Genomic DNA, 60,948 nt, shown 5'->3' with positions numbered 1-60,948 from the left:
TTGCACGTGAAAGGACCCCCGTTTCCCCCGCGTGTTTCCCTCCCGCGTGCGCCACATTGTCCCCGCGCGCAGGCAGAAAGAAAACATTTGAAGTTTCTTTTTAGTCAAACAAAAGAGCCACATGTCATTGAAGTTAATGTGTGTGTGTGTGTGTGTGTGTGTGTGGATCAGTCAGATAGAGAGTGTTAAGTAACAGAGTCAGTCATTTTAAGTGAATAACTTTTTCTGTTCATTTAAATTGATTCATTCTGCCTTTGATTTGTTATATTATTAAATTATTGTTGCACAAATAGTCTACGTTATATTAAAACATGTTTCGATATTATAATTTGCTATTTTATTATATTTAGTAGTGCATGTCTATCTTATGTCTGTATATATATATATATATATTAATATTCTAAGTATATAATTTAATTACACATCATCATCAGTCGCTGAAATATTTTCGATGTCCACTTTGGAACGCTTAGAGAGCAAAGTGTACTTCCTCGACCAATCAGCTCTCGGTTACGGGATCCTGTGGACCAATCAGAACGCGCTGTTCGAGTAATAGACAAGGGGGTCTCTGCAAACTCAGAAATGTCTCAGTAGTTTGAGAACTCGCGCTCATCCTAAACGCCTGTTAATAACAATAACGCTGCGATTATAATTCTCGTCACATAATGAAAACAACGGCCAAGGACTACAAAAGAGAAGAGACTACATCTGATTAATTACATTTCATTTCGTCCTCGAGTACTTACTTTTAATGCTTTTCCTGGAGGGATACAAAAAGATCATCGGAGCTTATGCTTTTTGTTTTCATTGTGGAATATTTACATGCATTTTTAAGCCTGTTGAAGTGCACGTTTAGTCACCGCGCTGCCCTGCAGCAATGAGCGGCTTGGCAGGGACCGTTCCCAGGATGATGCGTCCATCTCTCTCTCAGAACTATCCCCGCAGTGGCTTCCCAATGGAGGGTAAAATATGTTACATTAAATATGCACATGAAAATTGTTTAATTTAATAGTGGAAGCCCAAGTGTAAACCATTTTGGTATTTGTGTTGCATGAGTAGACTTGACTAAAAACTGTGAAGTTACTTTTCCAACTGTTTTTATGTTTTGTTTGAAACTTTTGCCGACATTTAAATATTATAATATTGAAAGTTATGTGTTGCTAGTATACATATTGTATAATGTCGCTTTTTTGAATTCTTAATTCTTAAAATAAATGTTTTTTTTTTCAGTGATTCTTTGCATTTGCAAAGTAGCCTACCTTTCATACAATATGAAGAACAAATAACTATTTCACTGTACACTGTCACTTCAGGGTTTTAGATAAATTGTTTTTTAAAAAAGTTAAAAAGTTTAAGCTGTAAGGCTGTTTTAATCGGAATCATTATTTCTATATTTTCATCATTAACAATAGACTAGTAGGCCTATTTGTTTAAATGCATTTAATTATCTGTCGCAATACTCAGTTGCATGAGTTTCTGAATCAGTCAATAAATTTAAATAGGCTGGAAAAAAGATTGTAATTTTAGCACCACTTTTAGTTTACCTAAAATTTAAAGCAGCAATTTACTGACGTTTTACTGGGTTGCTTTTTACCATGTGTTTATGAACACATGAAATATGTCAGAGAATTAAATGCACATGGAGCCTACTTGGACTGTCTTACCATTTCTTTAGAAGCACTTCAGTTAGGCCTATTTACCAATGCAGAATGATTTTTTTCTTTCATGTTTCTGCAATTATGTTATCTATCCACTGTCATAATTTGGGTTGGCTTCGATGCAGTTTCAACTCCGATGGGTCAGGGTCGAGTCAACCAGCTTGGAGGAGTTTTCATCAACGGCCGGCCTCTACCGAACCACATTCGGCATAAGATAGTGGAGATGGCGCATCACGGGATCCGGCCCTGCGTGATATCCCGCCAGCTCAGAGTCTCTCACGGCTGCGTCTCCAAAATCCTGTGCCGCTATCAGGAGACTGGATCCATCCGGCCTGGAGCCATCGGCGGCACTAAATCCAAGGTGAGGCCCTGTAGGGAGGCACTGAAGTGCGGAGTCATCTGCTGCAGCTGGGCGTGCGGATATTTTCAAGGAAATTTGTGGATAAACTCAAAGCAACAGGTCGATTGCTAACTAAAAACGCCGACTGTCTTTTTACATAACGACACCTGATTTTGAAATCACAGTCTTTGAATTGAATCAGGCACCTTGTTGACTGTTTTTATTGTATTTTTTTTATTATTCTTAACAGACTTCATCTCTAGATGTGGAGAAGCGCGTTGAGGAATATAAACGGGGAAACCCCGGAATATTCAGTTGGGAAATTCGGGATAAATTGCTCAAAGAGGGAATTTGTGACCGGAACAACGTGCCCTCAGGTATGCGTCAAACATAACGAAAAAAATACACGAGCTGCAGTGTGCGAATTACTAAAAAAAAAAAAAAACTTTTTCATTTGCATTTCCCTCACAGTTAACCGTCAACCGTCTTAAAGACGTAACAAAACATTTTTTTTCTTGTGATATATAAAATGTAAATAGCGCATGTCAACATCGATGTACTGTTGCTATGGTTACCTGGCGAACGCTATTTTTGTTTGCTAGCTCTAGGCAGCTAGCCTACAGCAAAGTGTCTTCACTAGTTTTAGTAACCACAAAACTTAAACGACTCACTCAGACTAGGCTACTTGTCACCTAACCTTTACAGTCACTGAAACGTTTAAAAAAAATGAAATGTATACTGTTGAAATGCATTTATTAAAAGCTAGAAAACATATTAAGAGCCCTTACGTATTCGGTTCAACTCTTGTCCAGTGAGTGCAATAAGCCGCATCATGAGAGGCCGATATGGCGCAAGAGGTGATGAGGAGGAGGAGGAGGAGGAGGATGAAGAGGACACGGAGAAGCGCGAGCAGGAAGAACTCGCCCGCAGGAGCGGACACAGCATCGAGGGGATTCTCGCAGACAGATGTGAGTGGATCCTACAAACTCTTTATGCTTTAATATCAACAGATTTCAGAAAGAACTGTTGCAGGATTGTAAATGAGCTGGAGTTGTTGGAAAGATGTGCTTTTAACAAATTGGAATTTAATTAGAATGATGATAGACCTATGCTTTCATGAATAGCCTATATAAATGGATTGAACACTTGGGGCCTATAATAGTGATACGAACTCATAAAGGTTCCTATCATTTTAGCCAGTAACAAAAGAAAGAAATGAGCCCACACTACCAGCAATTTTTTGAAAATTTTGCTTGAAAATGCTTGAAAAGCTTCGCACATTAATATAAATTGTTCCCAAGTATGCAAAACGTTTTTTAAATGGACAGACTGGATAATGAAGCAACAAGTGTCCAAAATGCATGCTTTTCAGTAGTGTTGAAAATCATCAGGATGCACTTCATGAAGTTGGTTGAGAGAATTCCTCGAATGTGTATAGGCAGTTTCATTTGTTTAACATTTCTTGGTCAATGCATAATTGTCATACTTCTGTCTGTGTTATTTCATAGTTTTGATGACTTTTTTATGACTATTTTACACATTTGAGGATAATAGTAAACAATAAGGAGCCCTAATGTTTGATTGGTAGTTTATAAAGCAGAAATATAAACAAAAATGTGGTGTATTCACTCGTATTGTTTCTAATATATTAATTAATTACTTTGCATTAATGATGAGTTAGATTTACTGATGATCAATGGCCAACAATTCCCAAGAATACTAATAAATATTATGCAACAGGCATGAGGGAAGTGGAAGAAAAAAGTTGCGAAATCTGGAAAAAGTTTGTAGTGTGACCACAATGATATTTTCATTCTGCAACAGCAATGAGGGTTTCAGATGGAGTTCTGCATTTCACTTAAAATGATACAAAATTAAGGAAAAATATAAGTTACTGTATATAGGCTACTAGAACAAACTGGGTAATCCATTAAAAAAGAAGACAATTGTCATGGTTTACTCTCACGTAAAACTCTGAAGTTCTATGAAACTCTGAAGGAGAAATGATCATAAATATTAAAATATGACAACACGATGAATTGTTAAGAAAGAACAGCTGTAGCAATTCTGTGCAAAGCGGCCTCAGTGGAATCAAAAGGAGGGGGAGAGTTGATAAAAACAGTGGAAGAGAGTCTATTTTTGCCTTCTTGCTGCCTACTGGCCGACAGCTGAAGTGACTGATGTTTTGCTGTTCTGTAATGATATTTAATGAGCTAACAGCCTGTCCCTGCGTGACTAATTAAGGTGAACGTTATTTGACTGTCTCTGATGCCCTGCTAACACCACTTCAGCTCCCTAAATAATACTGATCGGGATGCAATGTCACTCTTAATGGCGATGGGAGTTTATTAAAGGCTATTTCCGTCAATAGGGACCAGTGTTCTCCTCGGCTGTTCCTTCATGGCCCGGAGCGGCAGTCACAATGGGGGCGAGCCTCTCGTCATGCACGCTGCCACAAAGCCTGTCCGTCACGCTCTGCCCGTCTCGCGATCCAAGAAAGACGAGTTGCCCGAGCCGATTAAATCAGGCTCTTTATTTGAACTTCGCTTTCATCTGGCCAATGAGTCAAACACGCCTTGCTCTTTTTCTCCTCCGTCCTCCTCATGCCCCGTTCTACCTCTCTTCGCCTGCGGCACATTTTCGGGTTTATATCTGTGGGCCGTTGTCAGTCCCTTCCATTCCCACCGCCCCTCCTTTCCTGGTAGACACAGACAGGCAAGTTGAGTTCAGTATTTACACCCTTCTTTTGAATAGGCAACAGCTTGATTCCTGAACCCTTTCCTTCATACTGTCTCCATATATCATCTTAAAGACTCAAAGATGTTGGCGTGTGTGTGGGGAGATTGTAGCTTATGAAATCTCACTTGTTTGCTATCCTCCATAAAGCCCAGCTGACAAAAAATATGTTCTATGAGCATTTTGCTAAAACACCATTTCTGAATATTCTCTGAACATTCAAAATGCTCAGTTTTTAAATGTAAAAAAAAAAATAATAATAATTTTTTTCTTGGTTGAACTCTAGAGAAAACAGTAAGGTACCATTTTATCATTTTGCAAACATTATGGGAATGTTACTTTTGAATATTTGGAACCATCTGAAACTTATAAGTAGTAACATTTAAAAATCATTAGACAAACATGTAACTAATTTTATAGAAAAACATTCCATGAATTATGTATAAATAATGTTTTTGTGCTAAAATTTGGAGAATGATGAGATAACTTTGAACGAACATTCTGTTATTGGAAGAATCTTTGTTCATAACTTGTGAGTGAACCTTGCCAGAATGCAGAGCACAAAACATAAAAGTTCTGAGAATGTTCCCTATTCGCTTCCTGGCACGCATTGTGTCGTATTGGAACAAATATAGTATGCTCAAATCAGAAAAGTCTACTTAGAAGTATATTTAGAAAAGTGCAGAATGATTGACACTCCTATAATACGCACATATGCACATGCCGCCAAACATATGCACATGCACAAACATGCAAACACATGCATGGATGCACAAACATACACATGCATACATAAACAGTGCCAACTGGCTCGATGCAGGATGGTTTGTGTGGCACCATGGAGTGTGCAGTCAGCGGGTCGTAATTCACTCTGAAAGCCAAAACAAACAAAAACACAAATGCACCACCAAGAAGACCTAAAAAAGGGAACTCCGTCAAGACAAACTTGGCTACAGACAAAGCCTGGCCTTAAAATCTCTAGCAGTTACAGGTGAAAAATATTTTTATCGTATATGAAATATTAAAGCATGCGTTGCTCCCTTTTCTGACACAGAGTGAGGCAGACAGTGAGAGGAGTACAGTTGGATGGACAATGCGGGGAAACCCCCCAAACAAAACTGTCTCCATTGTGTCCAGCGTGCAGTGTCAGGGTCAGCAGACTTAGGAATCCGTGTCTGCTTGAGTTCAGGCCCTGAAGGCAGAACTACAGTATGTGTGTGTCAGTTAGCACACAGACAGCACGAAAACAACACAGAGACAGTTCAGGGCGGCTGCTTTTTATTGAATGGTTGATAAGTGAGCCTATAGGACTTAAACCACAAATTGCAGTTTCTTGCTTAGTTTGTTTTAAAAAGGTGGTACATTGTTTTAGCTGATGGCCAACAAACACTTGTCTGAATATGTGTTTTGAGTTGTTAAACAGAGCAGTCCAAGGTCGTGGCGTTTGACCTCCAGTGAGCAAAGGTCACACTGTTGTATGTTTAGAGTGACAGGTGACCACTTCCTGTTTTAACTCCTATTCCCTTCAACATAAAGGCACTAACTATATTTGAAATAGCATACTTATCTTACTATGTCAGCATAGGATATGCATTTTCCACTACAATTGCCAAAATGGGCACACTTTAAGTGCAATATACTCAGACTACAATGCAATGCACTGGCCTGATATTTCATCTCCAGTATGAAGTAATATATTAACAGCAGTCTTATACTTGATATGTCTTTTTTGGACTGAGATACACTGCTCTTGGTTGGATTTTTTAGTTTTGTAAGTCTCACCAAGGCTGCATTTATTTGATCAAAAGTACAGTAAAAGCTGTAATATTCTGAAATATTATTACAATTTATAATAACTGTTTTCAATTTAAATATATTTTGAAATGTAAGTGATGCAAAGCTGAAATTTTAGCATCATTACTCCAGTCTTCAATGTCACATGATCCTTTTTTTTATGGAAACAATGACATTTTTTTCAGGAATATTGGATGAATAGAAAGTTCAAAAGAACAGCATTTATTTGCAATAGAAATCTTTACTGTACTTTTGATCAATTTAAGTATTACATTCATTCAAGTTTTGAACAGCATATAACACACTTCTTGGATTAATAATGCATAATAATGATCTGTAATTGATTACTCGATGCCAAGAGCGATGAAGCAATATCATGCACTGTACTACTTTGAAATGTTTATAGTTGCATATTGCATGCTGTTTCACACACTGGCTTCTTTTACAAAAGCCACACAAGCAAAAAAAGTATCAAAAGTGACTGAAGAGCAAAGCAAAAGAGGCTAAACAGACGAAGAGCACATTTGGTTCAGAGCTGAAACGTGTGGTTGTTTGAGGGCAGCTGCGAGGGTCACAGTTGCTCTTTAGCAAGTCAAGTCCTCCCTCTGTTTCTCTCTGTTCCTAAACGCTGGGGGGCAGATGGGCCCACGAGCTGTCACTCATCCTTTCTGTCTCCGGCATCTGTTAGTTCTCTATGTACTGCTTAATGTAGTCGAGCAGTCACTCAGCCAACCTCGGCGCTGAAAAGGACCCGCCTCGCTCTCCCCTCTCCGAGACGCTGCATTTGTTCCCAAGCTTTCTTTTGTGCATGTCTTTGTCTTTCTTTTTGGCTGTTTTTGATGGCGAGGGGGCATGTCATTGGCTCAATTAGCTCTCTTCATTACCTGCCCCCAAGAGAATCGCTCGCTCGCTCGCACACACACAGACTAACTCTGCACACGCACATATGGTTTTATCTTGGACCTCTGCCGCTTGCCCCCGACCAAAACTAAGTGCAAAAGCCTGCTGGATATGCGCTCGCCATCCCGCAGTATTAATGAAACTCCTTAGGTGGATTTTGTGTACATGAACGCATGAGGTAAATGGACTCGGGTTGATATTTCGCCTCCGAATATTGAATTTAAGCAACGAGGGCCCAGAGCTGAAGAGAAACGGCGGATGGAGATGCTTTTAGTGACCGCACCGTTTACATAGCAGAGAGCTAAAATATCTTAAAACACATACTCATGCACACTACACCGCTAACTTTAAATGCCAAAGACCTGAAAACACACACACATATGCACTCTGTGTATTTACAGAAGGCAGAATATCTCTAGATTCTCCAGCGGTTCCATTTCCATGACATTTGGGTTTTGGTTGTGTGTGTTTAGAAGCCTGTGGTCTGTATTCTTCTGTCCAAATTAAACCCATGTTTACTGTTTGCTCTTTGGTTCTGTTTATTCACTTGCCTTGATTCTCATTCAGTCAGCAAAAATATAAAGATGCAAGCACCTAGGCCTACTTGTTTGCTACCTGTTGATTAAATGTCAAAAATGAACATTTTAACACCATTTACTCACCCTGGTGTTGTTCCAGTCCTCTATTTCCTTTCTTTTCAATACATCTGTCAAGGTCCTAAAACTAGAAAAAGCACCATAAAAGTATCATAAAAGTAGTCCATGCTACTTGTGCACTATTTTTCAAGTCTCCTGAAGATATACAATAGATATTGGTAAAGCAAACTGGTAAAAATGTAAGCGTGTCAAAATCTGGTGTCAAATCTCATTTGAGATTTTTCAGACTCGCCACGTTGCAATCACTTTATGTGACGCGAGAACCAATCTGTTTGATACAATAATGTCTAGAGCATATTTACATAGACAAGCAGTTAAACTAAATTAAACTGAAAAAATAGCACAGAAGAATGCAGCTTGTTTGATCACCACCTAATTGCGCTTTATATTCAAATCACTCTAAATACATTAGATTGCACATTAGATTAAATTGAATGGTATTTGTGATTAGATCCTCAGATTTATTCACCCTTGTGTTGTTTTGATCCTGCATTTTCTTTATTAGCAAAACACTGGCCTTTTTTTCTGTCAAGCTCCTAAAATAACAAAAAACACCATAAAAGTGAAGAGAAACCTTAAAGAAACCTGTGCAATATATTTTATTCTTCTGATAGATCTTGGTGCAAAACTGATCCTGTATTACAATCCTCTATTTTCTTTCTTCTGAAAACTATTGTTTCCCCATACAATGACAAAATAATTGCATATGTTAAGTGCCTAAAATGACAGACAAAAAACCCCCAAAAAAACTTAAAAGTAAAAAACCAAAATATAGTAAAAGTAAAAAAACTTTGAAAACCAAAGCTGTTCGATTTCACTAATATATAACGCCTATTCACATAGACCAACATAGTAAAAATTTAATTTAAAAAAGCACAGAACACAGCCACCAAGTGCAGCTTTTTTGGAGCTTGGTAGTTTTAACAACAACAACAACAAAAATATATATATATATATATATATATATATATATATATATATAATAAATAAATAAAATATTTTTTTTATTAAAGTCAAAAATATAATTAATATAGTATAATAACTTGGTAACACTTTACAATAAGGTGTCATTTGTTAACATTAGTTAATGTATTAACTAACATGAACAAACAATGATCAATACATTTATTACACTATTTATTCATCTTTGTTAACGTTAGTTAATAAAAATAGAGTTGTTCATTGTTAGTTCATGTTAGCTCACAGTGCATTAACTAATGTTAACAAACACAACTTGTGATTTTAATAATGCATTAGTAAATGCTGAAATTAACATTAACTGAGATTAAGAAATGCTGTAGAAGTATTGTTCATTCTTAGTTCATGTTAACTAATGTTAACTAATGAACCTTATTGTAAAGTGTTACCAATAACTTAATATAATGTATAATTTTAATGTCACTGAATCATCATAAAACTGGTTACACCAATAAAACTAAATTTAAGGGTTAGATCTCATAGTAATAATTTACAAATTTAAACGTATAAGTAAATATATGACGACAAAAATGTACATGTTTTGGTTAAGCTATCCATTTACTTGAGAGTTATTTATGCGAGTGCACAGTGAAAGAAAACCCACAGATGACTTATTATTTAGCTCTCATTCCTTCAGTAGAGCAGATCTGTGAATGATCTGTTTCCACATCCAGGTTTCAGGTGCTTCTGAGCTTTTTCTCAATGGGTTTTTGAAGAGATTGAGCACTTGAACAACCCAGCCCACCCTTTTCCCTTTCTGCCCTGCCACCCACCCACCTTTGGCCTTCTGTCTGCCCCTTCCACCCCCTCCAGGGCAGGTGACGGCCTCCACTGAGAGCCCCGGCCGTCATGACGGATTCCACAGATGGAGCGTGCAAATCGATCCAACAAAGACTGAGGGGAAGACAGAATCAGAGAGAGAGATGCACAAATAGCTCAATGTCTGTACAATAAAAATTCACTAAATATGAATTTCCTTTAATTCCAACACCATTAATATATAATTACAAGCTTTTCCGTTTGGATTGTGTTGTTATGAGTCATTCTAGGCTGATGAACAGTTTTCCACATGCTTCAGCGTTCCTTCAACCAAATCCCTGTGAAATTGTAGGAATTTTCCCAAAGTTCTCATTGAGTCCTCATGAGTACATTTCTGTTTGAAACAAGAAAAACAAAAGGCTTTTTATGAGGAAATAGGTCATGTTTTATAAAATGAATGATTTTGGTTTGATTTATTTGTGTGTGTGTTTCTTTTATAGGTTTTTCTTATTTTCCATTTCATTTTACAGCCAAGCAGCACATTGCTTCTTTCTTTTCTCCTCCACTGTATTTCTCTTTCATCCTGTTTTTAACAGTTTGCTCTTGTGCTTTTTAAATTCCCTCCTGCAGCTCTCTCTGTTTGTGTTTTATTCTTTGACTGTTGCTCTGTGGTCTTTTTAGTTACTGAGGCAAAATGGAGAGGAAAAAAATCAGACAAGGAATTACTGTGTGACACACAAAATAAGCCTGGCTCTGAAGCCTTTCAAGAAAAGATGTGAAGAAGCTCATAAAATTCTCCTTCTCAAAAACACTGCGTCATTAAACATGAGTAAAAGCTGCTAAAGCATGTTTGTTTGGTACTTTTGCCAATGTCTTTTGTGCCTCTTGTTCCTTGCTTGTTCATATTTGTGTGTATTTTCTAGGTTTATGACATACACGATTGTTTATGTGGGGATTTGCCATTAACAACTACTTTTTCAAAAATACTAGACAAAACCTAATCCAATTTAAAGACAAATAAATAAAAATTGTTAAACAATTTTATTTCAAGATTTTGGGTCCTTTTGAAAAGATTGAGAACTTGAATTTTTATTCTATACAAAATTATATACATATATAAACGTTATATTATATATAACAATATTTCTTACATTATATGTATTATAAAAAATGTAAAATATACCTTATAAATTCAAATTTGATATATGGCACATATTTAGAAAAATTCAATAATGTATACAAATAATAATATCTACATTATACCATTTTGTAAAGAAGATAAAAAGAAAATGTTTATATCTTAATTATATAATTTGAAAAAAATTGTATAGTGTGTAAAAAAAAATCTGTTATTCTTTGCATTTGTGTTTCAGGGAGTCAATGTAAAAAAAAAAATCAATAAATATTCTTTATATATATATATACATATAAACAAAATTATATCATTAAAATACCCTATAATGTATAAAAAATTCAAATGTTATTCTTTGCATTGGTGTGTTTCAGCGAGTCCATCTGATGAAGGTTCAGATGTGGAATCGGAGCCCGATCTGCCGCTGAAACGGAAACAGCGTCGCAGTAGGACGACATTCACAGCCGAACAGCTGGAGGAGCTGGAGAGAGCTTTCGAACGCACACATTACCCTGATATCTACACCAGAGAAGAGCTCGCCCAGAGAGCCAAACTCACGGAGGCACGAGTGCAGGTACAAATACACCCCATACGCCTGGAACAAAGAACAGACACAATTTCATTACACTCCTACGCTTGTCTTTTCTCAGGTGTGGTTCAGTAACAGACGAGCTCGATGGAGGAAGCAAGCGGGAGCCAATCAGCTCATGGCGTTCAATCACCTGATCCCTGGTGGTTTTTCACATCCGGCGGTGTGCAGTCTCTCTCCGTATCAGCTGTCAGAGAGCCCGTACCCACCCGCTGGTCTTTCTCAAGGTAAACATGTTGTATTTAAATCCACTTCGACATGTAACGTGTCTCCAGATGTAATGGCTGTTGATCTGTTGTCAGATTCGAGTGCTGTACACAGACCTCAGCCGCTCCCGCCGCCCGCGGGCCATCAGAGTGCTGGAGGGGCGGGGCCGGAGGGCGGGGCTTCCTACTGTCTCTCCAGTCGCCATGGCTACGCAGGATATTCAGATACATTTGGACCTCATAACAGTCACGCCAACTCTGCCATCAACAATGGACTGTCTTCTCAGGTAATAAAGGCATTAAATTGTTTAAAACTGTTGAATATAATTTCTAATAATGCTCAGTTATTAGTTCGTGAGTTGTCAGTCTTTGTTTGTCACATGACTAGCTTAAACAAATGACTAAGTCTGTATACATTAAACTAGTTAGAAGTAAAGCATCAATGGCCTGATGTTGATTACCACAGAAAATAATGTCAACTTGTCCCTCATTTTGCATACACTGACACACTTATCATGGAAGTCTAGAGGGCGAGTGTCCAGCGTCACATATGCACTTTTAAAATAAAATCATATTCATCTCCAAAATCATTTGAACTTTTGCTTTCATGTTATGAAAGTCTTCTGATTCTGGTTGAAAAGGATCCCTGAAAGAGTTATTTGTATATAAACTTCTTTTAGTGGGAATTTTTTTTTAAACAATTTAATATTATTTAATAATAATTATAATATTAATAAAACTACAATATATTATATTATAATATTTATTAGATAATATTTATAAAATTTTAAAATACTTAATTAATGCTATAAAATATGGAGTTTCATGTAAGTACTTCAACAAAATTGCTGTATGAGCTGCAACTTGAAGGATGAGTTTTGTCTAAATTATTTTGTGTGGTAATTAGCAGCATGACAGATCCTAAGCCTAAAAACTTTTTGAGATTAAAAAAAACAGCATAAAATAGCGATAAATGAAATGTATTTTTTTGGTTAAGCCTTTAAATGTTAAAAGCATGCATCTGAAAGTGGCTCGTGGATGGTGCAGTGGATCCCACCTGTTGTCCCACAGTTGAGTGTCAGTTTAATGGCCTCTTCTGGCTTCTATAGAAACTATTACACACTTCAAGACAACGCATTACGCAGATAAATTCCTCCATCATAGGTCATTCACGGGCCATTTTTCACTCGGTTATCCTTAGCTTTCCACGGGATCGTGCAGACACAGCCACTGACGCCCCTGTGTGTGAGAGATAGACGACTGACCTCCACATGCTTCTCATTTGTTAAAGGAGCGCACCAAAGCCTCAAAGGAGGGCGTTTGTCAGGAACACTGACAGGCCGCTATGAATTACAGGTCTGACGGGTGTGAATGTAGTGTGGAGTGAGTCTAGTACAATCTCACATTCTCGCTGTCATCGTCTACAGTGCTAATACATGAAAAATGCTGTTAAGATTCAAAGCATCCCAGTGTAGTATTTAGATGGATGTTTCAATCTTCATAGTGTCCCATTCAAAATTTGGGGTCAGTTTTTATCCCCTTTGTCTGTCTGTATTGCTTTGTTTGCTTAATAAAAAAATTATTAGGGTCAGTAAGATTTTTCAAATTTTTCTTAAAGAAATCAATACTTTTATTCAGCAAGGATGCATTAAATTGATAAAAAGGGACAGTAAAGACATTTATAATCTTACAAAAGATTTATGTTTCAGATAAATGCTGTTCTTTTGAACGTTTTATCCATCAAAGAATCCTGAAAAATAAATATATCACAGTTTCCACAAAAATATGAAACTGTTTTCAGCATTGATAATAATCAGAAATGTTTATTGAGCAGCAAATCAGCATATTAGAATGATTTCTGAAGATCATGATGCTGAAAATTCAGCTTTGCATCACAGGTATAAATTACATTTTAAAATATATTCAAATAGAAAATTGTAATAATATTTCAAAATATTACTGATATTTTTTATCAGATAAATGCAGCCTTGGTGATCAGAAGAGACTTCTTTCAAAAACAAAAAAAAATCTTACAGATCCCAAACTTCTCAATATATATATATAACAGCACCTTAGCGAATCTATATATTTGTACAACAATTTTTATATTTTACAACACGTTAGCAACTGCAATCAACTATAAAACCTTAGCGCTGTGATGCCAAGTCAGATTTTCTAGAGGAAATATAAAAGGCTAGATAAATTGTATCCAGAAAGTATGTACATTTAATGTTAAGTTGTTGGTTTTTGATTTTGTTGAGTGCTAAATTTTCCCAAACTCATGGAGAAAGTCTTCCAGAGCTCTGGAAACAGAATTCCATCATCGATTCGGCACACGTCACTCCCTGCTCCACTATGGGAAATGGTTTAAGCGAGACCATGTGCGTGACCGTGTGTGTGTGTGCTTGCAGTGCTTTGACTGTATGCACTGATGTAACAGGATCCTGTAGCCTGGGAGACATGCTTTCTTTCTCTGTTTCTATGTAAAGGTGCTTATTTGGTGCAGCAACTGGAGTATGTGTTTATTTTGGCCATAATTCTGCTGGTAGATTCAATTAGGCTTCAGGAACTTTTATTCCTCAGAGCTCACATGCAACATTCCTCAAATGCGGCACAGTGTTTTCTAGGTTAAACAGTAATGAGTACACACACCTGAATGCGCGCACACACACACACACACACACACACACACACACACACACACACACACACACACACTACGCTGCCCTCTGGCTCAGTTCTAGTCCAAGAATCAGATTAAACAATCCCCAAATTCAATTATTTTTTTCCTGATCAATTGCAGGTCACAGGGATCTACCCAGATATGCATCTGTATGCATGTGTGTGTTATTCAAACAATACAGTCACAGGCAGCTAAAGGAACAACACACAGCATCTTGAGTCTCTTATTGCTTTTACAAAATAAAAACTAACATGCACACATGATATTCACAAAAAGTTTGGAATGCTCCAAAAAAAATCAACCACTGATTGAAATCATACATACATATACAAAGATTTTTTAGCTATTATATATGAAACTTTGTTTAGTTTTGGTATACATGTGTATATATATATATATATATATATATATATATATATATATATATATATATATTAGTCTTGTCAAATGATTAATCGTGATTAATTGCATCCAAAATAAAAGTTTTGATTACATAATATATGAGTGTGTACTGTGTAGATTTATTATGTAGATATAAATGCAAACACATGCATGAATATATTTAAGAAAAATATGTTGTTTATATATTATATATATTATATAAAATAAAAAATATAATAATATAAATATAATAATGTTTGTACATGTAAATATTTTCAAAATATATACTGTATGTGTGTACATAATTATATACATAATAAACAAACACAGTACACACAAACACTACATCATTTGACAGCACTAATATACATATATATACAATTAATAATTTGCTTAAATTAAAGATTTTACTTATATAAATACTAAATGTAATAAATGTGTGTGTGTGTATATAGATATCAAAATGTTTAGAGGAAAATCTCATGTACGTCTTGATGAAATTAAAATATATAGTAATAATAATTGTATATATTATTCATAATATATTAATATAATTTATAATATTTCATAGTTTAATTTATAATAAAAATATAATTATAGTCATTGTTTAATTACACCTATGGGTAATTGTATTTAATATCTTTTAATATTAATCATTAATATCTTAATGTAATATATTGTAATATATTATGAGCTTTTGATCAGTATTAGGATCATATCAGCAGCAAATAATCCTGATAGGAGCATGTTGGCAGATTATTTTCAGCACGCTATGATTTTAGACGCACTAATTCTCATCACACTATTTAGAAGGTTTGAGCCAGGCTGATAACTCTGATCTGTTTCTCTGTAGGTTATGGGACTCTTAAGCCCAGCTGGAGTTTCTCATCAGACTCCGGCTGAGTTTTCTCTGTCGTCTCTCAGCGGTGCTCTGGATTCGGGTGGATCGGTCAGCAGCAGCTGCTCTCAGCGCGTGGAGCCCTTGTCCAGTATACCTGCCCTCTCCAACCTGCCCAGCCCACAGCCCTACGGCCCGGCCTCCTTCTACAGCATGGAGCACAGCGCCCCCTACCAGTACAGCCAGTACGGACAAAGTAAGGTCATTATACTGTCAGACTACTTCATTCTTCTTATTTGCTTCACTAGTTTGTGTAGTAGTGGTTAGTGCACATGCTCTTATATCGGGGTGTGTGTGTTTGATTCTGGCTTGCATCATTTGCTGATTGTATGCTGTACCTCTCTTTACCACGCATCATTTCCTGTTCACTCTTTACCCCTTATTCTCAATAAACATTATAAAAAGGTCAAAAATACATTTTAATAATTTAAAAAAACAATCACAAACCATAACTTATTCTTGCTTATCGGCAGCTCTTAAAATCAGCTTTAACCATAATTGTTCAATTTTGTGCATATTGTACCAAATTAACACACACACACACACACACACATACAATATACAATGTAATAATATTATGTAATAACATTATATATAAATGTATAAATAAAAATATTTTACTGTATTACAAAAATTTTTTTTTTTTGCTTACCAGATCTTAAAAACAGCTTTGACCACCATTATTAAAATTTGTGCATACTACCAAATTTATTAATATGTATATATATATATATACACATTTGTATATAGTTGCATATATTTGTGTGTGTGTGTGTGTGTGTATAATACCTAATATATAAAGAATATATTTTTATAATAATCATACATTAACAACCTCAAAATAAGTCTCTAAATATAGCATTTAATTAAATTAATATTAAATTAAATAACATTTATAATAAAAAATGTTTGTCAGGAAATGCAGCAACAACGGTTTACTCTCTGAACGCTAATATTTCATTAGTCAAAAAAAGCAAGCGGGATATGTATTTTGTGTCTGTATTTCCTGTTTACATCTGTAAGACTCAAACAAAAATGTTGCTACATTTATTGCTGTTATTATGTCAATCATAACAATTTTGACTTCTATAACAAAATGCCAATTTAGGTGATTGTCACTCATAAAACTGCAGTTTGTTGGTGACCTAAACAAATAATAAAAGGGTAAAAGGCTTCACACACATCTGAGGCTGCTATATAGTTGTATGTGATTTGCAGAGGTCTGATCCTGTAATATCTGGAGGGGGTTTGTGTGTGTGTGAATGTCATGGTTGGATGCTAATCTCCTGTGGCAGGATCATGATGAGAAGCAGCTGCGCTTGTCTAACTCACTATCCACGCTCGTACAATTACGCTCGGATGAAATGGACGCCACACAAATACGGCAGCTCTTTAATGAGTCCTTCTTAAAGAGGAGGCTCAGCGTTCGCCAGCCTGATTGCTGTGTCAAATGGACGGCACATGCTTTCTTTGGAGTTCAAGTCATGCAAACATTAGCATTACAAATATTACTATTAAGATACATATTAAATGTGAAATCATTTAACATTATTAATAAATTATGCTCTTTACATTTACATTTCTTCCAGATTCCTTTCATTATCTGAGGCCTGAAATCGCCTGAGCGGGTCGTGCGGCTCAACTGTCCCGAAGGGTGGACGGCATAAAGTCCCAAAGTCCTGGAATGAAGGTTTTCTGCAGAAGAGAAATGCAGACGGAGATACAAAACTCTTGGCAATAAAAATACATCTTCTGTACCACTGGATGGCACAGCCGGCAGATCAAAAGATCTCAAACATTCCCTTGAACTCTTCTTCAAAAGCCCTTCCAGCAGAATTATCCACAATCCCAGAAAACACAACAAGACAAGCTGAATCAAAACAAAAAGGAGACGTTTTTCACTGAGAAACATGTTGAAGTGCAATATGAGAAATGGCCATATTCATACGAGACATTTGCAGCCACTCATGAGGCCAGACGAAAGCGCAGGGCTGGATACGTGTTGTAAATAAAAGACAAATGTTTTATAGCAGACAATGAACTTTTTCTCATGCATTCCTTGACATTTGAATGATGTTTTTTTGTTTTTTTCACATGAGGGACGACTGGAAAATTATACAGCATTCTGGAACTTGGGAGTTCAAAATCATACTTGTTTGATATAATTCCTGTAGTGTTAAAAGGTGCACTGTGAAAATGACTTTTTATTTTTAGCAAGTATATTTTACTGATTTGATATGATCTGATATGCTTAAAACTGCAATATAAATTTGGTCGTCCCCAATAATACTTAAAACCTTTCTTATGTTGTTTATCTTCTTGCCAAGAGATGGTAAAATACTAAATGCTCCCAAAAATACTGCTAATACAGCCACAACAACTGAATGTTTTTTTTATTTTTATTTATTTTGTATGTGTGTGAGTGTGTATCTGTATCCTCCAGATATTTTGCATAATTAAATCATTCATTGTATGACAATAAACCTTATTTGTGTGTGTACTTCACTATATAAATTTGGAAACAAAACCATCATTTGGAAGCTTTTGCAGATGTTGGCAATTGCAACATTTATTTATAAGAGCTAATATGTTTTTTTAAAGAAATTTTAAAATGTTAATCTAAATATTTTTAGGATTTGGGTTTAGGATAAAGTTTAGGAATTGAATTAGTCTGCAGCAGGGCTATTATAGTTAATCAAAATTAAAACTAAATAAAATAATAATAAAAAATGAACAAAATTGAATTTTAAATAAATAAAAAATTTAAATGGAAATAAAAAATATATTTTATTAATTATTAATAATATTATTTAACTTATTTAATTTCAGCTGGTTGCCAAGGCAGCATATTTCATATTAATTTAGTGATACTAAAATGGCACTAACATAACTAAAAAACTTAAATAAAAATTCATTAAAACTATATAGGCTTAAAAAAAAAAAATGATGATGATGACACAAACACGCAACACTTCACTTAAAATTAAAACAAATACAAAATATTACTCAAATCTATAACAGTATCTCAAAACTAAAATATCGCTGGTCTGCAGTCACTATAATTAATTTGACATAAAAACAGCAGAAGTTAGCATAAGTGTGTGATCTCTCACACATCTGCCTGCAGTCATAGCTGACTCGTCACACTTTCCAGGATGATTCACATCTCTGTTCCTCCTCAGCCGATCAAACGCTTCACCTGTGGCCTAGCAAACACCGAAAACCTCCTCAAACACCTCAAGAATAATGGACAAGGAGACAGATGCTATTTTATGTCAAACTCTTTCTTTCCTTCTCTCTCTCAGGGAAAAAGAAAGTCTTCCCCTGTAAATGCCAACCTTCAAATAGCGTCCTCTCCTTCACCCTGCTCCATCATCTGAGGGGTCAAAGTTCAAAGTTCACAGGCCCGGCACATGCTCATCACACAGAGAGACAGATGAAAATAAAACTACAGTCTGATCTGTTTTTCATCTGATCCTCAAACATGTCTTGACTTGATTACACTCATATTACAGAAAAACACACGTTGTTGAAAAAGCATTTTTTCAATAATAATGAACAAGAGAGTCATTTGATGTAATTTTTGTGTATTAATTAGGCTACTGAAACATTTTCAAAATTATATGACACATTAATGTAGTTTTTTTTCTTTTAAATAAGCAACACCACACAGACAAGAGTCACAGCTGTGATTGTGAGTGAGATATTGTTAAAATAATAACAGTTAATAACTTATGTTGTAAACAAAATATGACCAGGTAGTTGTTAACTTCTTCTCTGCTAATGGAAAATAGATTCAAATCAAACCTCCATCGGCTCTGCAATATTTTGTACAGCTCAAGACTATTTTAAAATGTAGATATATACATACACACCTATTTAAATTTAATATTATCTATTTTATATTCATGCACAGATCTGCTTTGCATCCTGCGGATATCCGCTAATGTATTTCTATCGCAATGCTGCCCTCTACTGGTGAGGAATTATTACACCTGCAACTCTAACAACAACACATCATTTACAAAGATTCTAATCAATTCCACATTAACGCTACTTCGCATTTTTGAATATTGTTCATTTAATTGCACATACTATGCTATATATAAAGTCCATTTTGAAATTTGATATATGTGTGAGCGCGCGTGCAAACACACACACACACACACACACACACACGATGAAAGTTAAAGAGAAAATAGATTTATTCTAGAATAAATCTACTTTCTCTTTCACTTTCATCATTCATCACTTGAAAGAAGAAACCGCATATAGACAGTCACAATCAAGACTCACACAAGTAATTTTGGGAGTAGGTTTGTTTCACTTTGAATGGGCTTGTAGGAGTGTTTCTGACGAACAATGCATATTTACGAATTTATTTTGTTTTTCTGTGTGTGTGTGTTTTGTGATTTTAGAAGTCCAGTATGTTTCTAAGCGGACTCCTGCTGCTCTTTCTGCTTCCTGATTGGACAGAAGCCATTGAAGGTGACACTGTGGACATCAATACTCTCGCACGTATTATTGATTTCTTCGAGCAAAAGTAAGTCTGTCTCAAGTTTCTATAAAATATTAAAAGCCCAAAGTTAATGTTTACTTTAAAAGTTAACAACAAAGTTAAAAGTTAGCAATAAAGAAGTAGCAATAGGAAGCTGTCTGTCAAATGGTCATAAATTAAAAACATGGGAGTGTGTCATTAGTCACCTAAAACAATACTTGATCCTGTTTACCATTTTCCAGCTATAAGAGAGTTGATAAAGATGGACATCCTCGTCAGTACGCTACAGCCATCAATGTGCCGAAGCATCAGTGTCAACAGAACTTCGATCAGAACAACTTTCTGACTCAAGAGAATGCAGTGAATGTGAAAAATGCTATTACTGATGAAACAAACGCACTTTACCAAGGTGCAGAACTCATCGCTGCAGGAACTAAAAAAGAAGGATTCAACATACATTCAGAGTCTCTCCTGCTGAATCCTGCTGACAACTCGCCCATGACCAAACTACTGAATAAAAGAAAAGACGGCTGCTCTGTTTTCTACACGTTTGAGTCTCCCTGTGTTGACTCATGTTTGAATGAGACAAGGGACCACAACATTTTAAAGGCCCTGAAGAACTGGAAAGAACACAGTGGAATTAAAGCTTTTGTTTTCAAGAATATCTGGAAGCATGACGATGGAAAAGATCTTCAACCCGAATTTAAGAAGATTGTGGCTCATGTTCCTCTCTACCGCTGTGTGAGTAAGAAACAGTGTTATGCTTGTAAAGGGGAAGGAAACACTCCCATAAACGCACACTGTTTGCCTCCAAAAAGATCAAAGATGAATTGTAACAGTTCTGTGAGTTTATTAAATCTTTATTAAGATCTGCTATCTTTTGTTTTTAAATTCAATATGGATAAATGAACTACTAAAATGCATTTAAAAATGAAAAACAAATAAAATACTTCCACTTGGAAAACATTTGCTTTACATTTATTCATTTACTCCAATCTTACTCTACTCCAATCTTAAAAATCCTCTTTTGTAAGATTGGAGTAGGCTATGGGCTGCAGTAATGCACATAAACACACTCACAGTTCTCGTGAAAATATCAAAGAGGAGGATTTCAGAAAGCATGTGGTGTAACCTACACGTCATGCTACACTTTTGCTAAATAACAGGGTCTTCAGCCAGCTGCAGCAAACGCCTGAAGACTTAACGTAAGGGATTGTTGCAACCAGGCCTTGGACAGTACTGCTGATTATTAAGACTGGAAGACAGTTATTATATTCCATAGACACAACTCCTGTAAAGTTTCAGGAGTGACAACCACATTTAAATGCTGCATAAAATCAAAATGAACACTACTTTAGTAGTTGTTGGATATTGGTTGGGACAAGTCATAGCGTTTCTACTAAATTCTACACCCTTGAAAATCATAACAAGCAATGCACAACTTTGGAAACTATAGTTCTCTCCTTAAATATGAAGAGGTCAAGCAACAGATTAATAAATTAATCCAAATTTCACAAAACGTTTATGGGCGTACTTATAATATGAGTTAGACACTGAAGTGAGTTGCTGTCACTCTTCTGAGGAAGATGCATTCACTTGTTTTGGCAATGCACCCAGAAAGAGAAATTTTGGTTAGATTTTTAAAATTTGATCCAATCTCATTTTGTAAGAGACTTTTCTTTCTGTTTTGAAGATGTTTTCTTTGGATTGTTTGACTACTCGTAAGAGAAGGAAAATATAACTTAATTAATTTGTGTTTCCTGCTAGCTAAGTTTCACATACGTAAGCAAAAAACAAACAAACAAACAAAGTTACTACCCTTTTACTAAAATAAAACCATGGTTAATTTTCTTAAAGGATTTGTGTTTGTGTATTCTTTCTTTCTTTCTTTCTTTTTCTTTTGTTTTATAACTGTACTACCTTAATGGTTTGATGTTTTGTAGTGTTTATTTAATAAAAAAATAATAATCAGAAAAAAAGATGGTTTCACTTTATTTTGATGGGGCCTTTAACACATTCTATTGACTATAAGTAATGTTGCACCTACATTTCTACTGACTCTCTACTGATTGTAAGTAGTGTATTAGTAGACTGGGAGGGTTAGGGTTAGATTAAGTTGACACATTCTTGCAAAGTTACTCATAGTCAGTAGAATAGCTGTTGGGAGACCAACACAATAAGGAGTTAGTACTGTAGATATGAAGCAGACAGTCTACTAATACTCTTATGAGAGTTTGTTGACATGTAGTTGCAACATTACTTAGTGTCAACAGAATGTTCAAAAGGGACCATCAAAATAAAGTGTTACCAAAAAGATTTACGATACGTGCTCCGAAGTCCCGAACTGAATCAAATGATTTGCGATCCGTGCTTTGAATTTCTGGTGTGAATCAAAAGATTCACAAACTGGCTCTGAATTCCTATCTGAATCAAATGATTCACAATACGCGTTACGAAGTTCCGATCTAAATCAAATGGTTCGTGCTCGGGAAGTCCTGATCTGAATCTTTGCGAACCATAATTTCAGATTAGGACTTTGGAGCGTGGTTCGTGAATCATTCAATTTACGAAAAGATTTACGAATTTCTGATCTGAATCAAAAGACTCACGAACCTGCTCCTAAATTCCGATCTAAATCAAATGATTCGGTTTGTTTACAACACCGTCAGTACTAGCTTAGCTTGCTAGTTTTTTTACATGAACTGATATAAGCTAAAATTATGTTTACAAATAAAATATCCATATTTTCATTCCAAACATATTCAGGTTACTGCTAACTAGTGAAATTCCAATAATATGACGAGCTGCACCTCAAAATACATGTCAGATGGAAACATTGTGCATTATGATTGAGTTTATAGCTTAATTCACTATATATGAAATAGTTTGACCTCTGCAGCTCAGTTGGTGACAGTTAAATAGGAAATCAGTTGAAAGCATCCAGTCATCCTCACACCACTGAAGTGTGTTAAATTTATCAGTATACATTGTAATGTTTGAGACATTATTGTTGTATATGATTGTATTAGTCTATATAGAGTTGTAGTCAATGTAAAAAGAGCAAATTGGAGAAGCAGATGAACACAAAACAGCATAACAACATTAAGTTAAAGAGGGTAAACCATTCAACTGAACTGTGCACGTATGTTTTTACTTCGCTCATGTATTAAATGCGCATTTTAGCATATTTACTTTAACTTATCAGGTAATATCAGTTGTACGACCTATTTCAGTTGCGGACGAAATTACAACAACAGTGGTTACATACACATATATTTAATTGTTTTATATATTTTTTGCTAGGGACAATTTAGTAGTCGATGGATATTGGTAGGGATAGTCCCGAGCGTCCCTACTGCATTGCAAAGGTATTTCCAACTTCTTTTTACTTTCAAGCAAAGAACGAGAAAGGACATCAACGTGAGTAAACAGTATAATCGGAAATATCAATCAAAATATCAATGTTCAGTCTCTTGCATGAGTGTGAGCACCAGTAAGTTCACTTAATAACAATCGATTCTGAATTCTACATAACAGATTAATTATTAGATTATATTAACATAACCAAATAATATATTTGATCTTATCCATAATAATTGCCTCTTTCTAAAAGCAAACACAAAATACCGAAGACATTCTTTTATGGCACTAACTTTAGAAGAAAAGTGCAACACTCACTTTACAAACACTGACTTGACTTCTTTAAAAATTGTGACATTTTAACCAACTTCAAGGTCTTAATCAGACATTTGAATCTGTGAACTATAGAGTAAATTATTTGAGATTAGGAAAGTGAGTAATGATTACGAAATGATGATGTTTTTTTTTTTTTTTAAAGAAGGGGGCTGGTCCAGTCTCAGAATAAATCTGATTCCCTCCTCGCTCTTATCACTCCTTCTTCTGTGGGGACTCACACAGCATCTCTGGACTTAAAGATTTGGAACTGCAAACATGGTCAGTCACATTCAAGACTCAAGATTTACTATATAGTTTATATAATATATATATATATTATGAAGAACTATGCACATGGTATTAATGATTTAATTTTTTTTGTCTGCATGTGCTGTGTTTTATGATTTTAGAAGTTCACAGTATTTCTGAGTGGATTCCTGCTGCTCTTTCTGCTTCCTGATTGGACAGAAAGCGTTGAAGGTGACAATGTGGACATCAATACTCTCACCCGTATTATAAACTTCTTTGAAGAGAAGTAAGTCTGTCTTCTATTAAATATAATAAAAAAATAAGAGTTTAAAGAGTTTATTAAAGTAAGAAATGAGGAAGTAAAGCAACAAAGAGGAAGCAGAGAAATGAGAAGACATGATGGGTGTGTGTCTTTAGCAATACTTGATCCTGTTTACTGTTTTCCAGCTATAAGAGAGTCGATGGAGATAAACATGCCCGTCAGTACGCTACAGCCATCAATGTGCCGAAGCATCAGTGTCAACAGAACTTCAATCAGAACAACTTTCTGACTCAAGAGAATGCAGTGAATGTAAAAAAGGCTATTACTGATGACACAAACGCACTTTACCAAGGTGCAGAACTCATCGCTGCAGGAACTAGAAAGATTGTAATCAGTAAAAAGAAGCAATACAACATGCATTCAGAGTCTCTCCTGCTGAATCCTGCTGACAACTCGCCCATGACCAATCTCTTGAATAAAAGAAAAGACGGCTGCTCTGTTTTCTACTCATTTGAGTCTCCCTGTGTCGATACGTGTCTGGATGCGACAGGCAGCCACAGCATTTTAAAGGCCCTGGAGAACTGGAACGAACATGATGGAATTAAAGCTTTTGTCTTCAAGAATTTCTGGAAGTTTGACACTAAAAAAGATCTTCAGACCAAATTCAAGCAGATTGTGGCTCATGTTCCTCTCTACCGCTGTGTGAGTGAGACTCAGTGTTATGCTTGTAAAGGAGAAGGAAACACTCCCATAGATGCGCACTGTCTGCCTTCAGCAGAAAACTAAGATTTATGCATTAACATTCATTTCTTGCATGATTCTGTTCTGTTTTGAAATTCAGTATGCTTAGATGAACTAGTGAAATGCTCCTGCTTGAACAAATAAAATATTTCTCTCTGTTTAGCAAACTTTGTGTGGATTTCATTTTGAAGATGAGAACACAGTATAATGATCATAAACACACCAGTGTGTCTCAAGAGGTCAAAAAGGAGAACATAGCAAGACCTTGCAGATATTATGGAAAATGTGCAGATGTAAGGGTGTTTGTATTTACAGTGAAAAGAAAAATACTTAAAGAACAGCATGACCAAAAAATGCATGCACACTCTGGGGCATGTTAACATTTCTGGCAAGAGAGAAAACAAGCTTACGCAGCTGTGGCAGCGTGAGAGAAGATGAACACAGTGGGTGTTGGTGTTATGGCTCACTTCCTGTGAGGACGCCAGTGTGAATGCACAAACTACCATGGTAAGTAACGTCTTGTTTGAATACTTATTTCTAACCAATTTTTTAATATGTTTTTGGATGTATTTCATATTTAATTGTGTCTTCAATTCTTTAAATCTAGAAATCCATGGCTCCACTTAAAGGACTTCTCCTGCTTTTTCTTTTGTCTCAAAGCACGAAGCCACAGACTGTGGACATTCACACTCTTGGTCGTATTGTAAGCTTCTTTGATCAAAAGTAAGTATACCCGATGTTACTCAACATATTTACATTCATGCATTTAGTAGAGGCTTGTGTCCAAACAAAGTGACTTAAAAAAGAGGAACAAAATCAATAAGTCAAGGAGGCAACAATATTCGTATAATACAATGCTAGGTTGTTTGCTTGAGTTTAATGTTTTGCATGTTTTCCAGCTATCAGACTTTTAGTGTGAACAGGGATCCACAGCAATATGCAGTCGCCATCAATGTACTTACGCCTCAATGTGAAAAGGATTTCTTGCCTACACGCAACAATTTCCTGAATGAAGAGAGTCCAGATGTGAAAACGTTTAATCCACTTTATGAAGGTAAAGAACTCATTGTAGCACGTGTTAAAAAGATGGATGGATTCAGTATACATGCTGAGCGTCTCTTACTCACTTCTACCGAAAACCATCCCATTACACCCATGACAAACCTGTTGAATAAACTAAAAGACAGCTGTACCATCTTCTACACGTACAAATCCCCCTGTGTAAAATCCTGCCTTAATGAGTCGAGCCCTTATAACATTCTGGCTGGCCTTGAGAACTGGAGCAAGCACAGTTCAGTGAAAGCTTTTGTCTTTAAGGATATATTTTGGGCTGACAAAAAAAAGCAAGATCTTCAAGAGAACTTCAAGAAGATTCTGGATCATGTTCCTCTCTACCGCTGTGAGAATGAGTGTTATGCTTGTAAAGGAGAAAAAAACACTCCCATAGACGCACGCTGTCTGCCTTAACCTACACCATGAATTAATATGAGTTACAATGACTCCAAGCTTCAGGCTGTTTTTCTTTTTTACAGTATAACAGGATGCAAAAACAAAAAGAATGTTGAGGTTATATGCACTATGTTTAATCAGAGAATCACAATAAACAGAAATTTCATCTTAAAAACATTATTGCTGTCTGCCCTCAAATCATTTTACAAATAAGCTTCATGTGTCTCAGTAAAGTCAGAAAAATATGTGTATTTATTTATTTAAATGTTTATTTTTAAATCATTATGTTGTTTTATTATTATTCAATACCCTTTTTTTTTTTTTTTTTCTCTCAGAGTGGCTGTCTATTTGTGTAGAAATTAGTACATATACATGTCATCAATCATTCTATCATTGTTCAATCATTCCATATCTGTAATTGTATGGTGTAACCTGCTGAATTGGAGAAAATCAAAATAAAGTGAGGGGGAAAAAAAGAAAAATATGTGTGACTGTTTTTTTCACATTATTGGCTGGCCATCGCAAGGGCTGTGTGAAGTGTGTGACTACGGGTGGCATAACATTGCATCACTGTACTTTGATATAGGCCTATACAAATCAGAATCAGAAATCAGAAATCAGAATCAGAAAGAGCTATTATTGCCAAGTATGCTTGCGCATACAAGGAATTTGTTTTAGTGTCATAAGCTTCCAGTTCACAGAGACAACAACGACATACAGACAATAAAAATAAGATGAGAATAAAAAATACACATATGTAAATATAAATAAACAAAAAAATGAAAAAGAAAAATAATTTGAAACATAAATGATTGTATGTACAGTTGTGCTATAGATGATAGAGTGGGGTAGAATAGAAGAAGATGCAGGGATGTACTAGGATGGAGGTGGTAGCAAATAAATATAAGGTTATTGCACAGTGTTATTGCATAATTGTGGGGTGGGGTGGGGGGCATTTAACTGTTCATAAGTTTGATTGCCTGGGGGAAGAAACTGTTCTTGTGCCTGGCTATCCTGGTAATTGGGGCTCTGTAGTGCCGGCCAGATGGCAAAAGTTCAAAAAGGGGATGACTTGGATGTGAGGGATCCAGAGTGATTTTTTGAGCCCTTTTCCTCACTCTGGATGTATACAGTTCTTGAAGGGTGGGCACCGATAAGCCCTTCAGCAGTCCGAACCGTTCTCTGTAGTCTTCTGGTGTCTGATTTTGTAGCTGAACCAAACCAGACAGTTATTGAAGTGCACAGGACATACTCAATGACGTTTCAGCAGTTCCTGTGGCAGGTTAAACTTCCTCAGTTGGCGAAGGAAGTACAACCTTTGTTGGGCTTTTTTTTTTACAATGGAGTTGATGTGAGTGTCCCACTTCAGGTCCTGAGAGATGATGGATCCCAGGAACTTGAATGTCTCCACTGCAGTCACTGTGCTGTCTATGATGGTGAGTGGGGAGAGTGCAGGGGGGTTTCTCCTGAAGTCCATGATCATCTCTACTGTTTTGAGCATGTTGAGCTCCAGGTTGTTAAGACTGCACCAGACAGCCAGCTCTTTAACCTCCTGTCTGTAAGCAGACTCGTCACCGTCCTGAATGAGACCGATGAGTGTGGTGTCGTCTGCAAACTTCAGCAGCTTGACAGAGGGGTCTTTAGAGGTACAGTCTTTGGTGTAGAGGGAGAAAAGCAGTGGGGAGAGAACACATCCCTGAGGGGCGCCAGTGTTGGTGGAGCGGCTGTTTGACATGAATTTCCCCAGTTTCACTAGTTGCTGCCTATCTGTCAGAAAGCTGGTGATCCACTGACAGAGAGAGCTAGGGACAGAGAGCTGGGTTAGTTTGGTTTGGAGGATTGTAGGGATGATGGTGTTGAAGGCTGAACTAAAGTCCACAAACAGGATCCTCACATAAGTCCCTGATTTGTCCAGGTGTTGCAGGATGTAATGCAGTCCCATGTTGACTGCATCATCCATGGACCTGTTTGCTCAGTAAGCAAACTGCAGTGGGTCCAGTAAGGGTCCAGTGATGTCCTTCAGATAAACCAGAACCAGTTTTTCAAATGACTTCATGACGACAGATGTTAGAGCCACAGGTCTTTAGTCATTAAGTCCTGTTATCTTGGGTTTCTTTGGAACAGGGATGATGGTGGAGCGTTTGAAGCAGGAAGGGACTTCACACAACTCTAGAGATCTATTGAAGATCTGTGTGAAGATGGGGGCCAGCTGGTCAGCACAGACAGGGTTTTCAGACAGGCTGGTGTCACACCATCTGGGCCTGGTGGCTTTCTTCTCTTGTTCTTCTTGAAGACCTGGCGCACATCTTCTTCACTGATCTGAAGTACAGGAGTGGGGGAGAGGGGGGTTGCTGGAGGTGTTAATAGATGTGTAGAGAGATGGTCAGGACGGGTGTGGGGGGTTTAAAATCTACAGTTAAACTCATTCAGGTCTTCAGCAAGTTGTTGATTCACCTCAGTGCTGGGGGATGGTGTCCTGTACTTGGTGATGGCTTTCAGGCCTTTCCACACTGAAGTGGAGTCATTGGAAGTGAACTGATCTTCCAGCTTTTTAGCTTAGGTCCTTTCAGCCACTCTAATCTCCTTATTCAGTGTGTTCCTGGTCCCCAAGAATGATTAAAACAGAGTCTGGGTGTTGCTAGTTCTCACGTGCGCTTGCGGAGGAATGTAAACACACGAGAATGAACGAGCAAAACTCCCGCAGCGAGTAGAAAGGCCTACAGTTAATGAACCAATAAATGAATCAATACTCACATACTACAGTATTCACTTTGTACGCCAATGTATTTAAAAAATAATAAAAAAACATGGCACATGTATTGTCAAGTTATGGTAATGTTGTGGTACTTTAGTGTGCTGTTTTATAATCTTTTAATTGAAAACTTGTTTTGCCTGAATTACAGCATCATTGACAGGCTCCACGTGCAGATGTCAATCTAAAAAAAAAAATTCTAACAAATGGATGGATATTCAGGTTTGGTTTCACTCTACTGTAGGATAAGGTTCAGATTTGGTTTCAGTTCAGATAGTTTAATATACTCTTCATCCAGCACCCTTTTTGTTATTTGTGTTCTAAACTTTCTCAAAGTGGGAAACTGCTCCAAACGAGGCATTCTCTGAGTGAATTGTTTGAAAGATTTAGACTGAATCATGAACTGATTCAAAGCAGACTGATTCTTGAAACTACAAAGAGTGATTCATTCAAGATATGGACATCGAGTCAACTTCAACTACAGTTATTGCAGAGTTGATTCAAATTCCAAAGAAATGTGCAAACATGTATTGAGACAGATATTTATTAAAACCATATGACATGGATTTATATAAGAGCCGTACCTATACGAGCACAAAATGCCAATGGCATTATTCAAGATTGGGAAAGTCAGCGATTACGACAGAGGTAATTCCATAGCCTTTTTAACAAGAGGGCAGGTCTAGACTCAGATTAAATCCCATCCACTTCCTCTTTCTCTTTTATCTCTAATTCTTATCACTTTACAGATTTGGAGCAACAAAGAACATTGCCAGTCACATTTAAGACTCATAATAGACATAAGTGCTAGTGGGAGTGGTAGGTCTTCGTCACTTTGGGTATTTTTTATTTATTTAATTTTTTTTAAACAATGCACATGGTATCTATGAATGTATTTAGTTTTTCTGTATGTGTGTTTTATGATTTTAGAAGTTCACCATGATTCTAAGCAGACTCCTGCTGCTCTTTCTGCTTCCTGATTGGACAGAGAGTGTTGAAGATGACACTGTGGACATTAATACTCTTGCCCGTATTACTGACTTCTTCGAAAAGAAGTAAGTCTGTTTCCAGTGTCTATTAAAAGTGAATATAGCTCAAAGTTTGCTTTAAATGTTAGAAATGAGATAGTCACAACAATAGGGCTTTTTACACTAAAATGAATACCCAGGGTTAAATGCTAAAGCCAGGTAATTTATGAGCAGTGTGAAATGTGAAACAAGATAACCCTAACCCAGGATTTACTCAGGGTTTAGAATGACCCAGGGTTAACTATTCTAAGTGTAAAAAGCCCTGTTAATGACAAAGCAGAGAAATGAGAAGTAATTGGTTACTCATTGATTAAAATAATAATAATAATCATTAATCACCTTAAAAAATATTAACAGCTATAAGAGAGTCGATGGAGATGGACATCCTCGTCAGTATGCTTTAGCCATCAATGTGCCGAAGGATCAGTGTCAACAGAACTTCAATCAGAACAACTTTCTGACTCGAGAGAATGCAGTGAACGTGAGAAATGCTATTACTGATGACACAAACGCACTTTACCAAGGTGCAGAACTCATCGCTGCAGGAACTAGAAAAAAGAAGAGATACAACATACATTCAGAGTCTCTCCTGCTGAATCCTGCTGGCAACTCACCCACGACCAAACTACTGAATAAAAGAAAAGACGGCTGCTCTGTTCTCTTCTCATTTAATTCTCCCTGTGTTGACACGTGTCTGGATGCAACAGGCAAACACAACATTATAGATGCCCTGAAGAACTGGACAGAACACAGTGGAATTAAAGCATTTGTTTTTAAAGATTTCTGGAAGTTTGACACTAAAAAAGATCTTCAGACCAAATTCAAGCAGATTGTGGCTCATGTTCCTCTCTACCGCTGTGTGAGTGAGACGCAGTGTTATGCTTGTGAAGGGGAAGGAAACACTCCGATAAATGTACACTGTCTGCCTTCAAAACAGAATTCTGAACTGTAACACCATGCAATTTTACCTTGTTTTTACACTGCTTTGAGCTCTTTTGTCAAACTGTGCTTCATGCCCGTGCTCTCCCTATTGCAAGTGCAACCTGCAAGTTTACTATGTGTTTTGAAAATGTTTGGAGGTGATAACATTGTATTGCGCAAGGAACTGTGCGAAAATGAGTTTTCATTCATTAATAATCTGCTCCTGGAATCATAATTAGTTTGAACAGGAATAAATGTTGTCTGTGTTTTACTGCCTAGCTTTCATTTTATCTGGAAACTGCAGTGAATTGTATGTACATTTTTTTTTTGCAAAACTGTAGGAGATGCTCATAACAGATTTGAATAATATATCAGTTTTAGAGAGCAACGGATAGACATGACTGTTAACTAAGTGCCGTGCAGATCTTACACACGGGCCAAACTGAAAGTCATCTTCCTATGAGAAAATTGATCTAACAAGTGATGGAGAGGTTATTTATTAACCCAGACCCTTGACTGGCCCTCTTCATCATCTTCATCACAAGATCAGTGGAAGCTGCCAAAAGCTACATGATCACTCTCTCTCTTTTAATGAGGTCTTTAGCAGGGTTTAAGTATCTCCTTAGATGTGTAATTCCCCACGCACCCACCCACCCAAATGTCAAATGGCCAAAAACACAAACACAAACATATTTTTGAGGGCAAATCAGCTAAATTTGCTACCTTATAAAATGTCTTCTCTAGATCCCGCCTCTGTTTGACGTAGTAAATTAGGGCTCACCTCATGGCGTGATGATCGGTGTTAAATAAGTGGAGTGACTGTATTGACACAGGAGCTACTAAAAATAGCCTAACCTCATGAATCGAAATGTTGATATTCCGTCTGGTTGGTGCTGTTTACACACTTGCTAAGGAATGTCAGTCAATTTAGAGAGAGACTATGAAAGGCCATGGAAGACTCTTCCCTTTCATTACACAAATTCAGTTTTCTGACCACCCTACAGGAAACGTCCGGGCAGTGTTCCTCAAAAGCATCTCTTTGCCTTGTAGGAACACATATATTATGTTTGCTTGTATGGCATACAAATATGTATTACTCAGTTTTAAATGTTGGCACAAGTTATGTTTTCATCATAGTAAATATTTTCTCATATGTATATTCACAGATTTGCATATTGCACACATAGATATTGACCACAGGCTTCTGGGTCTTTACATTTATAGACAGTTTGAAATCACTGGTTTCCTCAAGACAACAACAACAGTAACAATAAATACACTCTTTAATAATGTTTATTAGAATTAAAGATAAAAAATATTTTTTTTCTTACAATTAAAAAAACAAACAAACAAAAAATATATATATAATTTTCCAGAAGTTCCAAAAGTTTTTGTGGAAAGATTGAAATTTTGGACAATGAATGAGACACAAACATTTTATAATTAAAAATGACAAGAATAAACACTTATGACAGTGATAAGAAGAAGTGATAAAAAATGACAGACAACGTATTATTTCTGTTTATTTCAGTCGATAGTGTCAGTAGAACATATTTTTGTGTCAGATGAGCTTTTGTATCTTTGGCTCTGAGATTAGAATGATTATAATTTATTATAATATGCATGCAGATTTAAAAAAGAACAACAAATGAAACATGTTGTATGATACATTAGACAGTCATCATGTAATTGTTTGTTGTCCAAACTGAAGACAACACAAGGTCACATGTAAGATACATTCAATAATCAATAAAATGTTGTAGTTTACAAAGCAAGTGAAGACATTCTACCTTCTAAATTTGAATGAGACTTCACACTCCTGTCCCCGTCAAGTATAATAAGGGGTAAAACGCCCTCTTGGCACAAATTTAATTTTTTGTTAAAAATCTAATAACAAGAAAACTCTGGACAACTCTGGACACTTTTCATACTTGGTTTATAATTTATGTCATTGTCACTAAAACAATGATAACTTTTCTGAACACATTTAACTTTTGTTTCACTGAAAAAAAATAACACAATCCTTAAGGGGGGCGTTTTCCCCCACTCTACCCCCTAATAACTGTACCCCCTAATGACTTTTGTCTTCTAGGTTACAGCCAACCAGACATGCCTAATCAGTGTTCTGTACTCATAAGGGTCCCATGTCAACATTGCACAGATAAATTTAGTCTTGATTTGGTCTTCAACACAGGCAAAGTGAAAAATGGCTTCACTGATTTCAACAACGGTTATATGAAGTCACCAAAGACTCGGTCAGTCTCACTGCTACAAAACTGAGTTGGATCCAAATTACTAGTTCTTATAGAAACATGCTGCAAATACATCTACCCAGGACAAAATAAAATATAGCATAAAAAAGTAAAGTATAAAGAAATGGAATGGTGAAGGACTATATATTTACATATAATATATCTGCAAATAATATTTTAAAATATGCACACATTCATTTGTATGCCCATTATTGTATGTATAATATATAATATATAATACTTATTCTCAGTGATTAAAGATGAAACAAAAAGATTGAAAAATGATTGCATAACCACTAATTAGGTGGCAATATGCACTAGGTACGGAAATGAACATTGAACAAAATACTAAGAAAGAACTTACTCAGATGCGTTTTTGGAACTAGCATACCTCAAGTAAGCAAGGCTTGGGTTAATCAACCGAGCAAGGGCGTAGGTTTGTTTCTGACATTGGTGGGGACATAAACCGAACACAAACAGCTGAACATCATTCATTTAAAGTTAGACTGTCTGCGGCGACTCAGGACGCATGTTCCAAATCCTGCTGCACCACAGAGTGCCACTTTCATAGTTTACCATAAAATCCACATTTTATTTGTCCCAAATTATTGTTCATGTTCATAATGACTTTATCCTAGGCTGGAAGATTGTGTATCTTTCCGCACAATGTTTGTCTTTCTGTCTGTATCTAATAATAGCCATAGGTCGCTTTTTCTTTCCAGTTGCTCTGTTTTGTCAAACACCGTACTTCAAACTCATCGATGCACCTTTGTTAATTCCTGAAGTGGGCTTTTATATTGACTGTTTTAGACTGCGGTCTTGAATTGGGTGCAATCCCTGTGAGTTGTTCTGAATGCTGCGCTGCTCTCCTCGTCCGCGTGCGACTATTCCACCCTTGTATTAAATGAGCGTCCTTGAAAGCGCGCAGTTTTCTAACGTATTTACTATGTCAATGGTATGACCTTTCAGATGCGTCTGAAATTACAAAAACATATATTTAATTGTTTGATCAAAATTATTGCCAGGTACAGTTTGGTAGTCGCTGGATATTGGTAGGGACACGTCCCTTGCGTCCCCCCTAATTCTACACCCCTGCAACCGAGAGTTCGGTTCGTGACGGTAAGTTCACCTTGCTTTCTGGAATACACCACATCTTATGTCAAGCAAAGGTTTAGCAAAAACAACTTCAGTGAAATGTGTGCTCTTCAGTGAAATTGAAGGTAAATATAGAGCTATAGGGAAACATTAATATTTGTGCTTATAGTCTGAAAGTCACATTCAGTGGCCGGTTATAAACTGTTTAGACGAGCCTTAAAATCTAATCAATTTAATTTTTTTTCTTTAAGGCCCCACTGTGTCACGTTTAGGCTGTAAGAAGCACAGAAAGATGAAAATCGGGTTCAAAAAGGATTTAATAATCCATATCCAAAAATCCAACAAGCAGGCAAGCAAACAATTTAACATTAACGAGACCAGACCACTGAAGAGTGCACAAGGACGAACTTACAGTAACTACACAATGGTGATGAACTAAATGATGAGCAACTGTGAAGACTGAGTTATTGTCCATAGTAACAGATGAGTTATGATAAACTAGAACAAAGGAAACATGTGACTGAAGATAAACAAACTCCATGAAAATGGGTTTAATAACATTGTCACTCTGGACCAGTGTGACAATGTTCAGCAACTCACCTATGCATTCATTTAATGTCAAGCTCAACAATTAATCAAAGAGTTTATAATGTTAATTGCATGTAAACAATTGTTTTTATTTTGCCTGTTAATAAATCCAAAATTAATTAAATACATTAATTTGCCTATTAAATGGTGAATTTCTCTCATGTATCATGAATTTTCCAGCTAAATTATATCCATCCATGAAAGCCACTATTTTATTTGTAATTTAGTCGTTGTTTATTTATTAATCAATTATATTATATTTTTCTATAATACTTTTACATCTGTGTTTTTTTTTTTATTGTTTCATGTCATAATTGTTTTAGGTCTTGTTTAATGGTACCATAATTTGATGAATAGATTATGGTTATGTACAGTACAGTACAGTACAGTGCACAGACACGGCGTCCATAGAATGTCAAATTTAGACTCGTCTGACCATAGAACACTTTTCCACTTTGAAACAGTCCATTTTAAATGAGCCTTGGACCACAGGGTCTAATGCTAACAATACTCGGCAGTGAGAAAGAGGAAGTCCATGGCTTATGTAGCATGTCTGATTGGATTCAGGTGTGTGTGTGTAATCAGTGCAATAAATGATGGGAACTGTAGTCCGGGGTGAAGTGCAACAGTTAGTGTGGTGCAAGAGTCCATAGTATTGAGTGGGTGATCTCTGGTGGTGAGCGAACGGAAGTGCATGAACAGGATTCGTGACAGTATTTAGTAGGATAATGTATAAAGATAAATGCCTTTTTTTAGACATTTGATTTTAAACAGAAGTTTAGTCTGACTAAATATGTGCATCAGCACTCTAAATTTAATCTGCATTCTAATTTTGAGTGTGTCTAGCACTCATGTAATCATTACACACTTTTAGTATAATACTCTTCAGACCAAATGATCAGTGTCTCTCTCTAGACATGTTTTAAAACACAAAAATGTAGAAATGCAACAAAATAGTCAAAGGCATACAATTGAAAAATTGTGAGAATGGCAGATTATACAGTGATCTGTCACGCCACATTGAAGAGCCACAAAACAGCCTATTTGTTATTAAATGTCAAAATTTGAAAGCTGAGAGTCCTGAGACCTTGTTTCATACCAGAAGTAACCTGCTCTGTCTCCTCTGTCTGCACGTTGTCAGTTTCCTCTTTGCTCCGTGATGTATTCTCCACTGCGTGAGAACATGATGTGTAGACAACACAGTGTAGTTTGAGAGCGGCATTGTTTGTCGGTGATAGCAACAGTAACTAAGGAGGGCGGGTCTTTGCGAACGGTCAATTCATCCATAAAGCAGCTCTGCAGAAAACAGTGATGTCATCGTCCAGCTCAGTTCAGTTCTCATCCAATAGTGTCTGTGCAATTAAGTCAACGAAATTGCCAAATTTTAAGTGTCCCCAACTAGGAAGCCAAAAGGCGACAGTAGCAAGGAACCAAAACATCAGTAGCCTATTCCATGTTTTTTAAAAGTATAAATGTGAATGTTGGGAGCTTTGCAATTAACAAGAAGGCAACAGCAGTAGTTTTTAATATGCCTGCAAAAGTCAAACCCAATTGTACATGTTTTTTTATCTGAAGGCATTCATGATTCCATCGAGTGTGCTCATCCTTGGTCTGCTTTATCTGTGTGTTCACGGCTTTCAGGGTGTAGGGTTAATATGTAAATAATTTAATTTAGCTCAAAGGGAATCATTTATGATTTTATAGGGAATTTGAACAGAATCACTGTTTTGCGGCTGATCACTGAGTCGGCAGCGATTCACTGAATGAGCCGTATAACATTAATTCTGCACTGGATATTAAAATCCAAAATATAGTGAAAACACTATTAATAAGCACAGTAACAAGATCGGCAGATTAAGACAATAACTTGTAAGCACAAAACACAAGATACTTCTCTTTTCAATATAAATTTTTTTTTATTTTTATTTAACCTTTATTTAACCAGGAAAAGTCCCATTGAGTTACAATAACTCTTCTCCCAGGGAGTCCTGGCCAAGATAGGCGGCACAAAGTTGCAAAGAAAGAAAACATTAAAAAGACAGGACAAAAATAAAATAAAATGTTCATACTACACAACAAATCGCTATACATAGACTATACATATACAAACAAAACATTATGTTTAACTTAAGTAAATACAAGCATATAATTTAAAGGGTACCTAGTTTAAAAACAATTACAACGTTCAGTCAGAGTTGACTTTAAAAGGTTTTTAAAAATATGAATAGATGGAAGTGATTCTAGTTTTAAGGTGTTTTGGAGTTCATTCCAAACATTTGGTGCATATGATGAAAAGCTTTTTCCAAATTCTGTTTTTGTTGATGGAATAATTAATAATAATTTTTTTGACAACCTTGTTCTGTAAACACTGTTTTGGTAAGTAAGTAAATTTGAAATGTAAATGGGTAATTTACCCATTAGTGCTTTGCCAATAAAAATCAATAAATGAAGTTTCCTTCTGAGAGAGAGGGAGGGCCATTTTACAGTTTCATACAGAGTGCAGTGGTGAGTCCTAGCTGTTGCATCTGTAATGAAACGTAAGGCAGAGTGATATAATACATCTAATTTTTTTAATAAAAATAAGGTAGAGTGCATATAAATTAAATCACCGTAATCCAAAACTGTTAAGAATGAACCCTGCACCAACCTTTTCCTTGCTGAATAAGGAAAACACCTCTTTAATCTAAAATAAAAACCTAACTTAGGTCTGAGTTTTTTTAAAAGGCTTTCAATATGGACCCTAAAAGACAATTTATCATCAATCCAAATACCTAGGTATTTAGAAGAAATCACTCTCTATTGGAGTACCACTTTGTGTTAAAATAGTGAAATCCATAGGAGAGTGTGAACGTAAAGACCATAAATTTAGTTTTTAGCATTTAATACCAATTTTAATCCTATCAGAGATTTTTGTACCTGATTAAAGGCAGATTGTAAATGATAAATTGCTTCCTTCAATGATGTAGCAGAAGTGTACAAAATAGTGTCATCTGCGAAGAAATGAGCCTTTGTTTGATTCAGATGTTCACCTAAATTATTTATATAAATAGAAAATAAAATAGGACCCAAAACTGATCCTTGGGGAACACCCATTTTACTTCTAGCAATGATGAGGTACAGTTATCTAATGTCACACACTGAGTTCTACCACTCAGGTAATCATAAAACCAGTTAAGCACAGTGCTACTAAAACCTATGTTTTGCAATCTTTGCAGAAGGAGATTATGGTCAACGGTATCAAATGCTTTAGATAAGTCAATGAATAGGGCAGCACAAGACTTTTTGCCATCTAAAGCATTAACAATATCATTTGTAACAGAGGTTACAGCCGTAATTGTACTGTGTCCTTTCCGGAAACCAGACTGAGTGGAACTTAAAATACAGTTATCAGCTAAAAAATGTTTGAGTTGCTCATTTATAAGAGACTCCAATAGTTTAGACAAGACAGATAATCTGGAAATTGGCCGATAATTATCTAAGGCCGACGGGTCTCCATTTTTAAAAAGTGGGAGGACAAATGCAGATTTCCATGATTTTGGGATAGAACCACTGTATAAACTAAGATTAAAAATGGAAGTGATGGGTTTAGCAATCAAATGTGCAGCAGTTTTGAGAAAAAATGGCTCAATCTGGTCTGGCCCAGCAGACTTTTTACAGTCCAGGCCCAACAGAGCATTTTGCACTTCAGAGACAGATATTAAAGTAAAGTTAAAATTATTTAAATTTACATTAGACAAGTTTGTGATAGAAGTTACACTATCTGTGGGGTTGGTTGGGAGTGTTGACTGAGCATCTATTCCTGCATTAATAAAATGCTTGTTGAATGTATCTACTATATTTTGTTTACCCCTTACTTCACCCTGACTTGCTATCATAACTTCTGGGATAGTTGGAGGAGGTACGCTCTCGAAGAAGATTTAATTACTTTCCAAAAACGTTTGGGATCATTTAGGTTTTCATTTAATAAATTCAGATAATATTCACTTTTGTACTTTTAATTAGTCTTGTGCATTTGTTTCTTAATACTTTATAATTTACCCAGCATTTATCATTATTATTTACTTTTGCTTTAATCCATGCTTTATTCCGTTCTCTAATAGCTGTTGCTATAGAGTCATTAAACCAAGGATTGTCTCTACCCCTCACTCTGTATCTTCTAATAGGAGCATGTCTTTGAACTATGGCTAAAAAGTTCTTTTTAAAATAATTCCAGGCTAGCTCAACATCATCCATATCACAGACTAAGTTTAAATCACTCTGATAGATTTCGTGAAGAAAAGCTTGCTCATTAAAACATTTATAATTTCGTTTAAAAATATACCGTGGCTTAGTTTTAGTCAATTTGCAGTTTCTAACACACACAACCATACAATGATCACTGATATCATTACAGAAAACTCCAGTAGCTGAATACTTATGTGGAGCATTAGACAGAATTACGTCAATTAATGTCGATTTGTCCATTCTTGTGTGATTTAGACGTGTAGGTGACTGTACTAGTTGCGTCAAATGTAAAGCATCACATGTCTCTTAATGCTGATGAAGGTGATAGCCAGTCCCAATTCAGATCTCCTAGAAGAATATACTCATTGGACAGTTTATGCAAAAGTCAGACAGTAAAGCAGTTGCTCCAGCTGCAGCCGAAGGTGGGCGGTAACATCCTACCACAGTCAGAAAAGCGCCATTGGGGAGATTTAATTTAATGGCACATAATTCAAAGAATTTTGGCTTTGTTATTGATTCAATGGAACAACATTCCAACGATGCCTTAACATACACAGCTACTCCCCCTCCTTTACCCATACGATCCGTCCTGAAGAGATTATACCCTTCGATATGAATCATATTGCTCGTGATTGATGGTTTGAGCCATGTTTCTGACAAGACGATTACGTCACTTTCTGTCAGTTTAGCCCACAGACGAATAGCATCGATTTTATTAATCAGGCTGCGTACGTTGACATGAATAAAACGCAAACCACTGCTATCTTTTAAATCGTCAGGGCTCAGAAGTTCAAGCAGTTTTGGGCCTGGGTTTGGATGGACATTACCTGAAAGGAACAGGAGTAGAATAATCCAAACTGATCTTGCCGGGCGACTGTTGCCGACTCTATGATGACGCCTGCAGTTGTTAAACTGGAACCGCCGTACTTCTGCCCAATTGTAAAGTCCATACCCATGCAGGGTGCAGACCGATGAAGCCATGAGGACTGATGTAAAGCCATCGGCATCAAACAGCATAGTCACAGAATTTGGGAGAACAATCCGGGAAGAAGCAAACAATCCATCGCCAGATGATCCCAGAGTATTTACAGTCCGTGAGCTCAGCACATAAGCGAGCACTGCGAGCAGCAGGTAAACTGGTAGCCTCATATTGTTGTTGTAGCCAGACCAGCTTATTTTCGTTGATAAAGTGCGCTATATTATTGTTTACGATAAAGTTTGTAAACACAGTTCTGAGACACAGGATGAAAATTTTCCAAATCAGGTAACCCGTTTAGCAAAAAACATAAACACAGGGAAATTACACAGACAAACGTGTAAACACTGGCGCCGCCATCTTGGGAAGTGTCAAATAAGACTTTATTTATATAAACCTAAGACATAAACTAATCTAACACATGAACACACGCATTCACACATTCACAAGTTGCAGAAAGAGAGAAAGTGAGGGCAGGATGAGTTTAAGAGAATGAAAATGTGGTATCCCAAGTTTACAGCAATATGTGCTATTGCATAGACCTGAACAACCATCAATCACTTATTTAACCCTCGCATTGAGTTTCTCAATGAGGCTAAAATTTATATTAAATGCACCAGTTCAGTTAGAATCTGGAGGTTACTTGCGTTGCGTTGCCTCTGTGTTAAGGGATTCCCTTTTGTCGTCGTCGTCGTTGCAGGAAAAGGGGTTTCCCAAGTTGCCGATTGGCTGGAAGTTCAGTAGTCGTTGAAGTGATGTCTTGGGCGTTGGCTGAGGATGCGGAGTTGGTCTGGTTGAAGTTTTGAGGCAGTCACAGGCTCGAGTTGAACTCGGAGACAAGGTGTGGCGGCAAAACTTAAACTGAGAACACAAAACTCGCAAAGGAAAAGAAACTAAAATAAAAGAAAGAAGGGATATAATGAGACTAGGTGGTTTTTCTTTTCATCGTGGTGTTAAGTAGCAACTGGCCTGTAGGCCAGAGCACGCTCAAAGAGCGCTAAAACAGCGTCAAAACACGGTGGCAAAAAGAAGAAGAGCGAGGAAGAAGAGAGAAGGGAAGGTTTGATGGTGTCCTGAGTTTTTAAACTCGGCTTCTGGACACATCCCATCTGGTGTCTTGACCAATTAGAGCTATTATCTTAGCTAGGGTTGTTCCTTCCATCATAAACCAGCATGTTATCAGTCACATGGGCCGAATTTTACACACTCTTGCAAAGTATACTTTTGGATGTGATTTCTATAACCAGAATATGATACATTTGACAAAGAATCAATTGGAAGAAACGTTTCAAGCTAGAATTGTCAAACTCATACATACCAAACACTAACCCTTAAAGTCATTCAATAGTTATTAAAAAGACATACATAATATGTGCTTAAAACATGATAGTCTAATGTGTGGGTTACATACATAATATTCAAAATATAAAGATTCAAATTCATGTACTAAATGCTTACTGAGAAACAAAATACATCCCACTTTCAAAGCCTTTTAATTTATTTATTTCAGCAGCAAATAAAATGAGTGCTGACAAGCCAAGGAATATACATTTATAACCTCACAATATACGGAGAGCTGTTGTTTTATACACATACAAAATAATATAACAAGCTTGAAATATGTAAATTTTTGAAGAAGAGAGAGTCCTGGTTTACATATACATATACTGTAGCCCTGTAATCAGGTAACTTTTTCTCCTACGGTCTTAGGCCTACATTAGTTCTTTACTTTATTTGGAAAATCTAGTCTTTTTAACATTAATAGTGAGTGAGTGAAATTACTGAAAATTAATAATACACAACCACTTGCAAACTAAGTTTACTAACTAACACTCTGAAGTACTGCAGTATCTTTCACTTTTTCACTGTCAACAGTGTACTAACATTTCTGTAAGTCCTTCAGGATTTAAAAAATAATAGAAACTACAACTAGACCTGGAAGAGGCCCAGAAATGAGGCCTGTGAATGAATGTTCCTTGTAGGGACACTGTGTAGGGACCATGTCAGTCAGAGCAGAGTTCATTCATGGAGCTCTTTTCTGACGAGCTCATGATCTAAATCAGGTGTTTTAAATAAGTGAGACATGTACAACATGTGGGGGCAGGTCGCCAGGACTGGAATTGAGAACCGCTGCTACAGGAGGAGTCTCAGTGCCGTCGAGATGTCCTCACTCTCCTCTATGATTAACTGTCCATCCAACGTGAGCACAATGTGGTCATACTGCACGAGATGACCCTCCCTGCAGCCTTTAAGCTTCATCTTAGGTGTTGGGATGGGCTGGTCTGAGAATGGCCCTGGAGGAGAGGGGATAATAGCATTAACCATCTTCTCATATTTATTTGCAAGGCAAACCTTATGAGTTAAAATAATTTTAACTACTGTCATACAACTGCTCAAATACTTTTGGCCATGAACTGAAAATGAACAAAAGATTCTCTTCAATTTGATAGCATAGTTTGTGTAGACCAACAAACAAAAAAATGTTTGCATTGAAATCATCTGAATAACAAAATGTGCAATAAGTGTAGTGCTTTGCTTAGATTGTGTTTCACACACTGTAGTCAACTGTTCATGGCTCACCTCAACGTCAAACAGCAACCCGGGGTCCTCCTTGAACAGAGCAGGCAAGAGCAGAATAGCTGCTTCCAACTGTAGGCCTTTAAACAAAATAACCTCATTAGTTTAACATAACATGGTGGATGCTTTTACCCTTTTTTTAACATCCATTACTGTGTGTAATACAGATAAATGCAGGAAAGAAGGTAGGGTGTCAGTCAGTGGTACAATGAAAATCTAAGCAGTAATGATTTAATTACCTTTTTTTTCAGTCTGCCATCTTAACAGTCATCAATCATGCACCTGAACTTCTCCTTCAGAGGACTCCACGAAACTTGAAGGACTCGGGGTGTCATTACAGAGAGCTGTGTGAGAATTTGTTGGTCCACATCAACATTAGCGTGGTCTCACAGATCCAGAAGGAGCTTATGTTAAGAGGAAGGCAAAGGAGGAAAGACATGTATTAAAATATAGTCATAACGCATACAATTAAATAAGGAGGCAATTAACACACTGCTGTACTGAGCATTTTGGCCAGTATGAAACACAGGAACTCAGAGAGTCTCCTCTGTGCTATACAGGTGCATCTCAATAAATTAGAATGTCATGAAAAAAGTTATTTCAAAAAGTGAAATTTTCATATACCGTATTGACCCAAATAGAAGACGACGTTTTTTTTTCTTGGAAATACATCTGAAAAAACGCGGTCGTCTTATATTCAGGGTCTAGACTTTGACATGTCAGTAATACACGCACAACAATAGGTGGCGCCAAAAACGCATAAAACGAGTGTGCGATGAAATATGTAATGTAATGTGTGCTGTAAAGATCGCGAGTGAAAACAAAAGAAAAAGAAAAGCTTACAGCAGCATGAGTCGTGACTGTCATGTTAGCCTGATGGGAACAAACTTCCTCTGTAAGTGATTTTAAAACATAAGACAGTACCCAGATTTGAAGACTACAATAAGATTTCACTTCTACTAAAGAGAGAGAAAAAAAACAAGCTTTGGTTTTCAAAAAGCCTTTTTCCAAAAGGTACATCTGGAAAAAGTGGGGTCGTCTTATAATCAGGGTCGTCTTATATTCGGGTCAATACGGTATTTTAGATTCATTGCATGTAAAGTAAAACATTTCAAAAGTTTTTTTGTTTTAATTTCGAATGATTAGAGCTTACAGCTCATGAAAGTCAAAATCAGTATCTCAAAATATTAGAATATTTACATTTGAGTTTCAATTAATGACCATCCATCTACAGTATAAATTCCGGGTATCTCTTGTTCTTTGAAACCACAATAATGGAGAAGACTGCTGACTTGGCAATGATCCAGAAGACGAACATTGACACCCTCCACAAAGAGGGTAAGTCACAGAAGGTAATTACTGAAAGGTGTGGCTGTTTACAGAGTGCTGTATCAAAGCATATTAAATGCAAAGTTGACTGGAAGGAAGAATTTGGGTAGGAAAAGGTGCACAAGCAACAGGGATGACCGCAAGCTTGAGAATACAGTCAAGCAAAGCCGATTCAAACACTTGGGAGAGCTTCACAAGGAGTGAACTGAAGCTGGAGTCAGTGCTTCAAGAGTCACCACGCTCAGACGTCTTCAGGAAAAGGGCTACCAAGCCACTTCTGAACCAGAGACAACGTCAGAAGCGTCTTACCTGGGCTGTGGAGAAAAATAACTGAACTGTTGCTCAGTGGTCCAAAGTCCTCTTTTCAGATGAAAGTAAATGTTGCATTTCATTTTGAAATCAAGGTCCCAGAGTCTGAAGGAAGAGTGGAGAGGCACAGAATCCATGTTGCTTGAAGTCCAGTGTGAAGTTTCCACAGACAGTGATGAGGACTATTTTTCTGTGTACTGTTTTTTCTTAGTAAAAATAAAATTTTCCCAACTCTAAAAAAACATTATATATGAACGTTTTTTAAGGACATGTAAGGTTAATAATACATAACAATACTTTATTTAAAGGAAAATGCTATTGTTTTTCAGTAACACATATAATCAGTTGAACAACAGGTAAAATGTACATTTGGTGTCAATGTATCAATTTTTATGGAATTTCCCAGTTCCTATCAAAATGTGATATTACTGTTAAATTCTACTGCTTTTTCTTTGTAAAAATACATTTATTTTTTACAGTGTAGGAGATAAATGCAGATATACGAAACTTAAACTAAGCAGCGCTTGCTTACCATTTGGAATATCAGTAAAGTTGATAACTTCAATTATTTTAAGCAATTATTTCAATTATTTTTCATTATTTCTATTCTTAACTGTTTTAAATCAATTTTAAATCAATTTTTATATAATTTTAAAAGTTTAAAGAGAAGGCTTAAGTAAGTGCTGTGATGGTAAAGAGAACGGGCAAAGAATGACAAATGTGTTGGTTAATCAGTTGAAAATAGGACCTCTGAGTTCTATTTGTTTGGTTTTAGGGACTGTTTGTAAGCAGAGGGAGTGCAGGAGGGGGAGAGCGATGGACTCACTCAGACGTGAGTGAAGAAAACTGGTGTCATATAAGTATATAAGTCTATAAGTATAAAGAAGGAATAAACCAGTATTATAAACTCATTGATTTTGCTTAAACAACTTAAAAATAATCTGCAAGCACAATAAACTGTAGTGATTTTTTTTTAAATGTATTTATTTTTGCAGGTTTTAATAAAATGTTAATTTATAGCTGTAATCATAATAAGCATATTTCCAGTACGTGCCTCATGCTTGCCCAGTACCGTCAACTAACTCAGCAGAATCCTCACTCGTAATGCTCGGAAAACTTAGACAGTTGGTTAACCCGGCTCATTTGGTTCTTTTTGAGTCCTCGATAACTCTCGGAAAACTTTGACGGTTGGTTAAACCGATTCATTTGGTTCTTTTTGAGTCCTCGGTAACTCTCTGCAAACTTCGACAGTTGGTTAAACCGACTCATTTGGTTCTTTTTGAGTCCTCGATAACTCTCGGAAAACTTCGATGGTTGGTTAAACCGACTCATTTGGTTCTTTTTGAGTCCTCGGTAACTCTCGCCAAACTTCGACAGTTGGTTAAACCGATTCATTTGGTTCTTTTTGAGTCCTCGGTAACTCTCGGCAAACTTCGACAGTTGGTTAAACCGATTCATTTGGTTCTTTTTGAGTCCTCGGTAACTCTCGGCAAACTTTGACGGTTGGTTAAACCGATTCATTTGGTTCTTTTTGAGTCCTCGGTAACTCTCGGCAAACTTCGACAGTTGGTTAAACCGACTCATTTGGTTCTTTTTGAGTCCTCGATAACTCTCGGAAAACTTCGACGGTTGGTTAAACCGACTCATTTGGTTCTTTTTGAGTCCTCGGTAACTCTCGGCAAACTTTGACAGTTGGTTAAACCGACTCATTCGGTTCTTTTTGAGTTGGACGTGCTACTTCGGCTGTGAGTCCTGCGTCATCAACCCAGAACTAAAGTTCAATTCAGTTCGATTTTGTGAACCTTCCTGAGAACCGGCTCAAAAGAATGATTCGTTCAAGAACCGAACATCACTACTGATTACGAGTGACCCAATGTTGGTAAGTGCGTGGTTTTACATCGAAATTGGGCTACTTTAACACTGTTGCCGCGGGTTGTTTTTGATGTCCGCGGGTTGAAGCGACCCCAGTAACGTCATATTTAGCCCCTGAAATGAGAATCCTGACAAAAAGATGTGTAGGGTGGATTAGTGTAATGTGGGACACTGACTAATGTGGGACATCAGCTTCATTGCATTTATCTCTTCTTTTACAACATTAAAGTGAACATGCTTGGTGTTGAATTCAAGCAGTTATTGAAATCACTTGACTTTCTGGAAATTATGTCAGAAATGTGGCCATGAAAATCATCAAACAGGAAGTACCTCTTGCAAAGTTTACTGAAATGACAGTGACATAGGATTTAGACAAAATAAATGTTAAGGATATAAATCTGTTAGAATTTAAAAAAAATTCTAAATTGTTATAAAATTATATTTGTGATGTATTTGTACATCACAATTTGCAATAATATTGTTAAAATGCGTTAAGAATATTTTCTATTTGAAACAATCTTTGTCGTCCCACTTTAGAAAATGATGTTTTCAAAAGCATGTTTTGACTAATGTGGGACAGTCAAATATACTATGTTATTCAATTGATAAAATGTGCATTAAGAAAGTTAAATATCATACATGTATTTTTTGTTAATTTTTGAGCTTATAATGCAGCAATATTATTTGTTTTAAGATCCAGATTCAAAATTTAGAGACTAGAGGACAATGGGATCCTGGACCACGATGTGTCTATGACTGGCCAGGACTGCTTATTTCTGTTATGAAGTGTTTTTACCATTACAATTTGCTTGACACAAGCTTTTGAAAAAAAAAAAGAAGTTTAATATTGGAAGTTTATAGACATTTAATAATAGTTTTAAAGGAATTCCATGTTCCAGATTTTTCATATATATATATATTTTTTTTTAATTATAAAATTATTTTGCTCTCTTTATTAAGTTCAATTTAAAATTTTTGACTTTATTACATGGTTATTATTATTGTTGCTGCCAGAAATATGACATTTTTTAAATAAATTATTTTAAATAATCTAAGATTTCTGTTAACATTCCATAAATTAACATATAGGTTACTAGTTTTTTAGACTTATGAAGACAGCAAATACACCGTAGGTGTCACAAATTCTGTCCACGCACTTCCATTTACTCACCACCAAATGTCGTCTTCACTTTACATTGACTCTCACACCACACAGACTTTTACATGTCACTCTGGACTTCAGTTCCCACAATCCATTGCACTCGTTACACGCACTCAGGTGCAGCCAATCACACACCTTACATAAGCCATGGACTCTCTTTCACTGCCGAGTTTGTATGCACTTATCGCTGCCCTAGCTTTAGCTACCTTACAGAGCCTTTTGTAGTTTTTCTAGTCTTGCCTGTTTCAGATTGTGTTTTCCCCTGCCTGGATTATTGCTGTGTACCTGGATTATCTCTCTTCGCCTTGCCCTGTTGGATACTGTTCGCCGATCGAAGACCAACGCTCTTTGTCTTGCCCGTGTTATACCTGTTTGCTGCTGTTTGAACCATGCCTGTTATGACCTCGTCTCTGAATTTGAATAAAAGCTTGCACATGGATCCGCACATCTCACGTCTCGTTTGCCCCGTAACAGTAGACCTACTAAATTAATTAAGCATTAATAACGAACATAGTGTCCCAGATTTGAGCGTGAGCTGTCCCACATTAGAAAATCCATAAATTCTTAAACGATTTGGCACAAGGAGCACTAATATATGTGCCATTTCCCCTTTAATTACAATATCTGAAAACATTTCTTCTGATTTAGATAGGGAACATCTTGGGGATTTCATAATGATATAACATTTTGATATATTGTTTTGGCTTCATATGGAAATATGATGCACAAGTCAAAATTTCAAAAAGTGTCCCACATTACCCTAATTCACCCTTGACACGATTGGGCTAGTTTTGAGTAATTGACCGTTTGCAAAACCCGCCCACCCTTAGTTACTGTTGCCATGACCGACAAACAATGCCGCTCTCACACTACACACATGATCTCACGCAGTGAAAAATACATCGCAGAGCAAAGAGGAAACTGACAACACACTGACAGGGAAGACCGAGCAGGTTACTTCTGGTATGAAACAAGGTCTCAGGACTCTCAGCTTTCAAATTGAGTCATTTTTAAAGAAATTCAAACAATAAATAGCCTACCGTTTTGTGGCTCTTCAGAGGAGCGTCTCGCTGCAGCCCACAAGATCCAGGGGGCGTGGTTGAATCCAGATCCAACGCCTCCCACCTTACATATACCTAAACCTAACCATCTCCATTGTTGGGAAGGATACTTTGGAAATGTAATAGGTTACAGATTACAAGTTACCCTTTTAAAAATTTAAGTAGTGTAATTTTCCTAAAGGACCTAATGAGTGGGAAGATGACATGAAGCATCGCGGTTAACCTGCATTGAAAACAGATGAGCGTGGCGCGCATGTACATATAAAGCTCCAGCTTCCCATACGGGCTTCAGGGGCGAAGTTCACGGGTTTTTGTCCACAGAATGATAAGAGCACATGTTTTAACATATTTTATTATTTAACACTCAGTATTTTAACTTAAGCACTGCAAGCCATGCATACAGCGCCGGTGTACCGATGAAACATGCTACCTATCAGATTGTGCTACCAATAATATATTTGCATTGTTTTAAGGGTAAGTTTAGGGTAAGGGTAGGTGTGGACGGTTAGGTTTAGGTTAAGGGTAGGTGTGGACATTAAAAAAAGTCTCAAACCACACGAATAAGATGCTGCACAATCTGATAGGTAGCATTTTTCGCTATTGATTTGTGCTACCTATCTTTTTAATGGGAGGTAGCACAATCTGAGCGGGTAGCACAAATCGTCAGAACACCGGACATGATAGATTTTCTGGTACGCAAAACAAGGGGTGCGTCTCAATCAGCTCCCTTGTTCAGTAGTCAGGGACTCAGGGCACTGATCAGGGAGTCTGCCATTTTAAGAGCTGTATCAATCGCGAAATCCTTCCAGTGCACTGGAACGTTCACGCCCTGAAAAATCCCACAATGCACCGCAAAAACTAGGGAGCATTGGAGCTCACTATATGCTCCCTTACCGGAAATAAAGTCACATTTCTGAACCTTGAAACATAAACCACACGAGCCAACTCGATAAATATAATGACACGCGATAGAAGATTTGAAAAGACAAACCGTTTTTTTCAACATTATTCGTCTATTTCAACATAAACACACATCGCTTGACAGGTATATAATGAACACATTTATTTAACATTAATAATTAAAATTTGGCTGAAAAGTTGCAAGAACATGTAACAGAACGATGTGTTTAAGAGAATAAAAAATAATATAAAAAAGAGATTGGTCCTGTCTGTTGTTGTTTTTTATTTAAGCGGTGACGTTGTACGTAGTCATGTCACTGGAATTCGAGTGATCACTGTCCCAATGTGCAGTGAGTTCAGGGAACTTACCAGTGAACGAATTCGTGTACACGATCTACTGATTCACGAGCTCGGGAGCTAGAGAGCTGATTGAGATGCATGATTGAGAAGTACTTTAAAGGAATAGAGTGGGGGAAATATGATGTCAGTTTGTAGGCGGATCGGCGGTTAGCATGAAACTGGTTCCTCGACAAAAAGCCAATGGGATTTTTCCATAGGCTTTTGGATTATCGCAAAAAAACAAGCTCTGTGTTCAATCATAGTTCATGAAACTTACACGTTTTGTCCATCAAGATAATCTTCACAAAATAATATAACTTTAACTAATTTTGAAGCCTAAATAAAAGCACCAGAACTAAACAGCTAAACTTAGGCTATAAACGAACTACTGCAGCACGGTTGCTTGCCTTCAGCGTCACCACCAGCGCGCTCCTGACAACTTTATCAAACTTATTTTAACATGTTCAGTGAAAAGGTCTGTGTATGAATTTTAATCCACACTACATGAAGCGTTTCATATAAACTGGAATAAATACAAAACTAGAGCCAAACTAAAACTGAAATGAAACATTAATAATAAATAGTATAGTGAATAATCTGAAATAATGAAATCATCTTAACTAAAGGACATTTAAAGCATGTATTTCTGTACATTTCGAAATAAGGTGCATTGAAAGTCAATAAATCCTTGATTAATATTAATATTTTAATTAAAAACGTATCCCCGCATATTTAATTTTTTAAATAACAGCAGAGTGAGCAAGTTTTTGGATATGGTAAGATTAAACTAATTTTAGTGAACAAACTACCACATTTCAGCTCTCATTTTGTTTGGGTGGTTACACAAAATGTTATTTTATCCTTTGCTTCTACAATCTATATGCTTTCTAACCGCTACATGTGGGCGTAAACATTTAATTTTAACGTGGCTTTATGCATTATTAAAGTTTTACTTTCACCACGTAAAGCCGGCAAATGTGGTGTTTACATGAAATAATCGTAATATGAGTTTTCCTTATGGTCCGAACCCAGAGTCTCCGCATTAGTGTGTGATAAAACGAGCTTCTTCCCTCCGAAGACATGTGTGGCATTTCGGGGGAAAACAAAAAAAACAATTGTATTACAAATTATACAACAACTGGAAAATACTATAAATTGATAAACTGTTTGGCGTGATGACGTTGAATGTCTCCGACAGCGCCTGTAGTCCCATTTAGCAACTTGTTAGCAACTGTCTTTTTTAAGAAACGTAATAGTTTAAAGAAATCACGAGTGTGGTGTAACTGGTGTGTTTTATGTCGTAGAATAAAACGTGAAAGTATCTCAAGCCTGTGTAAACCACGGACCTTATTTAAGGTATTTAACCAAAATCCCATTAAAAAAACCCATTGACTCTGGGACGATGGAACCGGAAGTGCTAAAATGCCAACTCGCTTCTGGGTTTTCGCCATAGACTGTAAAAAAATGGACGTAGTGTCCGTGACGTCACCCGTAGGTTTCTGAAGAGGATTTTTATTATGTGCTTCTGAAGAGCACATAATATCCGCATTCTGATTGGTCAGATTGCTTGTCAATCAAGCTCTTTGTGAACGGTCAATTGGGCGGGTTTTGTTGTGAAACCCTGGCAACCCTGGAGTGTGGGAGCAGTTCGCTGACAGGACAGTCTCAAAGATACACACACAAATCCAAGGCGATTCACATTCGCAGTCCATGATGAACTTGTAAATTTTAAACATTCAAAACTTTCAAAACAGTTGTACATCTGTGAATTGTTTTTTTGCGTTTGTGAAACGTAATTTATGAATATATATTTTTACTTTGTGCACGTAAATTGTTTTTTGTGAACATATATATTTTTTTGAGCACATGAATTAGGTTTCATGCATGTGAATTTGGTTAAGCATGTGTGCATTGTGTCTTTTGCGTGAATTATTAATGAGACTAAAATGGCTCCATACAGAAGAAGTGAGCTGCCCTGTCATGCAAAAATGTAAACAGGCTTGTGTAAGTAAAAAAAAATATATATATTATAGTCATAGTAATTGATAATGGAAGGATATCATGGTAAAAAAAGAGACATGGCCACTCCATATGACTAAAAAATGTGTAGAGTATGTTTGAATGATAAAATACTTGTCTTGAACCACAAATGATGCTCAATAAAATGTATTTTTATTTGCTCCAGTAGTAAGCAGCAGACATGTCATTTGTTTACTTTAACAATAATTGCCATGAAGCATGCAATATCACAGTTTATGCATTTTACAGATTAGTTTTATTTGCCAATTTTAATGTTTACTGCAGAAGAAAATCTTCAGCTAATTAAAACTTGGAGGAAAGCAACTGTAATACATAAGCATTGCTCTTCTTACAGAAGATCACATTTAGCTTTGTTTTTCTCACACTGATAATATGGCAAAGCAGGTGCAATTCCCTTCAGTCTGTCTACCATAGCTTTCTTTTCATCCTCTCTCCAGATTATTTTGAAAGCAAAGGCTTTAATTCCCGTATATCTATCTAACATTTCAAGATTGCCTCTAATGCTGACGTCCCCCAACTCTGATAGACATTTATTCAAACAGGGTGAATTTACAGTGAAATAAACCACACATTTATTTTCTACATTCAAAATCTGTCCCAGATGATCCCTCAGACGAAACTCTGAATGATCTTGTATATTTTTATCAGGCTTTGCAGCAATAAGGTTACCGCTCACATAAACCTTATTCATATTAAGTGTTTGTTTCACTTCTTCAGTTATTAAGTCCTCAGCGCCATAGTTCAAATCTTGACAATTTTCATTCTCGACTCTGAATGCGACAGCGTATTGGCCAGTCAACCTGGAAAAGCAGTGGGAATTTAATGTTATGTAAGAGCTTATTTGTAAAGTTAACAAATATTATTAGAAAAAAAGATGATGATTGAGTTTTGATTTATAACCCATGACAACCTCTGATGTACTATTGTTAGTTTTCTTAGAATATTTCTTGTCGTTTCATGATTTTGATTTTGTTGTTGTTTTATTTCAAATTTTGTCATTTGTAATTTTGACATTTGTTCAATTAAAGCAACTTACTGATTCTCAAAATTGTTTACAATATTCATGAGAGTTGTTGGGTTCACAGTCTGACCAAATGCACAAGTGCAAAAATGAAGTAGGCAGATGAGGAGGATCCTCTGGGGTCCAGCGAAAACCTGAAGCAAACACAGACAAATACAAACACTTATGTAATGTTTGCATGCAGTGCACATCAGTTGAGTTATGTTTAGGGTTATATAAGTTCATAAAGAGCAGGAATGACAACTGAATGAACACAGACAATAAAGGCAAGTTAGAATGAACTGATATATATAAAAAGATTAGTAATGAATGTTTTGATTTTATTTTTTAGTAACATAAAACTAACAAATCAGTGTCAGTTCAATAATAATAATGTCACCAAATAAATAAATTATAAAAATAAATAAATAAATAAAAAGCAGGTCTCTTGTATTCTTCTTTCCTTTATGGTTTATGAAATAAGTAGTGAAGACCAGCCAAAGAACTTTCCATTCGCCCTATAGATGAAATGACAAGAGCTTTTTGAAAATCAGACACGGGCATAGAATGCCTCTTAAACGAAATACGATTAGCATATCAGCACCTTTATTTTCAATAAAAAATAAAGAAAATAATTGAAAAGTTGAAAATAAAGTATCGGGTAGGGTCAGGGTAGGTGTAGGGAGGGCTTTTGTCCCAGTAAAGTGGCATCCATTTAATAATTTGAATTTAAAATGTAATTTTCATTCAATACGTTATTATTTAATACTGTTATATAATGTGCAATACTGAGGTGCAGATAATTGCCACTATTTGCAATACGTTGTATAAATAGCAGAAAATCCTGCTATTTTAACATAGTGTAGGCCTAAATAGAATCTATAGCTATTTACACTTAGTATAAACAGCACATCGCTAAGAAAATCCTGCTATTTTCACTTAGTGTAAATAGAATCCATTGTTTTTTTGCACTTTTAAATGTTCTGGGGGGATTTAAAATAATTATTAGAGACTTTTACTTTAGAAATGAGTAAATTAAAAAGGTGGTTTGATATAAATAAATTACCATTAAAAGTTAATAAAACTAAATGTACGTTATTTGGAAACAGTAAAAAGAGTACACAAGTTCAGATACAGATAGATGGTGTGGACATAGAAAGGGTAAATGAAAATAAATTTCTTTGGGTGATAATAGATGATAAATTAAGTTGGAAATCTCACATAAACCATGTACATAATAAATTGTCTAGAAGTATCTCAGTACTGAATAAGGCAAAGCATGTTCTGGACCACAAATCACTCTACATTCTTTATAGTGCATTAATATTACCATACTTAAATTATTGCTCAGAGGTTTGGGGTAATACATATAAATGCAGATTATTATCATTATCTATGTTGCAAAAAAAGAGCAATACGGATAATTCATAAAGTTGGTTATAGAGATCATACAAATTCATTATTTTTAAAATCAAAGATATTAAAATTCAGAATGTATATGGAGGAAGAACGGATCTGATTAGGTGTTCATACAGATTATTTAGTCAGTTTTTATTTAGGTTCTGTTTGTATATATACTGTAAATATATGTAGGAAAGTCAAAAGTGTGTATTAAGACAAGGATGAGATGACAGAGTTATGAAGTTAATTTGATGATTATTGTTATTGATTATTGTTATCATGAAGTTGATTTGATGATTATTGTTATTGATTATTATTATCATCGCGGAGTGGAGAAGGGGTAGGATTAAATAAGTTTATGCTTCTTCCTACAGAAGAAATGATAGATGATGACACTGATGTACAAGCACCAAACACTGATTGTAAGCCTAAACTTCACAAAAACTATAAACTGGTTCTTCAGATCTGACTGGTTAATCACAATGTTGTTCCAGGGTCAACAAAGATGTTGATCCAGGAACATGTCAAACTTGATGAAATCAGGTTCTGCATGTTCGCAACCTTTGTTCCCACTCTGTCTGTATTATATTTTCACAGATGTTATCAAAGCCCTTCAAATTATAATAAAGATGATGATTGTTAATGTTGAGATATATGTTAGCTTGTGTTGTTTTTTTTAACAAACCAGTCAGAAAGCATAAACAAATATTATAAAGAGCTTGAAAATGAAATAAAAAAGTCACTCCAACCTAAATGATACTACAATAAATTATACTAAAGGTTTATTGCATGTTATTGTTCTACTATTTATTGCATCTCAATAAATTAGAATGTCGTGGAAAAGTTCATTTATTTCAGTAATTCAACTCAAATTGTGAAAATCGTGTATTAAATAAATTCAATGCACACAGACTGAAGTAGTTTAAGTCTTTGGTTCTTTTAATTGTGATGATTTTGGCTCACATTTAACAGAAACCCATCTCGACAAATTAGAATATGGTGACATGCCAATCAACTCAAAACACCTGCAAAGGTTTCCTGAGCCTTCAAAATGGTCTCTCAGGTTGGTTCACTAGGCTACACAATCATGGGGAAGACTGCTGATCTGACAGTTGTCCAGAAGACAATCATTGACACCCTTCACAAGGAGGGTAAGCCACAAACATTCATTGCCAAAGAAGCTGGCTGTTCACAGAGTACATATACAGTAAATGAACATACTTTCCAGAAGGCCAACGATTCACTAAAAATGTTTTTTTTTTTATTGGTCTTATGAAGTATTCTAATTTGTTGAGAGTGAATTGGTGGGTTTTTGTTAAATGTGAGCCTAAATCAATCACAATTAAAAGAACCAAAGACTTAAACTACTTCAGTCTGTGTGCATTGAATTTATTTAATACACGAGTTTCACAATTTGAGTTGAATTACTGAAACAAATGAACTTTTCTACGACATTCTAATTTATTGAGATGCACCTGTAAGTTGTCCTTATCGTGGCATGTTTGTCTGGATGAACAGAGGGCAGAGGTTTGACCAAGTTAGTTTTGGTCTAGGATGTGGTGCTCCTGTGTGACATCTAGTGGTTGAAAAATCATAAATAGCAACTTTCACCACATCCTTCACTTACATATCTTCACATCTCTCTCTTCTCTAATGCAATATCTTCTGATTGGTCAAAGGTGAACCTCTTTCCTCCCTTAAAGAACTATTTGTTTCCATCCTTTCACATAAGAAAATATGCATATTTTAAATTGTAAAAATATTTTAGGTCTCAGATGTATCTCTGTGTCTCACACTGTCTCTCTCAGTTATGGCCCTCTCCCTTCATGCTCACATCCTCTGTCCTGATAGCTCTGTGACTTTTGTGTCTTTTTTTTTTTTTACGTTCCTTAACATGTACCAAGAAAAGCAGCTCTATAAGAAAATGCACAACACATGGGTGTGAAAATGTTCATCGCTGAGTGTGACAAATGGCTAACTGTGAAAACCTTGAGTGCATACTTGCACGATGTAGATCAGGCAGACAACGACTGTGATCTCTGCTGTGGGGGACCCTCAGGTCATTGCAAACTGAGTCCGAAATTTTCGCACGTTAAAAAATAAATACGACCTCACGTTGTTAATCACGTTTACACACTCCCTCTGAAGTTTTCGTCCGTCATAAAAAAAAAAAAATTCGGATCGGGTTAGATTTTTTGCATTTTTCGCAATCCGTAGCAAGTATTTTCAGAGGTGTTTTGACAGTTCAGAGCCACCGTACAAGCGAACGCTAAAATCCAGAATGGTGATTCATCCACTTCGTCTCGCAGCACAAAGCACAGTAGTAAAGATCCTTGCACACTGAGTTCACAGAAATTGGTGGTCTTCTTTTTAATATGTGGCTATAGTATCGCTAGCAAAGCATCAAACTGAGCCACCGACATCCTGAAGTAAATTATGATAATCCCGCTGCTCCTTAATAAGGAGGGGTCTGGGAATGTGTCGTCACAGTGGCAATGCATTCTGGGAATTTAGGTCACGGGAGCTACAGCGGAGACTGGGTGGTAGTGAATGTAGACGTTTTATATTATTTAATGTTTATATTATTCTACTTAAGATCGCGTTGCAGTGGTTTTATCGCGTGTCGCGGCGTCGCGTCGCGTGTAGTTAGGACACGGTGACTTACGGAATCCAGACCTGGTCCACACTAGGACCGTAATTCATTGCGGTATATGGGCCAAGCAAAAGCTGATTGTGCGGGCCGGAGCTGGGCCAGAGAAAAATTGCTATGTGGGATCTGAGGTCCTGTATGACCATACCTGTATGAACATAACTGGCCCTGTTCTGGTCCTATTCGCTGGACCAGATGGGTTCCACATGTCAGCCTCAACAAAACCATAACCAAGCCACTTGACACACACCCCTCCCAGATGAATAGTCACAACAACAACAATATTCTGAACAAATATTTAATCAGCAAACCAAGTTGAATGAATCTCACACCTAACATACAGTATTGTCAGTTCACACTTTCACAAAAACTATAAAAACATGCTCAGTTGTTTTGCTTGGTCAGTGTTCACCCTGTTGGAGTATGGCAGTGTGAATTGGCTTTTAGGTGCTTTGGAATACAAAACAAAAACCAGTAAAATAAATATATATTTGTTTAATGTTCACGCAATTAACACAAAATTCTTAAATAAGGTAGTTTCTCTATTTTTGCAGTATTCACGTGTTCATGTCCCTGAATAATATCTGCATGAACCTAAGTCTGAAGAGTGCACATAATATCTAGTAGACAGCAATCCTTGTGAGTGAGAAGTCTGGTGTGGAGGCCGGATCTTGAACTGACTTCTGTCCAGGTTATCCGTCTTCACGAACTGCCCTGAAACACAATTCAAACAAACAATGTTGTGTTAGGCTCTTACATTCATAATGCTCATTTTGGCCTCGGTGGAGAAGTGTGCAGAAAATTCTGCTGGACTGAAATTTAGTATTTGGTGAACAGTCTTCAAGAGTGCAAATAATATTTTATGTTTTAAGTATCTTTCAGGCTCGCGTGAGGTTTCCACGAGCAACAAAGTCTGCTTGAACAAAAATTTCACTACATTTAAAGTTTAGAAAATAATATACAGACCGTTACAGTTTGAAGTGAGGTGCATTCACAGTACTGTTTCTGTCTTACCGTTATTAATTTTAATTTCAAAGAACTTTTTTATTATCATCTGTGTCTTTTTTTGAATTATGATTGACCCCTCTGTAGGTTGTTGTGTATGAAGTGTCCTCAGAGCAGAGTTAAACAAGATGGCCTTATAGGACATACAGGAACCCAGACAGCAACATAGTATCGGCCCAGATCTGGCCCACATCTGGGCCGACACTGCTTGCTGTCTGGGAAATATTTGATATTTATTTGATATATTTTTTTAAATATTCGACAAACTTTTGAATGTTTGAGGTTTTACTTACTAGTCAGATGGTTCATGGCGCTTTGGAGATGTTCTTTGACAGGAGATCCGCTCCGCTCCAGCTCTGCAGCACAGCCATCAGCATGGAAGAATAGGAACAATATGTCACATAGCCAACAAAAGTAGTATATAATGTCAGGATTATTAGAAATAAACAAACTACAGCAGAGGTGAAATGCAATAATAATAATAATATACAAAACATACAAAAAATCTTAAGATACCAGAATTCATATTTTTAGGTTTTACAGATGCATGATGATATAGTTGAAATATATTGTGAAAAATTCATATAAAGTTATTTAATAAGATTTCTCAGATCACCTCTGTTTCCTGTATCTCTGTCAGCAGCTCTCATTACAAATTTTTTTGTAACTTCCCCTGTTTTAGGTATTTTTTTCGGACATTCCTGAAATCACAGTACAATTTATCAATATTTGTTTGCAATGAAAGTTCAAAACGTGTTTGAAATAGTTTCAGCCCATTAGTTCATGTAAGTGACGTCACCGATTGACCCCCACAGTGCAGACTTTTAGGTTAAATTAATTAGCTTATAGTGACTTCCATTTATCTATTGACAAAGTATCAGCAAAACATTTACAAAACTATCAAAGCCGCTCATCTACACATAAAAGGTGCTTAAAAGCTCAAACGTTCATTAATAAGAGCTTAAATGTATAAGTTACCTTACCTCTAATTGTTAGCCTCTATAGTTAACGGTTGTGATGCTAACGGTCTTTTTGAAGACACTAAACCACTCCTGTAAAGTAAAGATTCAACAGAAACGTGTCAGTAACATGTAAGAAAGTGTCAGGAACAGTTGTATGTATTATTTGTGTAACTTTAGGGACTAAACTTACCTGAAAGCAGTGAAAACAGCAGAGATACAGCTTCTGGCTACTTGTCAGCTGAGTGAGTTGACGCCGTGTTACTATGGTAACCTCCTCCGCTTCAGTTTAAACGGGATTTGAATGCTCAACGCGCGCGCTCATTGGCCCAAGTACTCCTCGCTGCAGACTGTAGCGCGGTGACGTCAGGTACCTACGTCAGGTATGTGTTTACCGCGCATGCGCGAAGTGACGTATGGTATGTCTATAAAACGCATGCGCAGTAGCGCGGTGACGTCACGTACCTACGTTACCTATGTATTTACCGTAAATACGCCGGTTCAGTAATGCATCATTCACTTCCGGTACATTTACTTTCATTTGTTTTCTTATAATTGTGCGTTTGTGTTGTGTTGACTTTTAATTGTAAGGATGCTTTGGTCTTAATCATAGACAGTGTCATTGCAAATGTGTGCAATTTCAAACATTTATGACATGCTTTATGATATGTGTTAGTATTCGAAGTGACAGGGATTCTGGTGCTGGTCTTTAAAAGTCTTATTTCGCCTAAAATTAGCCTTTAAAGATGTATTAAAATAGAGCAGAAATACTTATATTAATAAAGTAATGAATTGCATGCATTGGAAAAAATAAAAATAAATACATGCATGCATACATACATACATACATGTATGTGTGTGTGTATGTATGTATGTTTCTCATTTGTCATCTTTTCATTAACATTATCAAAAATTAATAGATACTGTAACAAATGTATTATTCATTGTTAGTTCATGTTAATTAATACATTAACTAGTGTTAACCAATGACACCTTATTGTAAAGTGTTACCTCTTAAATTTACCTTCATGTTCATATGACTTTTTAGGGACATTGTCAGTGAGACGAAATTCAGAGAAGAGGCCCACTTCATATGTCTAGACAGATAGTTCTTTAACTCCTTAACATGTAGTGAATACTGTAAAACATATTTGAGTGTCTGTCTGTCTCATCTCAACTATCTGTTTTTTTTCTTTTTCTTTTTTTTTCTTTTTCTGATTGTAAAAAAACTAAAAAGACTGTATTGCCCTCAACTGTAAAACTTTCAAATTGTTTCAGGCTATGCTTTCTCAAGCCAAGCCAACCTAAATTTTGACTTGACAAACTTTTTTAATTTAGTTGGTTAATGCTGATTATAAATTAAACCTCTTAGGTACTTTACAGACAAAGCAAACAACACTTTTTCTAACACCATCCTATAATATTTAAAAATACATTTAAAATATTTTCCTTGTATGGCTCTTTTGCCTTTCCTCAAAATGATTTAATATTGTTTGTTCTTTTATGTAAATTAGGTGTCGTGAACTGGAGTGCATTTTCTGCACAATACAGACAGGAGTGCTGGGTGCCGTATTCACAGACCCAGTGCCTACGGTGCAGTGAGATACTGTATTTAAAGACTGCCCACCTGCGTATGTCAGGAATGACAGGAGGGGAGTCCTGTGTGGGTTTTATTCATTCAAAGAATTTGAGGGCTACTGCTCGGTTGATTGTTGATTGTGATGGAGGTGAATTTCAGAATGAGCAGATGCAATTTTTTTTTCTTTTTCATGTGTCATGTTTATAGTCTATGGTCTTAATCTATATTTGTATATACAATTATATTTTCTGTTTTGTTCTTTGAAATAATAATAATAAAAAAAAGATCACTGTTATCAGTTTGGTTTTTTGGAGGCACCATGCATAAAATAGGATGCAGACACTG

The 60,948-nt window shown here is 36.3% G+C and overlaps 4 protein-coding genes and 1 long non-coding RNA gene across 8 annotated transcripts in view; 4 read left to right on the top strand and 1 right to left on the bottom strand.

Moving 5' to 3' along the window:
• Nucleotides 1-492: 492 nt before the first annotated feature.
• Nucleotides 493-18,182, top strand: pax3b (paired box 3b). Of its 4 annotated transcripts, none has more exons than XM_058744545.1 (9): nt 493-962; nt 1,784-2,118; nt 2,249-2,375; nt 2,811-2,966; nt 11,328-11,527; nt 11,604-11,769; nt 11,845-12,035; nt 15,666-15,911; nt 17,300-18,182. In XM_058744545.1, exons 1-9 carry the CDS (start codon nt 878-880, stop codon nt 17,315-17,317), a joined length of 1,524 nt encoding a protein of 507 aa, XP_058600528.1. In that variant the 5' UTR covers nt 493-877; the 3' UTR covers nt 17,318-18,182. The 4 variants fall into 4 exon arrangements, with proteins under 4 accessions (XP_058600528.1, XP_058600527.1, XP_058600529.1 ...); XM_058744544.1 differs by having other exon boundaries at nt 494-962; nt 15,666-15,906; XM_058744546.1 differs by having other exon boundaries at nt 496-962; nt 1,784-2,019; nt 15,666-15,906.
• A 1,476-nt stretch (nt 18,183-19,658) lies between these two features.
• Nucleotides 19,659-22,158, top strand: LOC131520375 (uncharacterized). The gene is made up of 3 exons (XM_058744566.1): nt 19,659-19,688; nt 20,129-20,253; nt 20,451-22,158. Exons 2-3 carry the CDS (start codon nt 20,138-20,140, stop codon nt 21,073-21,075), a joined length of 741 nt encoding a protein of 246 aa, XP_058600549.1. The 5' UTR covers nt 19,659-19,688; nt 20,129-20,137; the 3' UTR covers nt 21,076-22,158.
• A 1,888-nt stretch (nt 22,159-24,046) lies between these two features.
• On the top strand, nt 24,047-26,729 carry LOC131520376 (uncharacterized). Its single transcript, XM_058744567.1, has 5 exons — nt 24,047-24,162; nt 24,294-24,418; nt 24,580-25,642; nt 25,743-25,858; nt 26,035-26,729. Exons 1-3 carry the CDS (start codon nt 24,160-24,162, stop codon nt 25,178-25,180), a joined length of 729 nt encoding a protein of 242 aa, XP_058600550.1. The 5' UTR covers nt 24,047-24,159; the 3' UTR covers nt 25,181-25,642; nt 25,743-25,858; nt 26,035-26,729.
• A 3,377-nt stretch (nt 26,730-30,106) lies between these two features.
• LOC131520377 (uncharacterized) lies at nt 30,107-31,454 on the top strand. Its single transcript, XM_058744568.1, has 3 exons — nt 30,107-30,175; nt 30,267-30,391; nt 30,722-31,454. The coding sequence occupies exons 2-3, from the start codon at nt 30,276-30,278 to the stop codon at nt 31,314-31,316; spliced, it is 711 nt and encodes a 236-aa protein (XP_058600551.1). The 5' UTR covers nt 30,107-30,175; nt 30,267-30,275; the 3' UTR covers nt 31,317-31,454.
• Nucleotides 31,455-57,449: 25,995 nt separating this feature from the next.
• LOC131520383 (uncharacterized) overlaps nt 57,450-60,948 on the bottom strand; it is a 4,265-nt gene continuing 766 nt past the window's right edge. The window contains exons 1-5 of the long non-coding RNA XR_009266049.1: nt 59,218-60,948; nt 59,049-59,117; nt 58,682-58,766; nt 58,359-58,421; nt 57,450-57,774 (exon numbers count right to left, since the gene is read on the bottom strand). The exon at nt 59,218-60,948 is cut by the window's right edge and continues 766 nt beyond it. This is a non-coding gene — a long non-coding RNA (uncharacterized LOC131520383). The remainder of the gene's footprint in view (nt 57,775-58,358; nt 58,422-58,681; nt 58,767-59,048; nt 59,118-59,217) is intronic.

The sequence above is a fragment of the Onychostoma macrolepis genome, chromosome 15 (genome assembly GCF_012432095.1).
Source record: "Onychostoma macrolepis isolate SWU-2019 chromosome 15, ASM1243209v1, whole genome shotgun sequence".
Lineage (NCBI taxonomy): Eukaryota > Metazoa > Chordata > Actinopteri > Cypriniformes > Cyprinidae > Onychostoma > Onychostoma macrolepis.
The sequence above is the reverse complement of the archived record's forward strand: the minus strand, read 5'-3'. Positions and strand labels throughout refer to the sequence as shown.

What these genes read in the sequence shown, in the direction of transcription:
- pax3b (XM_058744544.1), top strand. Translation starts at nt 878, where the DNA reads ATGAGCGGCTTGGCAGGGACCGTTCCCAGGATGATGCGTCCATCTCTC. An exon ending in GGATAAACTCAAAGCAACAG is followed by an intron (nt 2,119 to 2,248) that starts GTCGATTGCTAA and finishes TATTCTTAACAG; the next exon opens with ACTTCATCTCTAGATGTGGA. An exon ending in ACCCGCTGGTCTTTCTCAAG is followed by an intron (nt 11,770 to 11,844) that starts GTAAACATGTTG and finishes ATCTGTTGTCAG; the next exon opens with ATTCGAGTGCTGTACACAGA.
- LOC131520375 (XM_058744566.1), top strand. Translation starts at nt 20,138, where the DNA reads ATGTTTCTAAGCGGACTCCTGCTGCTCTTTCTGCTTCCTGATTGGACA. An exon ending in ATTGATTTCTTCGAGCAAAA is followed by an intron (nt 20,254 to 20,450) that starts GTAAGTCTGTCT and finishes ACCATTTTCCAG; the next exon opens with CTATAAGAGAGTTGATAAAG.
- LOC131520376 (XM_058744567.1), top strand. An exon ending in ATAAACTTCTTTGAAGAGAA is followed by an intron (nt 24,419 to 24,579) that starts GTAAGTCTGTCT and finishes ACTGTTTTCCAG; the next exon opens with CTATAAGAGAGTCGATGGAG.
- LOC131520377 (XM_058744568.1), top strand. Translation starts at nt 30,276, where the DNA reads ATGATTCTAAGCAGACTCCTGCTGCTCTTTCTGCTTCCTGATTGGACA. An exon ending in ACTGACTTCTTCGAAAAGAA is followed by an intron (nt 30,392 to 30,721) that starts GTAAGTCTGTTT and finishes AAATATTAACAG; the next exon opens with CTATAAGAGAGTCGATGGAG.